This window comes from Salvia hispanica, chromosome 3, assembly GCF_023119035.1.
Source record: "Salvia hispanica cultivar TCC Black 2014 chromosome 3, UniMelb_Shisp_WGS_1.0, whole genome shotgun sequence".
Classification (NCBI taxonomy): Eukaryota; Viridiplantae; Streptophyta; class Magnoliopsida; order Lamiales; family Lamiaceae; genus Salvia; species Salvia hispanica.
This window is the reverse complement of record NC_062967.1, coordinates 20,885,794-20,956,683: the sequence shown is the minus strand read 5'-3', so window position 1 is coordinate 20,956,683 and position 70,890 is coordinate 20,885,794. Positions and strand designations below refer to the sequence as shown.

The following is a 70,890-nucleotide window of genomic DNA, read 5'->3' as shown; positions in this document are numbered from 1 at the left end:
CACTATGATGTTTTCCCCTTCTTCTTCAACTATCATGGTATGCATTATGATACATGCGTACATGATATTAGAGACTATCGTTCACAACCACGAACGAGTCAGGCCTTTCACTATAACCCATCATGCTTGGTGGACTCGAAATGTTCAAAACCACGAACAAGTCAGGCCTTTCACTATAACCCATCATGCTTGGAGGACTCAAATACACGCTCCACGTCTTTCCGATTGAGCTCATGCTTGTGTGCGATCAACGACCACATCAGTGTTGTGGAACACGTTATCGTTTTCACAAACACATGCCAAAGTCAATAGATCCCATCTGCAAAATAATAGCCTATATTTTACGGGCAGACATTGGCAGTGACGCATATGTTTGGTGATCTTACATGACATAAATGGTTAAATAGAGGGACTCGTTCAACACATTGAGGGCGTTGTTGGACCTAACTACTCCGACGTATGCATGCATGATCCATAATTGTTTGTCAGATACAACCTCTTTCCCAATTGTCAATGTGTGCGTTTGTGCCCGTTAGTGAATGCACTCTGGCATTCCACGGGACAATCTTCCACTCCCAGTTCATACTATTAATGTGATACGCTCGGATTTTGCACTATTTTAAGGCCATTATTTGGTCAATTTTTAGGGTCAAAGTTGTGTTGGGGTTTGTATACTAAAAGATGCTTCGAGCGTACATGCCTTTGTACAGTCAGCTTGTGCATGTATACGAGAAACGCCACGTCCACTTGTTTACCTAATTATGAGAATAAATAATATAATATAATGGTTTATTATTGAAATATGATAAACAAGTCTAAGGCTTTTTACTAAGAAGGTTAAGTAGGGAAATTCGATGAATCTCCTCATGAGTTTTCCAGTAGGGGACTTGGCCAGATCTAGTAAGAAGAAAAACGTATTCACAACCTAGATAGGCTTTGGCTACCTATTGGTACGGTTGCGGTGTTTGTGATAATTCTCTCTTACCTAAGATGAGATTAGTAACACCGGTGTGGTAAAGCACTGAAAGGATCTAATCCGAAATGTATTCTTTATTGCTATCTACTGAAAGAATATATTTCAGAAAGTTTAGTATTTTCTAGTCTATGATATTAATATCAATATTGTTTATTCAATCAAACGCCACTTTGACTTATCAATATGTGAGAGTTTGTACGTAACTCAAGTTCATGATATCTTGGGTGGTAGTAATTGAATAACATGAAGGTATTGGAATATTATTTCATAGAATTCGCGTGCCCAGTGTGGTATGATTAAATCCCTAAGGGGTGATCCCCAAGAGGTGTTTGAAAAAGGAATTTATTATTCAGAAAACTGCGCAGTTGGAATTTATTCCACGAATAATAAATAAAGTTTCAAACTAGAAAAACTCTTTGGAGAATTAATTTAATTCTAGTCACATAGCAGACAAAAGAATTAAATTGACGGATCAAGATAATCTTAAACGCGGGAAATATTATAAAATAAAATGGACCCAAGTTATTTGTAATTTGGTGATTTAAGTGGGAGTGCAATATTATTCTTTAGTGGAACAAAATAATATTCCATTGATAATATATTAAATCATGGGTCATTTGATTTAATTAGTAATTTATCTAATGGGTGAGCCCAACACTTAAGTCATTCCATGGATCCCCTTACTAGCCCAATAAGGTCCACTATAAATAATGAATGAAAGGGAAACCCTAGCACACAATCCAAGACAACACAAAACCCTAACCCTAGTGCCTAGAAATCGGCGCCTCCTTCCTCTTCCTCTTGGTCTCGATTTTCAAGCCATAGTAGTGGGAGAATTAGGGTTTTGATTATTGTTCTTGATCTATCCTAATTCATAGGATTAGATCTAGACAATTTAGTGTTTGTATTGGGTTTCCCTAGATTCATTCAAAGTTATTTAATTGGTTTTCTAAGATCCGCCCACACGGATGGAGAATCAAGGACGAGGGAATAGTACGGAAGATTCGTGGTCGATAAACCAAGGATCTCCGGGTGGTGCAGCTAGCAACGTCAATCCAATGATGGCTTATGAGGTAACAATCGAATCTACATCGAATATGCATGATTATGTGTTTATTTGATGTTATATCTATAGATCTATGTAAATTGCATGAAATTGGAGTCGAATGCATAATCAACTAAATAGATCCGTTCTAGGACCTGTTTGGTTTCCGTGTCTTCCACTGCGGTAGTCCCAACAAGTTGCATTCAAGTCCACTAATTACATATTTTATCTATTTTGATATTTTGGCGTGTTTTGTGAGAAATGTGCAAAATAGAGCCTAAAAAGATAGCAAAGAGTCGAAGATGGAAATCTGGAGTATTAGAGTCGTACAATAGTCCGCTGGCCGCCAACACCGCTGAACCAGTAGCGGTCCGCTTCGGAAAAGTTTAGCTAAAAAGAAGAACACGCCCAGCGACTGCTGGGTTGTGTGCGGCGACCGCTCCGGAAGATCCAGTAGCTACGGGATGATGGCCAGCGACCGCTGAAACAAAGTGCAGCGATCACTGATCAAGAGGCAGAAACTACAGAACACATTGCAGCGATCGCTGAACAAATTGCAGCGGCCCGCGGGGAAAGCGTGGCGCACAGATTTGACCTACTCTCTCTCCAAGATTTACCATACTGTGCTAGATATTTGCCATAATTATGGAGCACGAAAATAAGGCTATAAATACCCCCTCAAGCTTCATCAATCGAGATTTTCTGCTGCATAATTTCCAGATATAATATTTAGAGTTCTTCCATTGTTCATCAACATTGGAGGCGTTTGAAGAAGGATTCAAGAGCAGATCAAGGCTGCAAGATTCAACCTTTGGGTTCTATCATTTTAGTTCTTATGTTTTCTTGTTTTTTCCTACAAACCATGTTTTTAGATTATTCTATACAATCCCTATTTATTTAATATCCCTTTTGTTTATTACTTCGCTTCTATTCTAAGTGTTTAATAATTGTTTCACGTTTGAGTGATACATCCTGTGATGATCTATTGACTTGCAACATAATCGTGAAAGGATGTTTGCGAGTTAGAAGAGCTTAGTTGACGTTACAATTAGCTTCTCTTAAAACGGCCCTGTTAATTGAGAGGGAGAACATTAGGAGTCTTAGGAGCTTTTAGGAGTTATTAATCTAGCATTGACGCCCCTAGTGTCTGTAATCCACTTTGTGGGGCATGGATTTATTTGTGATTCGTTCTAGTGAAGTAGTTGGAATTTGTATAACCATAACTGTGAAAGCACATCCCTGAAATTCCCTTTCTCATCTGTTTAATCTCTGTGATTTATCTACAATCGTTATTTGTTTTCATGTTTACAATTTTTATTTTCAAAATTTCTAAATTTTTTGTTTCTCCAAATAGTAGAAGAAGCCTAGTAGAAGGTAGATAATTTGTGATCTTTTTTCCTGTGTTCGATATCTGGTACTGACCACTAGCTATACTATATATACTCTGTATAATTGCAGGTTTATTTAGTGCTAATAAAAAGTGCATCGCAATGCTACCAAGCATCTCGGGAAATCCATATACACGTCTGTGTATGTTCGCCAGCATCTAGGCATTGTCGCTAGTTGTTCATCTTAAATAAGTATCTTAAAAAGCCTAATCACCCCCTACAAAATCGAGTCAAGCACTCATGTCCTGTTGTGTAAGCAACATGAAGATACTCTCCGAACAAATTTAGAGTGTTGTCATATGCAAGTTATCTTAGCGCCATAATGCACTTATGCAGTGTCGATAGGCCTTCACATCAAAATCTTTCTGGGCCCTGAACGAAGTACTCGTCACGAGCAATGAGTGCATCCACGTTCTGCAGAAATAACGGCCATTGCATTTGGAACTGAAAGCAGAACATTGAATCAGTCCATCGGGTGTCCCTATAAAAATAATCATCAAATGGACAGAGAGGAGTATCCTCGCGCTCTCGATGGATATACCACTGTGGATGTAAAGAGCAATCTCGTTTTTTTATTTTTGTTTAGATTGTATGCATGGAATCCATGATGATTTTTATAGCTATATCGAGGTGGGCATTCTCGTTCATCATATTATTTTAAAAACTATTGTACTATTAATTTGATTAGTTAGATTTAAATCCTTATAAAGATTTAATCGTATTATAACATGTTTTAATTGGCTAATACTAATTTATATTGTAATATCATGTTTTAATTGTATAATATCATGTTTGGATCATTATAGTGTTGTGTCAACACGAATTATATCGTATCGTTAACGGTAGGGCTAGAATTTTCAATACGACATGAAAACCCAACATAAACTTGTATGAAGTTATTGGTTTGGGTCAAGCATTATTAGGTGGGTCAATATCGGTTTGACTATATAAGGACCCAACTCGCATTATTTGTCAGCCCTAATCACAACAGAAGGGGACGTCGCGGCCCCACCGAGCGTCTTGTACCTCCCTCTCCGCCCACCACCTATGGGTGCTCATAGGTCAATATCGTGATGAAATTACTTTCAGATCAAATCAATTTCGGCGGTTCTACCAAAATATTTGATCGGATACAATTCAGAGAAAATCAAAATTTTTTATGTTGATATCTGAGGAAAAGAATATATCGAACCAAACAAGAATTGATCAGTATTTAACAAGATGAACCAGCGCATCTGTTAATTTCATAACCGAAATTAAGAGTTTGTCAAAGGTTTTTCCGAAATTGCAAACTAGTCCTTTGACTTTCAGAAATTACATTTTCGGATGAATTTCTTACACAACTCGACCCCAGCCAGGGGCTCTGCCCCTTGGACCCCGCTACCCGGGGGCGCTGCCCCCGGACCCCGTCCATCTGTTAGGGGCTTCGCCCCTAACATTATAATGAATTCAAATAAGCGTGCACTCTGCACCTCCAGACTTATATGATGTCTCATTATGATAATACCGATCAATCAAGTTAATCCAATTACACTAAAATATCCAACAAAATACCACTCGGTCGAGTCAAATCCACTAACTCTTCTTCCACACCTCTCACTCTGTCAAGTGAATTAAGAGCGAAATCGCCACTCAGCCTATTAAAATCCTCTAACTCCTTTGTTGTCCAATTCACTCAGTAGAGTGGATTTAGGACATAAGTGCCACTCGGTTGAGTCACATTTGCTGGCTCATCTTCCCGAGTAATTCATTTGGTCAAGTGGCTTGTGCGGCGCAAGAAACTCAGTCAAGTAGAGTCTTCTGACTCGTCTTCACCTTGAGAGATATTTTCTTGGCTAGTCTCTCTGCAACCTTTAATCATTCCACTTGCATTAAGCCTCTCAGCTGCCTCACCTAAAGTGATAATTTAATTCTAAATTCATACGAGTAACCCTGAGTTTTGTTGTACGTTACTTTGACTTATTAGAAAGTTTGGATTTTTTGCAACCCTACGATCCTACTCCCTCCGTCCTGCTAAGATGTCACATTTCATAGTCGGCACGAAATTTTAGCAGTTGTTCGTCAATTGTTTAATTGGAGAGAAAATGGTGATTGTAAGTAATAAATGGAGAGAGAATGAGAGTTGAATATTTTATTGGGGAGAGAAAATATCATATTTATATTAATGTGGGAGAGAGATTTTTTCATAAAAGGAAATGTGATATTTTTTGTAGGACAAACTGAAAAGGAAAGTGTGACGTCTATTATGGGACGGATGAAGTATCATTTATTTGAGTTCTATGTAGATTTTATGTTTGGTAAATCAGCATCGAAATATTTCAGAAATAATCCTATATGATCCTAGGAAAAAAGGGATCTTCGATATATGTTTCAAACATTTCACATTTATTTTTAAGAAGTCAACCCATGTCATTCCCGAGCATTTATTAATCAACATATGTGATCTAATAAATTATTAGTTTTGTCTTATTCGACATAATGGTAACATAAGAAAATGTTGTTCACTAATGTAATTATTTGCAGCATTAGCAATTAACAATGTAGAGGACTTCAGATATAAAGGGAAACATAATTAGAACATATGAATTAATTATAAGATAATTAAAAGGAGGTAACTATATTCACCTAACCAGACTAATAAGCATATATCTAATACGTTTCGATAATGGAAGCGTGGTCCTCCTGTATAAAGAGTAGCCAAGTTGTGTATTTGATCATTGATGATAAAATTGAAACTATTTCCCTTCTTAGTTTTATGTCTCCACACAAACACTTGTTGTGTGTGTGAGAGAGAGAGGAGATAAAATGTGATGACGATGATGGCTTTTGTGAAATTGAATCTGGTGGCATTAGTCACTGATATTGACTCCACCACTATAATATGATAAAGCGGAAATTCTCTTTCTTCCTTAATTTAAAGGATTACTAAAAGACAAGAAATGTTATACACATTTTACAATACATGTGTGTGGGTGTATAGATATTTTTAATGTACTAATTCTGATCAGGTAATTATGATAATATCATTGAATATAATTGAATAAAAATATAATAGGAAAAATAATACAGAAAAATTATCCAACAGAATAAAGGTTGAAATTAAAATAATAATTTGAAATGAGATTTCTGTAGTCTAACTCAGGCGTAATGAGTGCTATTGTTTCAAAGAATTATGAACACATTAAATTTCTAAAGTAGAATGTTTCTGATAAGACTCAAAAATAGCACATATTTTTGAAAAAATAAATAACTAAAAAAACAATTAAAAGGGAAGGAAAAGGTGAAACACAATAAAAACAGAAAAAAAAACACAAATATTTTACGTCCATTTAACTTTGTTTGAACATTTTGAGTATTAATTTTTTTTTTAAGATCTTATTGTCATTATTTGGTTACTTAACAACTATTAAAAGTGATCTATTCCTACATTAGTTGAAAATTTTGATAAGGAAATTCTCATTCGGTTAATTTAGCTTATATTATTGTTTACCCATAGTTGCGACGTGTATTTTTTGTCCTACATCTTCAGTGGCATGTTGACTCGATGGAATTTAAGAATGCATGGAGTTTGCTTCCCTAAAAATTCATAATATTACAATACTGAAAATAACGAAGGAACAGATAATATAGCACTATCCAAAAATTAATAAATTAAGACTTAGGAAAACTGTGATGTGTATATACACACATTGAAATGTTATTGTACATATCTTAAATATGTAAGCACCTGAGCATCATTTTTATTTAAATGTTAATATTATCTTTTAACTTTGTACATTGATTTTAATTTTAATGATTAAAAAATTATGACTTACATCATTAATTTTATAAATTACATAAAACTCAAACCTTAGTTTATTGCTTTTTAACTCCAAATAAATATGTAAACGAGTAAATCGATATTTGATTTGTTGATGATTGTAAAATAAATAAATCAATAATAATTTTGAAGTATAAAAACAAAAGAAAATGCATAATGTAAAATAAATAACGTAACATTCAATAAACAAAAGCGTTCATATCATACAACAATTTCATGTTATACTACTTGATTAGTGCATGTTGCATTATGTCACCATATTTTCAGAAGTAACCCCCAAAATTTCACCATATTTTCATAAGTATAACACAATAATATTTTACATATTCTATTCCCTTCGTCCCACAAGAATATGCACTCTTTCCTTTTTAGTCCGTTCCACGGAATATACATTTTTCTATTTTAGAAACTCTTTTAACGTAGTACTCATTCTTCACTAACAATACTTTAATTACTTTTTCTCTGTACATCTCTCTTAGTTTCTCAATTTTACATTAAAACACGTGTCGAACCCAAAGTGTATATTCTTTGAGGACGAAGGGTTCGTATAATTTTTTATTATTATATTATTCGATATTTTTCCTAGTCATAAGATGAATTTAATGTGTCGTATAAGGTTGAATCTGAATGGTAGACCAATTTTTATTGCTAATACATGTGATTGGCTATGTGGGGAATTTGCTTTCAAGATGACCAATCCTTTCCCTTGTCAAATCACTAGAATAAAAAGTCAACCACAAATTCCACTATTAATTTCTCAAATTGATACTAGTATAAATACCATGATGCAAGCGTCCTTGTTTCATTTCGGTTTTAATAAAAATCATCCATAAAGTAAAAGCAGCCAAATGAGTCTTCAAGCATAAGCCTCTCAACATTTATTTTGCCTTTTTCGGTTCGGATCGAAAAAAAAATTAAAAAATTCGAAACTCAGCCATGGCAGATGATTTCCAGCTTGGAAACGGAAGCTGGTGGGATACATCAAGAAACCGATTCGAAACCGGCACCACCTCCCCGGCTTCGTCGTCGTCGATTTCAACCACGCTGAATGCAATCGCAAGCTACGGATGGCCGACAGAGATGGTCGACACGAAATCATCAAGAGATGATCAATCATCTGGCGGCGGCGGCAACTTGCAAATGATGGGATTAGGCCTTTCCTCGCAGAGCCTGGATTGGAACCAAGCTTTATTGTACGTTCTTCTCGATATCGTTCTAATTTAATATACATATTTAAATCTTGTTTCTCTGTAGAAATGAAAAAGGGGAGAGCAGTTTCCGGTCGTTGCTCCAGCAAGATTTGAGCTCAAACCCCGCCAATTTCCGTGGATTTTCGTTGGATCAACCGCAGTTCACTTCTCAGGCGAGCTCCAACGACAGCACCATCACGTCGCAGAGTTTAACCCCCGCTTTCCAAGTGGACTCCTCCACCGCCTACAGCCTCTTGTTATCGGAAAATCAGCAGCAGCCTACCTACCAAAGTCGACCCATATCGAACTATCCATATGCTCCGGCCGGAAACAGCAACCATTTGCATTTCACCAACAACACTCCCTTCTGGAACGCGTCCGCGCCTCCAGCCGAAGCCCGGTCCAGCTTTTTCCCGCCCTCACAAAATCAGATTCCCACTTTTGATGCCAAACCAAAGGTATACACACTTTATAAAATGAGGGTTTTTTCCCTTTTTTTCGTGCTTATGTCCAATTTTGTGCATCAGAGCAAGGCAGAAGGGCGGGAATTAAGCGCGTCGGCGAAGAAAAATAGTGTTGAGGCGACGAATAAAAGGGCGCGAAGTGAAACGCCGTCGCCCTTGCCAGCTTTCAAGGTATGGTATTGGTATGCATACATACATACATGTTGAGGAGCTTTTGCTTTTGGAAAAGATGAATGAATCTGTGAGTTTCAGCTTTTATTTTTCTTTATTGAGATGAGATTAATGATGAAGCTTTGTTTTCTGGATTAGGTGAGGAAAGAAAAGATGGGAGACAGAATAACGGCACTTCAACAATTGGTCTCACCTTTTGGAAAGGCAAACAAACTCTCTTAAATTTTCATCTCCATTCATTTCTTTCTGTTTTATTACCAACATTAGTCTCATGATGTTGAACTAAATCAAACAAAATCTTCCTCTTATTTATTTATCTTATAAAACAACTTTCAGACCGACACTGCTTCCGTACTCTCGGAAGCTATTGAATACATCAAATTTCTCCACGAACAAGTCAGTGTAAGTCTCGTCCATCGATCACTCACACATGAAAATACGGAGTTTTTAAGTAATTTCTTGACAAATTTAAATATGATATATCAGGCCTTAAGTGCACCCTACATGAAAAATGGAGCTCCCATGCAAAATCAGCAGGTACATAAAATCTCCAATGAATTGGTAATTAATTATCATGTTCTTTCATGCTATAATTCCAATAATATAATCTATTATGGCAGAGTAATCCTGAAAAATCGAAGGATCTAGAAGGGGGCCGTCAAGATCTAAGAAGCCGAGGGCTATGTCTAGTGCCCGTTTCGAGCACTTTTCCGGTAACGCACGAAACATCAGTCGATTTTTGGACCCCTACATTTGGTGGTACATTCAGATAAGCAAGCAGAAAATTCATGAGACTCTAATCAAACTCCACTAATATCTAAGTAGGAAGAGAGAGAAGCAAATGCAGTGTTTCAAGTATACTTTTTGGCATGGTTTGGGCCAAACTGATGCAGTGTGGCAAAGATTAGTTTGCTAGCTAGGAAACAAATTGTATGCAGAATATATTAATTATATAGCCCTTGTAATAATTGAAGAATTATGAGTAAAAAGAGTTGGTTAGAAATGAGTAGACAATATAAGATGTCCTGAATTTAATTTAATTCAAAATATAGATTAGCTTGGTAGCTAGCTGATGGATTGGAGTATCAAAATTTTGTTGTTAGTAGCAAAAAATGAGCAGAAAAGGGGAAGGATAAAAATGTAAAGGAGCTTTTGGTGGGGAGAGAGAGCTGGCAGAGTTAGCTTTAGTGGTATTTAATTTCTAAAGAGAAATGAAAGGGAATAATTGAATTCCAGTAGAGATCATTTGATTGAAAATCTGGCTTTTGAATTGTTTATATGTTTGGAATAATATGTGAGTGGGAAGTCAGAAGGAATGTGGGGCATATGTGCAATGGCCACCCTCCTTTTTAGGGTTTATTATAATTTTTATAAATTATTTTTTCAATTAGAATGGGCATGTTTGAGTAGGCTATCACTCCATAGCTTTGTGGTTTTTATCCAATGGTCACCTTCACCTACTTTCATTGGAAGGTGGAGGCTGCATATCCACCTCCTGTTTTAAAATTATGATATTACCTAATATACATCTGCTAATGATATGATATTATATCATACTATAAGCTTAAGGTTTATGATTTATCAGCAATAAACTAGTGATTCCATTTTAATTCATCGCTTATCAAATATAGCAAGGAGTAAAGAGGGTGTATTTGTGTGTAAGTTGGCAAAGGGTAGAAAGGTTAATGCTTGAGGTCAAAGTTCTCGGGTTTGAGTTTTTTTTGGTGCCACCTCTAAATTTTTAAAAAAGAGTGCAGTTAATGTACTGTGTAAATTGTTTATTAATTATATTTCCTTGTATATCTTTTTCGCTCACCAAAAAAAGTAACTAATAATTTTAGTATATCTAGATCAAGAAAAAAGATAAGTTTAGCACATCTTCAAAACGATCATGGGAAACTTATACTTTAAAAAGTAGAATTTAAATTTAGTCCTCCATATTTACCTACAAAATACTCCCTCCGTCACATAATAATTGTCACTCTTTTCTATTTCGGTCCGTCCCACAATAATTAAATATCACACTTCATTTTTACCATAAATGGTAAGTAAGTCTCACATTCCACTAACTCATCTCACTCATATTTTATTATAAAACTAATATGAAAATGTGGGTCTCACATTCCACTAATTTGTCCAACCAACTTTTCTTCACATTTCATAAAACTCATGCCCACAATAAGAGTAATAATTATTGTAGTAGGATGAGAGTAATATATTTTGATTCATATTTAATGATTCTATCGAAAAGTTAACTGTCAACATTAACATTTTAATTAGTAAATCAGTTTAGTAAATCAGTTGCATTTAAATTCAAAATTAAAAGAACAAAAAATGTCCATTTAGATATTTTTTTTCTTTAATATTTATGATTTTTCTAAATCAAGTATATATTTCTTAACTTTTTATCATTTTAATTTTAATCTTGTCATTGTTAACCATCAATTTTTTACGGGACCTATAAATAGGGATCTAAACATATGGAGTATTTAGGAACAAAAACTATTACATTTAATTTGTTGGATAAAAAAATATTCTAGCAAATACAAAGAATCTATTTTAAACTTTAATTTTTTTAAAAAATAAATAAGAAAATTAAGTTAAACTTTAACTTTTTAAAAAATAAATAAGAAAATTAAGAATTAAAAATATTATCTAGACGACTGCAGAAGTAAAATGTCATTATAACATAATATATATTGTGGATAATATTTTTTTTCGTACTAATGTACAGTACTTCCCACTAATTTGATTGATACAAATTAGTGTGCAAGTCAAGTAAAACATATGTTTATTCATACCCCATTTAATTGAATGGCGGCAGCATCATTCATTCATCACATATGCCTTGTGATACATTTTTGGTTACCATTTAACAACCTAATATGGTTAGCCCATAAGTATTTTATTTAAAAATATTTTTTATTTTCTGCGAGTTCCGTTTCAGAATTCTGTAGAATCATGAGTTCATGATACAAAAGTTTCCATTTTACCTTTAATCATTACAAATTCTTTGGTTTTTTTCAATTTTACATACTCCTTCAAGGGAGAAATGTTAACAAAACAACACTGGAAAGGGTTTTCATATGATCAATTTATATTTCTTTTTCTTCTTTATTTCATTTCCGGCTATAACAAAACTCACTAACACAAAGGCATTAATTACTTTCATTTCATTCCATAAAATATCAAAATAATTTTCTTTCGTTGTCTATCTCACAAAAATAGTACTACTACTTTTTTCCACTGCTTCTCAGTTCTCACAAATTGTTAACACAGTTAATTTACAATAACTTTACAAATTAATACTCCTTCCGTTTCAAACTACTAGTTGAATAATATTGTTTCGAACAATTAAAAAAAAGTAATTGAGTCATTTTTTTTTAGCAAAAAGATTATTTTTTCTTTTACTTTATCTCTTGTATTTTAATTTTTTTCCTCCTACATTAATCTCATCATTTTAACATTTATATATCAATTTTTTAAAACTTGTGTCAAATTAAAGAAACACATTAACTATCTTGGAACTTAGAAATATCAACTCACAATGTAGAAAAGGGTAAAAATGAGATTATTTCTCCACTCATACTACAAATACAATTACTTCTTGGATCTACCAAGTCCTATTTTATTATTTTCATATGTACATCAATGTATATCTTATTTATTTTTTACTATTTTTGGTAATGGACCTCACATTCCACTAATTTTAATCACTATAAACTAAGTAATATATAAAAGCAAGAGTCTCCACTAACATTTTAATTTATTTTTTACTATATTTCTTAAAATTTGTATCTGATTAAACTTGGTCTTATATTAGTTGACAGAGGGAGTAAATATTTTTAAAACTCATACCCAAATCGTAAATTCAAACTTTATGGGACAAAAGGGGGTGTATTACTAGCAATATATACATAGAGTAGATGCAATGATACCTGCACATAGCCCTCATTCAAGTACCTGGTATTATATTTGTTTAAAGATCATCTAGACATAATTGCTTTGCTTAGAAGCATAAACCAATACAAAAAGAAATCACAAATCCTCGCCACATTATTGAATAATATTATTATTCATGATTACCCTCACGCTACAGCATCATCTCCTGACGCAATTAATCTTTTTATGAAATAATTAAATTAAATAATTAATTACTTTTATTGCTAGATTTGCAGTATATATGATATGTGGTAGATATGTTTTACAAACTAAAAAGATTTCTAGTGTCGTGAAGATACTATAACCTTATTTGTGCTGTTCCTTCTCCACAAAAGTTTATCCAAAACAAGCATAAATTCTTTTTCTTTATGTCATGTAATAAGTATCTCCTGTTACTTGCCATCTTAATGAATTGACTATAATTAATTGGATAGAAGCACTAGTTAAAAGTTTATGTAATAGCTATTCCATTACTACTCCAATATGGCAATATATCCTAATTAGCCAGATAATAATGATATATGAAATATAAAATTTACAGATTATTTAAAAATACTTTACTAGTTAGCACCAATAAGTGTGAAGTTTCTTTAGATAAACTTATCATTCATACGGCAGCAATGAATATATTATCGTTGCTGGAATTAATTAATTCGATAATATAATAGTCGCAGATATTTTGGTATTTTAGTAGGTTTAAGAAATGGAGGTGTTCAATCAGGAATATGTGCAAATTCGACAACTGTGGCTGAAAAAGAGAGTTGTTAACATTACCACCAGACTCAGTCATCTGTCAGCCAAATGTATTTTGCTTCAATTATATACACTCTATCAGTCCCAAGTGGAAAGAGCTATTTGTTGGAATAGTAGTCCGGTCAACGCAATTTAACTGGATCTTACAAGTGACGGATTATTTAATTTTAAAATAATTAAATAATTTATAATCGATTTACGCTCTGAGTAGATGATTTATTCACTTTCTCTAAACCAATTTCCGGTGAGTGGGAAATAATATTTTAAAGTATGTCATGATATACGGAGATATGTAATTAATTAATAATTAATCTCATTTTGGACACATAGACAAAACAATGTGACAATTGAGCATACGAAGAAAGCTTCTTAGAATGCGGGCACATTGATCGGGCCATCCAGATACATTTCTGTAATGAACAACTATGTGAGAGGTGTCTAGGTACATCCGTCCAGGTTCCTGCTCCATGATTGACGTTTGTAACGTTTGTAACCGCCGACCATTACAAATTAGCCTTAATGACATATTTGACTTCATATCCTCCACATGGCCTATAAATAGTGATGCATACTCTTGCATATTCTACGCCAAGTCATTACAAGATACACTTGAAATCTCTCCACTCAAAGCATTCTGTGCATTCATAAGCTTCCTCTCTCTTTTGTGCATTGTTCTTTTGTCGAAACTCTGTCCTCGCATCTATGTAGTTCGTCGGAGCTCTGCTGATAGCGGTGTTGTTTCATCAGAGACGAAAGTCGTTTTATCTTTGGGGACGTCACGCCAATCCAAGAGCCCTACCAAGGCGTATCTCATCTGCGGAAAGAGGACTCCTCGACTCGGCTTACACTATACAGTTTATTATTTTGAATTCTTCATTGTAATTTCGTTTCAGTTTACTTTTCTTTATTCCTTCTTTTGGGTTGTATTACGTTCGGATAGTGTTTATCTTGTAATCCAGAAACCAACAGTATTCTTACCCGGTACGAGTTTTAAAAAATGGTTTAAATAAAAAATTAGTAAAATATGGATTTATTTTTAGATAAAATAAAAAATTCGCATATTAAAAGACAAAAATGGATAAAAGTAAAGGAATCTTTAAATAGTACTCCATCCGTTCCATAGTAGTAGAGTCATTTTTCCATTTTATGCATTTCATAGAGTAGTTTTTCTATTTTGAGCGCTCCGTAGTAGTAGAATTTTTCTTTTTTTAGTAAAAATAACATATTTTTTTAATCTTATTTTCCTTCTCTCTTACTATATTTTACTTTTTTCTTTCTCATATTTTATTATCTTTTTAATTACATTACATACCTTTTCCTTAATCATCGTGTTCGAAAAAAATGTCACCACTACTATGAAACAACGAGAGTAGATGTCTTAAAATCATAAAATGATCTTTAATGTAGAAAGTGTTTCTCTTTATTCAAATAGTATGGTTCAATTTTCTAAGATGACAAAATTATTCCAAAACAATAACAAGATTTAAAACATTACATAAAATAGATGACCTCATGCTTTCGTAAGATGACGATTGAAAGTTTAGATTTCTCAAATATGTAAATAATCCCTCCATCCCAGCGAAATAAACCCAATTTTTTTTCCAACCGATATGTCCATTACTAAAATTAAAAACATTTTAATATTTATTTCTTTCTCCACTTAATGCATAAAATAACATTCGTGTCACCCAAAAAAACTTTCTTAGAACGGAGAGATTAAGTTTTTCGTTCACAATTGCAGCTAGGAAAAAGGTACACCAAACAACCATATGCATGACTGGATAACATAATTTCAGAAACAGTACTTTTAACATATAAATGCCACTTCAAATTTAAGGTAGGCAAAGTTATGACACTGGGACAGATATTGTATTAAGTAGCACAAGAGTGGCAGAGCAAGAAATACAGTGACATCTCAGGAAATAATAGAATCTTGGAAAAATAAGAAAATATATGATCTGGAATAGAGATTAGGCAGCTCCTCCCTTCAGTTTCATGGCAATTGTGGCAATGTATTTCCCTTGATGAAAAGCCTGCTGCAATTCAAGCTCGGACGGGCTTCTTGAACCATCACCGGCATAAGTCCCAGCTCCATAGGGGCTTCCACCTTTGACCTTCTCCATTTCGAACATGCCAGCTCCAAACGTATACCCGATCGGCACAAAGATCATGCCATGGTGAACAAGCTGAGTGATAGCAGTCAATCTGTAATGCATCAAATAATAAACTGTCAGTAATTTCTCTAGCAAAACACGGCTATATATGAGTTACCTCTCTTACGAGTAAAAATTCATAACAGAGTTTGTTGATCATGAGCTGTTGGAGATACAGATAAAACGTGAAATCTCGTAAGGTTAAAATGTGATTGTGGGAGGACATACGCTGTAGTCTCCTGGCCACCACCTTGAGAACCAGTGCTGTAGAAGATCCCAGCAGGCTTGCCAGCGAGCTGTTGTGTTCTCCATAGGCCTCCAGTAGCATCAAAAAATGCTTTGAATTGTGCAGCCATCATGCCAAACCTTGTAGGGAAGCCGAATATGAAGCCATCAGCCTCAGAGAGCTGATTAGGCGTGATAATAGGCACATCACTTTTTGGAGGCACGCTCATTTTTGTCAGAACATCATCAGATAGTGTTTCAGGAACCTATAGCATAGTTGCACTCAATGTTAAATTCTTTCAATATAAGTAGCTACGCAAATAATTTCTAATCAAACAATACCACGGGCCTATTCATATTCAACACAAGGAAGGGAAGAATTGGTGATATCCAAGTTTACTCTGCAAAATTAGATCCACAACTTGCCAACAATTGTGGCCTTCTGGCCATACAGATTTTTATTCATGATAAACCACTTCATATTTAGAAAAGTATAGTAACACAAATCAAATTTTATCATCAATGTGACAAGTGCTCACAGCTTGCAGAGAATGCGGAAAGAGAGCTGTTACCTGCCATAACTGGGCTTCTACTCCTTCAACAGACGCAGCTCCTTTCTTTATCTCTTCAGCGAGTTTCTCCACATGTCCATACATAGAATAGTACCTGTAGGTAGGTGTCGTTCGGTTAGCATGACTCATTATCTTATGACTATCCATCTAGGATTAAATTTGGGATTATTTTAGTTGGAGGGGGTGGCTATGACTAATTATCGTATGATTTGAGACTCAATCTCATGAACCAAACATAATACATATTTAATCATGAGATATAATCTTGCAAACCGCACAGTCCGGTAATAGATGAAAGGAATATCATCAATGTCATGCATCATAATAAAGAAGCACCTTCAAGATTTTCTGAGTAACAATAGATGTACACCAGAATCATGAGAATTTCTACTAATATACGTTAGTTCAAGTATTCAATATTTCAAAAATACTACATAGCTTTATGGAACTTGAATCCATAACAAAAGAATACTCCATTGGATCGAAGCAAATGACAAGTTCTTATTTCAAGTCAGGGACAATGATGGGTGTATATTTCGGGCTGTAATATATCACCACTGATTCTCACCTCACTCTTGCAATGATAAATAATAATGAAATACTAGAATATATGCAACAACAACTGATGCTTGTTCAAGCATAGATCAACTTACACTGAAACAATGTCAATTTTAACATCTTTACTAATAACAAAAATACTTCGGAAAAAGGACTAAGTTGTTCAGATTTACACAGATGATATTCCACACCAATTAGATTTTTTTCAAAGTTCTGAGGAGATTACAACATATTCTTCAAAATTTAGAGTTGTCTACACATAATTTTCTCAAGTAGATGTGCATTTTCAGGCTTTCACCAAGTTTAATGAACAGAAGAAAAGTCATCAAATTAAGCAATAATTAACTCGCAAACATGAAACTATTCAGAACAATCCAAGCTAATCTACCACTAACTTCGATGGATCAATTACTTTAGACTTGTTTGACCATCCTTCTCTTTACTGAATCCCATGGTTTATCACTCCAATTAAAACCCCCTTAGGCAAAACGAACTATTTTGAACGACTTGCAGACTAAATCGAAGCTAATACATAGTTTTACAGACTGATCATTCCTAAAATTACAAGTCTTGCAAAATCAAGAAACACGAATCAAGAATGATCACCAAAAATTAAAGCGTACTATCTCGAAATTCAAACAGAAAAAAAAACGACCCAAGTTATTGAAATGGTTAAAAAAAAAAAAAACAAAACCTACAGCGGAATTACAATTATGCTCAACAGAAAACGAAAAACAGAATTAGATACAAGTATGAAATTATCGCCACTTTAAAACGGAACTCACACAATGTAAACTTTGGTCGCCATTGATGATGCAAACTCTCGAGCTTTTCCTCTGCCAAGAAAATGGACGACTAAGTGTTCGACAAAATGAGAATGTGAGCTTTCAAATTTGTCGCCCAATTTAAGTGCCGAAACAAAAATTAGTTAGCAATCATAATAAAAATTATTTAATAAATGTCAAAGAATTATTTAAATCTTAATTTAATATTATAAAAATTATAACGAATGGTATAGAATGGATTTATCTGGAAAAGTCTAAATTCTTAAGGTGGACGAAATAATCATAATCATTTTAGATTCAATTTATTAAGATCAATTAATCGTGTTCGATATGACACGTGTCGTCGGAAGTGGGATTGATGCGTTAATTTAGTGTTTAAATTTTTTTATACTCCACCTTTTTCTTTTTTATTTTGTGGTGGGAATGGATTAATGTTGAAGCCTGTGGACTTGGATGATGATGGGTTGTTGTCACGCTCATCTTCATGCTGGCTTGATTTATTGCGGATTCATAGAGTCGAATAGTTTTAATTCATGTAATAAGTTCAAAATTTTAAATCACTCGTGTAAACAGTTTAAATGTTTGAGCATGAAATTAATAAATTGTATTGAAGAGTAGGAGAGGAGAGTAAAGTAGGAAAAATAAAAAAAAAATAAAAATAAAATAAGTGTATGATAACATAAGAGTAATTAGGTATTTTATTTTATTTTTTTTAAAAATAAAATGACTCAACTTAGTTGGTATATGCGGAAAACTAGAAAATCACTCAAGGGATACGACACGAAAAGTCAAAATAGTTATAATAAGTCTATTTTTTTTACCACAATAATATGATAAAATTAATAATTCATCCGTCCCATAAAAATAAGGATATTTTCCATTTTGGTTGCTCCATAAAATTATCTCGTTCTATTTTTGGTAACTTCTTCCTCTATAAAGCGGCATGTATTCTCCACTAATAATATTATAATTACTTTTTGTTTTCTTTTTTATCTCTCTCTTATTTTATTGCTTGCAAATTTGTTTATACTCCTTCCGTCCCGCTTTAGCAGTCCCATTAACTTTTCTGTCATCTTTTTGTAAAAATAATAAAAAATAGTTAAAGTGGAGAAATGGTAAAGTAAGAGACACAATAATGTAGATAAGACTCTTCTCTATATTATTCTTTCTCTTAATTTACCATTTCACCTCTTTAACTATTTTTTATCATTTTTACAAAAAGAAGACAGAAAAATCAATGGGACTGCTAAAGCGGGACGGAGGGAGTAATATTTAAATGTCGATCTCTTATATTTCATCCATCTCAGCTAAAATGACACATTTCTTAATTGACACGAGTAATTTGTTTAATTGAAGAGAGAAAATATAAATGTAAATATTAAATAGGGAGAGTGTTGAAATCAATTAGAGAGAAAAAATGATTGGGTATCTTAATTAGAGAGAGAAAATTTCTTTATTGTTTCAAAAAATAGAAATGTGTCATCTTATTCGTAACAAATAAAAAAGGAAAGTGTATCATTTTGAGTGGAACAAAGGAAATACTCCCTCCGTCCCAATAAATATGAAACATTTGGTTTCCGGCTGAAGATTTTATGCAGGTGTTGTTTTGTGAGTTAATGAAGAGAAAGTAAAGTAAGAGAGAGGGAAAAGTAGAGAGAGTCATATTTCCATTTTAGGAAACATTTCATTTTTAGTGGGACAACCCAAAAAGGAAAACGTTGCATTTTTAATAGGACAGAGGAAGTAGTATTTAAGAGCCGATTCCACGAGGAAGTATGTGATTATTTAACTAGGCTTAAACGATAAATTGGGATTATGGTGTGCTAAATAGCTACAAACTAAATGCAAGGAATAAAGAATTTAAAAGCGTGAAAGCAAAGAAATTCAAAAGGTAAAGATTAGTGTTCCTGATATCATTCAAATAAATTGTCATATATCGATTCTATATTCAAGTCAATGTACCTATTTTGTGGACAACATATCATTTTTCACTCTAACAGTACTTAAATAGGGCATGAATGGTACTCTTACTAGTCCCTTAAAATACATTGTTCAATATCCTTATATCTTGTTCGGTTGTTCACTATCCTTATATCTTGTTCGGTAGCTCTGCAAAGAAAACATTGCACCCGGTACAAACTTGCCAGGTATAACACGAGAATTGATAACTATCAGCGAAGGTGGCTGTAGGGATCAGATTAGTCTAGATTCACTAATTACCGAGACCACTTTGTTCTTGTACAAGAGAGCTCAGCCAAACTCTCACCCACGCGGCTGATTTACACAAGTAATACAAACTAAGATTACAACGAATCTAGTTCTAACTATTACAAGGTCTTGAAGCTGTCAACCCAGCTCCACTCGTACTCGCTTGCACCTGCACACTCAAGAACCAAGTCAGTAACACTAAGAAAGATCCTCTCGGATCTGAACACTAGAACTCAACTAAGAACAGAGAGTAAAACAAGTGATCGAAGAATCTTGGCTCAGAACCCGCCACAACAACACTGATCTATTCTTCCAGAACTAGATCCAAGGGAGCACCAATGGATTGGATAGAGTCAACCCTCAGACCACCAATACCTCCACCAGATAAACCCCTCGCACCAGATCAAGTTCCACCGAACAAATCTCCACACACGGCCTTCAAGTTCTCACAAACCCTAGTTCCACTCCAGTAACAAGCAATCGAAGAGATTGCTTCCCACCAGCACTCACAAAAAATCTACCACTCACAAAACCATGGAAGATCACCAAGAGATGGCCGGACGATCATCGGAGAAGAATGGAGAGAAGAGAGAATAGCTCTGAGTCGAAGAGAAGAGAGAGAGTGTGAGAATGAATAATGAAACGGCTCACCACACCATCACTCACATAACACACACAACCCTACATCCAACGGCTGGAAGGCATCATCTGAGAGAGAGGGGCACGTGGCAGCATCTGGAGTGAGGAGGTAAGTTATTGGGCTCAGCCCAATTAATAACATCCGGGCTTAACAAATAACACAGCCCAAATAAGAGTCCATCCAAAATATCCAACATACTCCACCTTGGACTTTTATTCTGGGAAACCAATCAAGTGTTGTGGGCTAAGGCATAATCATCACAGCCTACAAGGCAGATCCCTTAGCACCAAAGGACAAAGTCCACTAGCATCTTGGGAACTACCAGGTTGCCTTTAGACACCAGAGGGGCTGACACCCATTAGTCTAAAGGACTTCATGCCTCCAGCCACCTACCACCCTTACCACAGCAGATAAGGTGGCCGAGGTCTTTCCCCCGGGACATGCAACCTATCCTAGATCAAAGTGCGAAAATTTAATGCAGAAAAGAAGTTTTTCTAAAGGTAAGGGCTTAGTTCCCATGTCAGCTGGGTTTTTATCAGTATGCACCTTTTGAAGAAACACTTCACCCTTTTCTACAACATCCCTAATGTAATGAAACCTTACATCTATATGCTTTGTTCTATCATGAAAAACAGGGTTTTTACATAACTGAATAGCAGATTGAGAATCAGAGAACAACACAGGAGAGGATTTCACAAACTTGAGTTCAGAAAGTACTCCCTTTAACCATACAGCCTCTTTCATTGCCTCAGTGATGGCAATATACTCTGACTCAGTGGTGGACAAGGCCACAATGTGCTGCAGCTGTGATTTCCAACTTATGCAAGACCTACACACTGAAAATACATAGGAGGTTGTTGACTTCCTCTTATCTCTGTCATTAGCATAATTGGAATCCACAAAACCAGTTAGTAAGACACCATCATCACATTTAGAATAGCATAAACCATACTTAGCAGTTTGCTTCAAGTATCTAAGAAGCCATTTCAGAGCTTCCCAATGAACAGGACCTGGATTAGACATGTATCTACTAAGACATGACACAGCATAGGCAATATCAGGCCTAGTGCTAACCATCAAGTACATAACAGATCCAATAGCATTAGCATAGGGAATTCTCTTCATAGCATCAATTTCAGATTGAGACTTAGGGCACAGATCTTTACTCAACATAAAATGAGCAGCTAAAGGCACAGAAGCAGGCTTAGCATCAAACATGTTAAACTTCCTCAGAATTTTGTACACATAAGGTTCTTGATGCAACACAAGGGTGGATGTTTTTCTATCTCTATAGATATTAATCCCTAAGATTTTCTGAGCATCACCCAAATCCTTCATGTCAAAATTCTCACTCAAGGCAGCTTGCACACCCTTAATGGTCTTCAAACAAGGACCCATTATAAGCATATCATCAACATATAAAAGCAAGAACACATGCACAGTATCAAGATTCTTAACATACAAGCATGCATCAAAGGTACTTCTGACAAATCCTAACTTCTGCATACAAGTGTTAAACTTGTTGTTCCACTGCCTGGGGGACTGTTTTAAACCATATAAGGCCTTTTTTAACAAGCACATATGATTGGGAAACTTGGGATCAACAAAGCCCTCAGGCTGATTCATGTAAATGGGCTTATCAAGATCACCATGTAAGAAAGCAGTTTTAACATCCATTTGCTTCAATTCCCAATTAAAATGAGCACACAAAGCCAACATCATCCTGACAGTAGTGAATTTAACAACAGGGGCAAAGATTTCTGCGTAATCTACCCCCTCTTGTTGAGTAAAGCCCTTTGCCACTAATCTCGCCTTGTACATAAGGCCCTCCACCTCATTTTTCAGTTTATAAAGCCACCTGCAATCAACCACAGATGCACCAGGAGGCAAAGGTACAAGAATCCAAGTAAAATTAATTTTCAGAGAGTGCATCTCCTCCATCATGGCTTTATGCCACTGACTCCAGAATTTAGATTTAGTAGCCTGCTTATAGGTTTGAGGCTCATCACCATCAGATTCATAAACATTGAAAGCCAAATTTACAAGAGCAACTAAACCAACAAAACCATCATATCTAGAGGGTTTACTGACATTGACCCTTCTAGTTCTATCTCTGGATAACACATAATCCTGCAAGTTAGTATTATCAATAACATTTTGAATGCCACTAGGGCTATTTATCACATTCTGGACAGGACAGGAGGAGAGTTTCTAACAGGACTGTCATGTAAATTGGGCACATTGTTACCAACATTTTGGGCAGGATTATTGTGCAACACATTTGGATTTCCTTCATCAGGTGTCTCATTAGAAGTGTAGACTGGATAAGTGTTCCAAAATGGCTGCTCCACCTCACTTGGAACATCACTAGAATGCTCCACTCCAGTGAGTGTATCTGTGGACTCCACCTCATTGAGGGGTTCATTGTCCACATCTATAGGATCTGGGCTACTTGTCAATCTTAAGCAGGGGAATTCATCTTCATTGAAGACTACATCTCTGCTTATAATGACCTTTAACCCAGGTCACTTCTTAGCCAGACTCTATACCCTTTGACACCCTCAGGATATCCTAGAAAAACACCTTTTCTAGATCTAGGCTCAAGTTTATCAGACTTATTATGCACAAAAGCAGTACAGCCAAAAACCCTTAGGTGAGAAAAATCAAGAGGCTTGCCATAGAACACATATTCAGGACACTGACCAATCAGAGGCACAGAAGGAGACCTATTTACCAAGTAAGTAGCAGTCAATAAAGCCTCACCCCAAAACTTTTTAGACAATCCAGACATAGAAAGCATGCATCTCACTTTTTCAAGCAAAGTTCTGTTCATTCTCTCAGCAACCCCATTTTGTTGTGGGGTATAAGGCACAGTTCTATGTCTTTTGATTCCAAAGCTATCACATAAATCATCCATCTGATTATTACAAAACTCCAGGCCATTATCAGTTCTAATAGCCTTAATCTTCTTACCAGTTTGAGTTTCAATCAAGGTTTTCCAAGTTTTAAGTTTTTCAAAAACATCAGACTTGTGTCTCATCAAAAAACACCAAACTTTTCTTGAGAAATCATCAATCACAGACAAGAAGTAAACACATCCAGAGTGAGAGGACACAGAAGCTGGACCCCAGACATCCATATGCAAATATTCCAAGATACATTTACTCACATTAGCAGGAGCAGGGGTACTAGGAAAAGAAACTCTATGTTGTTTACCCAGCACACAAGAATCACAGAAAGGCAACTCACTTTGAACATCATTATCAGAAAGAATGGCATGCTTTTTCAGGATACTCAAACCTTTTGCACTCATATGACCTAGCCTATTATGCCACAACATGGTTCTGTCAGTTTTAACTACATTGGCATAAGCTTTTTCACATGCAAGAGGCACAACATTACAAACATACAAGCCACATTTTTTCTTAGCTTTGAAAAGACACATAGAACCTCTGCAAATCTTCATACAGCCTTCTCCCCACTTCCCCCCCATACCCTCATTTTCAAGAGCAGTACAAGACATCAAATTATAGCACAGATCAGGAACATATCTGACATCCTTTAGGCTGAGCACATAACCATTTTCAAACTTCAAACACACAGTGCCAATACCAAGAATTTCACATTTCTTGTCATCAGCCATTGACACAAAAGTCTTAGTTACAGGTTTCAGCTCAGAAAACACTTCCTTAAAAGGACTCACATGATAAGTACATCCAGAATCACACAGCCAATCATTTGAAGTGAAGGGACATGCAGGAGAGGCATTCACAAATTGCAGGTCATGCACCATGAACACAGAATCATTGACATTGTCATAAGTAGCAACATTAACAAGGGTTTCAACCTGGGGATTGTTGTTAGGAAACTTATTCTTCTTAGGTTTAGTGCACTCTCTCTTATAGTGCCCAACATCACCACAGTTGAAACACTTCCTATAGGTTTTAGGATCCTTGCTTCTAGACCTAGACCTAAACTTTTTCCTAGAGTTTGAGGAATTACCAGAACCACTACTGGGCTCATTGCCCCCTCTAGATTTAGATCTTCCTCTAACATTCAACACCTTATTATAAGCATTCTTATCAGCAGCCCTTTCCCTAAGCTCAAGTTCTTTGGATTTCAGGGAGCTAATAATCAGGTCTAGAGGAGCAGAGTCTCTACCATACTTAATGGCAGCCTTAACATCACTATAGGAATCAGGTATGGCATTCATCAGGGCTATGCTTGTGTATTCATCTATGGTTTTATCACCTGACCTCTTAATGTCCTGAACTAACTTCTGAAACCTATCCACATTGTCATCAATATCTTTAGCAAGATCAAGCTTAAATTTGAACAATTTTTCAAGCAAATACATTCTGGAAGACATAGAGGTTTCAGTATACAGAGTATCAAGTAATTTCCACATTTCAGCAGCAGATTCCTCATGATCAACTTTTCTAATCACAGAATCAGATAGATTTAACACAATGGTAGCCCTAGCCAGATCATTCATCTCATCAATTTTATCCTGAGCAGTATCCTCAGGTAAAGTACCATCAACAACTTTGAACACTTTTTGTTGAATCAAAACACATTTCATTTTCTGTTTCCAAATAGCAAAATCATTTTTACCATTATAAGGAACCAAACCAACAGGTTGAGCCATTTTAGCAAGAAAATTTGCAAGAACACAGGAAGCAAGACAGAAACACACGACCTTACACACCTGAAAGCACAGAGACATACACCAGCAACACAAGAACAGACCAAGAGCTTTCACACAACAGAAAGGGACTCAAATCCTTGACTGTCACGAGCAAGACTGGCCAAGGCTATCCCAGCTCGCAATCACTCACTACTGGAGGGCGCAGGGGGTCACTTGGGCAGTACAAGATGCTTGGTGGTCAAGTAACTTGAGATCACAGATCACAGAGCACAAGAACCAGCGGAAGCAACACAGAGAAGAGAAAGCACAGAAGTCCTAAGTCCTTGCCAGAGACTGTCTACTAGAAACAAAAGCCCAAGCCTATATTTGGCACTAAACAGAAAACTTAAACAAGAAGGATATAGCCAATTTACCAGAGTGAATCCCCTCTCGAAGGAGGATTCCACTTGCCCACCTCCTTAAGCGACTCGGCGTGCTAGACTAATCCCCCCGTGGCTCTGATACCACTGTAGGGATCAGATTAGTCTAGATTCACTAATTACCGAGACCTCTTTGTTCTTGTACAAGAGAGCTCAGCCAAACTCTCACCCACGCGGCTGATTTAAACAAGTAATACAAACTAAGATTACAACGAATCTAGTTCTAACTATTACAAGGTCTTGAAGCTGTCAACCCAGCTCCACTCGTACTCGCTTGCACCTGCACACTCAAGAACCAAGTTAGTAACACTAAGAAAGATCCTCTCGGATCTGAACACTAGAACTCAACTAAGAACAGAGAGTAAAACAAGTGATCGAAGAATCTTGGCTCAGAACCCGCCACAACAACACTGATCTATTCTTCCAGAACTAGATCCAAGGGAGCACCAATGGATTGGATAGAGTCAACCCTCAGACCACCAATACCTCCACCAGATAAACCCCTCGCACCAGATCAAGTTCCACCGAACAAATCTCCACACACGGCCTTCAAGTTCTCACAAACCCTAGTTCCACTCCAGTAACAAGCAATCGAAGAGATTGCTTCACACCAGCATTCACAAAAGATCTACCACTCACAAAACCATGGAAGATCACCAAGAGATGGCCGGAAGATCATCGGAGAAGAAGGGAGAGAAGAGAGAATAGCTCTGAGTCGAAGAGAAGAGAGAGAGAGTGAGAATGAATAATGAAAAGGCTCACCACACCATCACTCACATAACACACACAACCCTACATCCAACGGCTGGAAGGCATCATCTGAGAGAGAGGGGCACGTGGCAGCATCTGGAGTGAGGAGGTAAGTTATTGGGCTCAGCCCAATTAATAACATCCGGGATTAACAAATAACACATCCCAAAATAAGAGTCCATCCAAAATATCCAACAGTGGCAACCACTAACAGAGAAAATTACCTAGTATAAGCTTTTTCCCTTTCTCCAAAACCTTGAAAACAAACTCATCTCCCATTTTTGGCCTCTCACCCCTCCAATTGAAAGCACAAGACGACAAATTCGTGAAGCCTCGGTATGAATTGCTACCGGCGTTGTGTACGAATTTCAATCCAGGTATGCCGGTGGCGTTCGATTCTTCATGACCACCAAATTTGCATCTATGAATTTGGGTGTTACCAATCAGTTTCCCCTCCCATGCATGTTCATCTCACGAGCATCAGATTGAATAATATGTGACTCAAGTAATCACAACGTTGTAAGTGATTGTCACAATGTCTCAGGAAGAACAACTGACCGTCGTAATGTGAGACACTTGTAGTTAACTTCGGAGGCCTATATATAATATATGCCCACGTTGTGGGTTTATAACATTTACAACTTGAATTTAATTCAGGCATAGATGGACTGCGTTACGAAGAGATTAGGCATAAAAAATACATTCGTAATGTGACAATTAATTGAAGGCATCTTCGTATCAATAACTCAACTTATTTTAACACAAGTAATACCCGCAGTGTACGGGACTAGTGTAGCAATTAGCAAGTAAGAGTATCATATCCTACAGAGACAAATTTGTACCAACTTAACTACCACGAACAAATATTAACTACTATCTAGACAATCGGGAAAGGTTTGATTTGTTCACTACTGAAAGCATATAATAAGCAAGTAAACAATTGAAAACAAGTAAACAAGATATGAAAAGACAGTATAGAGAAAATTGTAGAACTCAAGGATCCGATGCACAATTCCATCTTATCCAATCAAATTGTCTTACCTTTTGGTGTCCCTAGAGTTATTAAGGTGGCTACAATTATAGATTAAACCCCCTCCCGAGGTGAGAAACCTATAGATTAGGTGCTAGGATTCAAGTACTCTTCTAATCCTAAACCCTTAACACACAAAAGCTCATTAAGATCAAAGACCTCACTCAAAACCCCAACTCTCCCGAGTTATATTGTATTAAGGTGTGAATTATTCTTATTTCCAGATTAAGTATTTCATCTCCCGATTAATCTAATTAATCCTACACAATCAAGTGGTGATCAAGCAATTGAAAGAAATAAACCCAAGAATAATCAAACAACTACAAGAGCAAGGTAAGAACAAGATTAATTGAATAAAAATTATGAAATTAGTGCATCATCACCAAGAATTCTACAAAAAGTGTTTAGCTACTCATGTTCATAGAGAAAACTAAGTTTAACACAAAAAAATCCAAACAAAAACATGAAAGATAGATACTAAGAACTCTTGTGGAACGAATCTATGGAATGAAGCTTCAATCATCCGATCTGGAGTCTTCAATCTTCAATTCTCTCTCTCAAAGGTGTTCTTGGGGGTGTGTGTTGGAGGCTATAGGTATGGAATGATTAGGTAGTCTCTGCAACCCTAGCCTTTTCCTCCTTAAAAAATCGTGTTTCAGCAAAATTAACTCGCCAAAACAGTGCACCTGGCCGCGTGAAGATTTTCGACCTCTTACGGGAAGTCCAACACTTTATCACTTGTACCCGGCCGCATGAAAATTTATGGACAACGTAATGTTCTTATAACGACCATAACTGCTTCTACCAAACTCCGATTGAGGCGTGCGAGATATCTACACGAAGGTCTTTCAAATACAAAGAGATTGATATGCATTAGGGGCTGATTGGACTTCAAAATCTCCAGTAAAATTTTCTCAAACCAAGGCTGCTGCACATCCACATATTTTGTACCTTTTTCTACACATTCTTAACAAAATGGTCGACATACCAACATAATAGAGAAGTACATATAAACACGCCCAATAATAGACAAATATGATCAAATTCATACAAAACCACCCTCTAAAACCATGTAAAACCAAGTACCCACATATTAAAATTCCCAACAAAAGACCATTTCCCAAAATAAATCTCAGATAAGTAAGACTTTGTCGAACTTCTTCCTCTCATCCGGTCCCCACTTATTTGGAAACCCAACCAATAAATCTTCAAGACTTCGTCTCGCTTATACCTCCAAAAATTTCTTATTTTTTATTTTTATTTTTTCTCCTAGACTTCGTCTAGCTTATACCTCCATTTTTTTTACAATCTCACCACATCTTAAAGATATCTTTTCTCACTATATTCTTCTAACTCTCATTTTTCATAATTCATTACATGTAGTGATGTAGAGTCTAGGATTCCCAACCCAATTGGTTAAGACTCAAAATTGGTTAACAAAAGGTTATGAGTACGGTTAGTGTTTGAATAAAGATATGGCTAACAAAATTGGCCTAACGTCATCTCCTCTTTCTAAAATCACTTGTAGACTTAAGAAGACCAAGAGCAAGTTCTAAAAACATAAAGCACGATTGATGATACATCATACATGAAAAGATTAAGACTCAATTCTCACTCGGGTAAAAGCATGAATCAAACAAACAAGAAATTCGTTACTTATGCACCTGTTACTCAAACTTTCAAGGCAAACAAGTAATTCGTTACTTAAGGCCATCTGCATCCGTGTCTCAATACCGTCGCTTAACCGTCTCATCCCATCACTGTTCATTGGCCCCACTGCACTTTTTACCCCAATCTTTTAACTAAAAGACAACACATGCATCTATCTATCTCTTAACCATCTTATCCCTTAACTATTCATTCAATTTCATTTTTTATTTTTATTTTCAACAAATTCAATTAACAAAAACACACTTTATTAAATAAACGAATATTAAAATTTAAAATCCTAATTTTTTTTTTAAAAATACATAATTAAAATCCTAAAAAATAAAAAAAAAACACATAATTAAAATCCTAAAAATATAAAAAAGACATAATTTAAAATACTAGAAATTAAAAATTGCACCCTTAAATTATAAAAACTACTTCGCCGACAAATCATCCCCTGTAGGCGGTGGCGGTGCCCTCAAGCTAGGTGGAGGCGAACTACCAAGTTGATTTGCCAGATACTCAATGCCAGTCAGATGGGCTTGATATTGGGGACGCGTCATGCGGGAAGTGTCAGCCATCGTGACGGTGAAGTACATGGACATTAGGGAGGACGACGACCCTTGGGAGCCCGCTTGGCTTGATTCGCCTCGGCCCCTATCCCTCCCCCTCCCTCTAGCCGCCTTCCCTTGCGGCCGACGTTGTGTACCGGAGGAGCCCCCTGCATCGGATTGTGAGGCTTGTGAGGCGGTGCCTTCACTAGACGAGTATTGGCCACTCGCCGTATGCTTCGTGCGTTTCGAGCTCGAGCTCATGCAGGAATCGACACTGCCAGCCCACCTATCCATATGTTTGACCGACTCCCAAACATCGGGAAATTTGAAATCTTTGTCGGTGTTGGACTTAAAGACTCGCAAAGCCGCTCTCGAATGTCGGCTCTACTGGCCCCGCTTTGGTATTGCTCCGCTTCCCTCTTTTAGATCCCACAAAATCTTTTGACGTTTCTGTCGGCTCGCTCAAAATGAGCGCGAAGCATCTTCAGGTTGCGGCGGAAGGCCCCCTTCGGCTTATTTGCGTTGTATACGACAATGACCTTCTCCCAAAAAGCCTTGCGAGTTTGTTGAGTCCCGAGAATGGGATCGTTCGACGTACTGATCCAAGCGTAGAACGTAGCCATCGTCTCCGCTTGTGGGTATGGATGACGACCGCTGTCGTCTCCGTCATCCACCGCATCCGGAGTGTGTTCCTCCGGAATATCATCCCAAATTCCCTGCGTTTGCAAGCTCCTCGGACCCAAAGGAGGGGGAGGACGATATTATGCATCAACTAAAAAAAGATGGTGTCGCTGAGAACCGGAAGCACCCAAAACATTGTACGTGCCCCCCAGTCGACAAACGCGTTCAAGTCGTAGCCGCCACCCTCGCCGCCAGAGTTTCCATCACCGGACAATTTTGCAGAAATTGGAGAGGAAAGAGAGATGATGTTTGTGAAAGTGTAGTACATGTGTGTGGAAAAAATGGTCGTGGAATTGTGTGCGTGTTGTGTTATTTATAGATGAATGTCGGAGAAAAAAATTTAAAGAAAAAAAAAAACGGGCAGATAAAACAGATTTTTTATTATTATTCAAAATTTAAAAATAAATAAAAAATATCAAAAAATCGTCGCCCACTCGCGTGCTGGCGAGTGGGCGTCATGCCGCGCGCCAGAGCTTGCCATGTGGCGAGACGACTTGCGGCCCAGCCCTCCCCCCCAAGACACGCGACGAGACAGAGCCATTGCAGCGGCGTCTCGCTGGGACGAGACCGAGCTCGCAGCGAGATGCCGCTGCAGATGCTCTAAGGCTCCGAAAAGTTAACTGAGTTCTCATGTATAGATACACATGCCGCTTGGGGCCGCGCACATTTTCAAGGGCCAACGTAAAGTGTTTTCTACAATATCAAACACGGGGTTTGACCAGAAAATATCCATTTTCTAGGCTTTTCTATAATATTAATACCCTAACCATCCACGACCCTGGCTCGGATTCAGGCCCAAGTCCCCTCTACGTCATCATTTTCCTAAATTTGAGTCCGAGGCCACAACTCCTCTAACCCTGGAGGCTTCATCCCAGACCACAACTATTAAATTGCACTATTCACAATTTCGACCTATTTACTCGTAAATATTGAAAACGTTGAACAATTGTAACACGAAAAATTCATTTTTAATTCAAAAATAATAAATTATAAACTAAAAAAAAATTAAAAATTAGAACATAAAAAAAATGCAAAAAATAAAAAAAAAAAAAAAAAAAAAAAAAAAAAAAAAAAAAAAAATCAGAAAATTGGGCTCCGTCGCCCCTCTCCCTCTTCTTCCTCTCCCCCTCCCTTTACTTCCTCTTCCAAATGCAAAAATTGAGAGCTCCGTCACGGCCCCTCTCCCTCCATCGCCGGGCCAGGCTGGACCCTGGTCGCGGCCCAGGCCGCAAAACCGTCATCTCTATCGCGCGAGGCCGCGGGCCGGGCCGCAGTTGGGTCCCGGCCTGCTGCGTTATTTATGCCCTCCCCTTCAGTTTGACACCTACCTCCCTCTCCTCTCTATTCGTCCATAGAAAAGGTAAAGTTTTTACACAGTGCAGTCAGCAATCATAAAAACATGAAACAAATATAAGTGTGGACTTTGTTGAATAGTCAGCCAAAAACGTTTAACCAATTACACTTTACACCATTCATTTCTATTCCATATGGCGTACTACATCTACAAGAGTAAAACTTCTGACTCCGTCCCTGGCTGATAATATAATCAGATTCCATTATGTCGCTCTTCTCTTTCACTACAATCCTCTGCTCCCTGCTTCACTCTCTCCCCTTTCTTAGTTTAACAGTTGGGGCAGTTTATGATCACATACTTTTCCCAAATCAAACACTTGTTATTGGCCACAATCTTGTTTCTCAAAACCAAGTTTTTGAAATGGGTTTTTTCTCACCTGGCAAATCCTCAAATAGATTCTTGGGAATATGGTACAAGACCACACCAGATGTTGTAGCTTGGGTTGCAAACAGAAACCATCCCATCACTGCCCACCAAACACCATATTTTATGATATCTGGAAATGGAAGTCTTGTAATAAACAGTGGCAAAAGCATTATCTGGTCAGCGAATTCATCAAGAGTAGCAACAAATCCAGTTTTACAGCTGCTGGATTCTGGAAACTTGGTTCTTCTAGACAACATGGTGGAAGGCAGCTACCTATGGCAGAGTTTTGATCATCCAACTGACACTTTATTGCAGGGGATGCAACTAATGGATGATGCAGATTCGGGGGTCGAGAAATATTTGTCCTCGTGGAGAAATGCTGATGACCCTTCTCCCGGAGATTACATATTGAGGATCGAAAACAAGGGCTTGCCTGATGTTGTAACGCTGAGAGGGACAACAAAGAGGTACCGGCTGGGGAAGTGGAACGGTTTATATTTTGGTGGTGGTCCGCGCCTTCCCAACGCCATGTACAATGTCTCTGTGGTGTTCAGGCATGAGAGGATGATATCTGTGGAAGAGGCCTACGACAGCACGGCTGTCACGAGAATAACGCTGGATCCATCCGGCACAATGACACGCTATACGCTCAATGCTGGAAGAGACAGATGGAATCGCGCTTTCACTTTTCCTCAAGATACATGCGATGAATATGGTATTTGTGGTCCTAATGGAATATGCAAATCTAGGACTGACAGTCCGGTTAGATGTCAGTGTTTTAAGGGATTTTCTCCTAAGTTTCGAAGCTATTGGGACCTTCAGGATTGGTCGGGAGGGTGCACTAGAATTGAGCCGTTGAATTGCCATGGTGGAGATGGATTTCTAGAGGTTGGAGGGGTGAAATATCCTGAGATGTTGAGTTTTTGGTTGAACATGACTATGAGCCTTAGTGAGTGCAAAGCCGATTGCTTGAAAAACTGTAGTTGCACTGCGTACGCAAATCCATTCATTACTAATGGAGGAAGTGGATGCTTGATGTGGTTTGGCGAACTCATTGACACAAAGGAACTTTCAGCAGCAGATAGCAAGCAGAACATCTATATCCGCGTGCCAGTTTCTGAACTAGGTATCATCACCATTTCTAACTCTTATTCCTATAGATGGAAATAACATTGACTGGTGAATTTCTCTGTAGATTTGAGCACAAGTTTAGAGGATGAGAAGGAGAATAAAAGGCCTATGAAATTAATACTGATATCAATAGCTTCTGGTGTTCTCATCTCAACCTTTATCAATGGAGGCATACTTTTTGTGGCAAGACTAAAGAGGCAAGGTAACAATTCATAATGCAAACATATATTGGAGTGAAACACATTTATCTTTCCCTTTATTTGTTGCAGTTAAAAGAAAAAGTGAGGACCTAGAATTACCTGTGATCAAAATGGAGACTATTGTGCAAGCAACAAATAATTTCTCCACCGAAAACATGATTGGGATTGGAGGATTTGGTTCTGTTTACAAGGTAGAAATTTACTAAGTGAGAGTGTTGAAGTTAAAGAAACACATGAATACTTTATTTGCAAACTAACAACTTGCATAAGCAGGGAAACATGCCTTCCGGAGAAGAAATTGCAGTCAAAAGATTGTCGAGATCCTCACACCAAGGTCTTGAAGAGTTCAGAAATGAAGTTATGGTGATTGCAAAACTCCAACACAAAAACCTCGTCAAACTTTTAGGATGTTGCATTGAAGAAGACGAAAGGATGCTAATATATGAATACCTAGAGAATAAAAGCCTCGATCTACTTGTTTTTGGTACTCAGACTTATCCTTTACCTTCTTTTTACCAAAATCTCAGAGTTTCATCCTACATTATGACAAAGAGATTAAGACATCCACTGTGGACATTGTTGTTCAATCATTCGCAGATCATAGTCGGAGCACACTTTTGACCTGGCCTATGCGTTGTGACATTATTATGGGGATTGCAAGGGGACTGCTATATCTCCATCATGATTCCAGATTAAAGATTATTCACAGGGATCTGAAAACGAGTAATATTTTACTAGACAGACATTTAACTCCGAAAATATCAGATTTTGGGTTAGCCAGAATTTTCGAAGAGGATCAAGCTCTTGCCAGAACAAAAAGAGTTATAGGGACATTGTAAGTTTACTTCCTATAACTAAACTTACTCCATTAACTATTTCCTATATTGGCATGTTGATAAATAATTTTATGCAGTGGATACATGGCTCCTGAGTATGCAATTGATGGGAAATACTCAGTGAAATCTGACATCTTTGGTCTTGGAGTGGTTTTGCTGGAGATAATTAGTGGAAAAAAGAACAGAGGATATGAGGACACCAATCACAATCTTAACCTCTTGGGCCATGTATGCAAATACTTTGATTCCATTTTTGTTTATATGGACAAATGTCAAAAAACTTAGCTTGTTATTAATGTGGTAGGCATGGTTGCTTTGGAAAGAAAACAAGAGTTTGGAGTTGATGGATGGATGTTTGAAGAATACAGTTAGGGAGTGTGAAGTGAAGAGATGCATCCAAGTGGGGTTGTTATGTGTTCAAAAATGTGCAGATGATAGGCCAATCATGTCATCAGTGGTTTCAATGTTAGGATCTGATGGAGTAGTTTTGCCAGAACCAAAAGAGCCTGGATTTTTTATTCAAAGAAGTTCAAGCCCTGTGGAAAGTTATGCATCACCAAGTCTTAAGTCAGAGAACACAATCACCATTACAGACTTGGAGGCCAGATGAGGAAACCCTCAGAGTGCTGTGCTCCCTATGCTCCCTATCCATCTCTTTCTTTCTCTCTTTTAATGGGAGAGAGATTTCAAGAGAGAGAAAGGTGTTTTATCTAACCGTTTATATTTGACATCCTTCAGTCAAAATGTTGCTTGAGGGGTCTTCTACCTCCAGTGTAAATTTCAAGACGATCGGAAAGCATTTGTAGTATTTCATAATGATCAATGAATGAAGAAAGAAGAGAGTTTTGATAAGTGATGCGAGTAAAATAGAGTAGTAAAATTAGGATTATTTTATTTTATTTTATTTTATTTTTTTTGCGTGGGGCTTATTTTGATGAACTGAAATAGAAACATGAGACTATTTTTGTGAAACAAGGCTGTTTTGTAATACACCTGTTTCACTTCAAGTGAATCCCTTCAAGCTTTCTGCAAAATACATCTCAAAAATAACATTTATAAGCAGAAACTTGTCATAACCATATCTCAATCGAACAAATGAAAATCATAGCATTAAAACGATCATACAGGAAGAGATCAAAGCAAGCACATTGAACATTTATAAGTTAAATGTACCGCAAATTCATCGGGCCTCTACGAGGGAAATCGTGATTGCATTTGTTGAACTTGTGGTGGTTGTGCTAACAGAAGTTTCACTCTTTAGTATCTCTCTTCCTGTAAAGAAACCAGGATGTTTGGCTTCAGGCAGAGCGCCGCCGTTGCACAGCATCATTACCACTGACGACATGCTCGGCCTGTCTTCAGGGTGCTGTTGAACACATAAAAGACCAACATGGATTGATCTCGTTACTTGTGATATGTCGCATGAATTTTTCGCACAAGATTCGACCAACTCAATCGACCTGTCTTCTTCGTAAAGCATCCATGCCTGTTAACATCATCATATTTAGAATTATTGATCTCTTGATTCTATAAGATTGCTGCATTATGGAATGCTTACATGCCCGAGAAGATTGAGGCGGTGATCGCTATGCACAAATCCTCTGTTTCTCTTTCCGCTCACAATTTCAAGCACTATAACTCCGAAGCTAAACACATCAGATTTCACCGAGAACATGCCATCCACAGCGTATTCCGGGGACATGTAGCCGCTGCATGAAATTTTCACTACAAAGATTAATTGAACATAGTGCAAGTGAATGTAAAATGCATCACTAATGAAATAATCCTACATACTATGTTCCTACTACTCTGCTTGTGTTGCCTCCGGTTTCATTCCCCCCAAAAGTTCTAGCAAGGCCAAAGTCTGATATCTTCGGGTTCATATCAGAATCCAGTAGTATATTGCTGGCTTTGAGGTCCCTGTGGATTACTCGAAGACAGGAATCTTGATGAAGATACATAAGGCCCCTAGCAATGCCGTTTATGATGTTGAAGCGCCTCGGCCAGTCAAGTAACAAGCTTCTCGTAGGATCTGACAAATAAGGACATATTAACTATGGAGCATTTATCTTTACAAGGAAGATACTCATTTCAAATCTGGATTGATCTAATGTACGTAGTAATTGGACGAAGCCTTACTGAACAGTATTAAGTCGAGACTCTTGTTGGTCATGTATTCATAGACCAGCATCTTTTCCGTTCCTTGAACGCACCATCCTAGAAGCTTCACTAGATTTCGATGTTGAAGTTTAGCAATGCAGATTACTTCGTTCTTGAACTCATCTACTCCTTGATGGGAAGTTTTTGACATACGCTTGACAGCAATTTCCTGTCCCTCGTCTAGGACGCCCTAATATCATAATATACGTACGATATGCTTTAAACCAAGTTTATATATATAATCAATGATTTAGCTTCCTACCTTATAAACAGGCCCAAATCCACCCTCTCCAAGCTTGTTATCCATGGAGAAATCATTAGTAGCTTTAACTATGATAGACAAGTCAAATTGTGGTAGCTCTAGCTCCTTATTGTCACTTTCATCAGGCTGATGATCATCGAGACCTAATACTTCACGAACGATGAGGATGATATAGTGAATACAAAGAAAGGCAATCCAATTCTGCACTGAATAATTTATTTCCTCGTTCGTTACCTATTTCTGATGATTGGTGGTTCATCCTCTTCCTCATCTGGAAATACAGCAACAAGCTCAGGCACACCAGAATCACCCCAACCATTAGACACAGCGTCACAATAACTACTTGTCGTTTCGTTCCTCTTGACTCGTCTGTGGGATCATTAATACAAACAACACATCATATATTTCCCGGTTCACACAACAACCCTGAATATATTATGAATGAGAGATGTCACCTGACTCGGACGAAGCCAGCCTAATGTAGATATCCTGGCCAGAACCAGGAGACATGTCTCTTATGTTAACAAGGTCACCAAACCAAAGTAGGCATCCATTTTGTCCTCTGCTTATATCAAGGCTAGCATAAGCCATACAAGAACAATTTTTGGAGCAAACTTGGTTGCATTCTCCAAGGCTCAAACTAGCGTTGAACCACGAAAACTGAGTATCAGGCAATTTAATCCCGGAATACTTCAAAAACACATCCCCGCTTTTGCAATTCAATGGCTTACTTCGTACGCATCCATTTCTCCATTCTTGCCTACTCCATTCCACAGGATCTTTCGGTACAAACCTTTCCAAGCAAGCACAATCAAGAACAACGTCAGCGTTACAGCTACCGTGCGCGCCACATGAATTATACATATCACAGCCATCCACTTGCACGGTATGATACATCGCCCATTCCTGTTTTTCATGATTCCACACGAACCTCTGGGCGACGCCGCTCTCACTCAACTGAAACCGCGTTATGACAGAGCGGTTGAGGAGCTCGTAGTGATAGTAAACCTCAGCCTTGGTCATCACCACCTCAAACTTGAAAAGGTTATTCTTCTTCAAGTTCTGGCCGCCGCTGAAGCCGAGGCCGTTCCAAGGCCCTGACTTGTACTGCACAGAAGCACCGTTTTTAAGAACGTTCTGCGGGTAGCCGGTGGGATCACAGCGGAACGTGAAATCTCCTGAGGCCGGATCTCCCCCGTTCTTTGCTGACGTCATGTAGGCCTCTCTCCCGGTGGCGTAGTTCCAACCGAGCTTCATCCCTGGCAGCAGAGTGTCAGTTGGGAAGTCGAAGCTCTGCCACACGATAAGACCAATTCCATCCCTGACAACGAGGTTTCCAGTGTCAAGCAACTGCGCGACCGGGTTGTGCAGGATGCTGGATGTATTAGTGGACCAGACGGTAGCGTTGGCAGCATTGAGGAGAAGTAGACGGCCCAGTGGTGTGAGTGTGAGAGTGGCGGAGGAGTCGGGGAGAGGGCTGTCTCTGTTGGCGACCCACACCACCGTTTTCGGTGCTATTCGGCTGTACCATACGGCGACGTACCACTTGTTTGAGTTGTCAGGGTTGAAGAAGCCGAGTTCGAACGTGCCTCCGGAGGAAATCAGGGTGTCGCCGGTTGTGTGTCGCAGTGTTTGAGAGGGATTTAGTGTGTCCATTGCGTGAGTTATGAGGAGAGCGTTGGTAATGGAGATAATAGCAAAAGAGTAATACAACTCCATTTTTCCTGTTCCAAGCGTTAGTTTCTTGTTTATTTCTGTGTTCTCAGCGATAATGATTTGTCCTACTCCTTGTACGGACAAAATTTATGACTTTCAACAACTACATTTATATATGGTTGGTTGTTATCCATCCATGTGCTTTTGGTCTCAAAATTCAAAAAATGGACTTTGGTGTAATGCATGTAAAACGGTAAAATTGATGTTTACACCATCTACTAATAATGTCATGTTTAAGTCTGGTTAGATATGGAGCGTGACAGGAAATAATTCAGACCAATATATGGTTTATTACTCCTTTTATGATATGGAGTAGTACTTATTTTTATGTGAGGCTCTCTCTTTGTACAATTACCTTGCTTCTGTTCATCTCTTTTCTATTTGTGATCATTGTGTTTGTTTTCCAATAAGTCCAAATTTCAGAGATTGTGTGCCAGTGACAGTGTTTCTTTCTCAGAAACAAATACTCCATACTGTTACTTGAAATCATTTTGATAGTTAGTTATACATGAGTTGTTAACATAGAGTAGAAGATTTGTTTGTTCACTGAAAAAAATTCTCTTGTTTTTGGTGGCAAGGAATAGATATACATCTTGACACAAATTATATTTAGAGAGCTCACAAGCTCAAGTCTGAAAATTGGAATAGCTATAAATGTTATCGAGCCTCTAGTACACTAGTTGTGCTTCTGTTAGTACAACTTCCTGTGCTCCAATTAGCCTCTGGCATCTCCATCTCTCTTTGTATGAAAAACCCAGGATGTTTAGGTTCTGGTAGAAGCACGGCGTCGTTGCTCAGCATCTGTAGCACTGAAGACATGGTTGGCCTATCATCTGGGTGTTGTTGAACACATAAAAGGCCCACATGGATTGATCTCAACACTTGCTGCGATACATCATTGCATAAATTTGTGAGGCATGGATCAATCAATTCCAGTGACCTCTCTTCTCTGTTTAGCATCCACGCCTGTCGCGTTCAACAATTCAACAAACCGTATATCATCGAATTCAAGATTCAAGATGCAATACTTACATATCCCAGGAAGTTGAGCTCCTCATCTAAGTAACAAAATCTCCTATTTCTCTTGCCGCTCACTATCTCAAGCACTATTACTCCAAAGCTAAACACATCCGACTTCACTGAGAAGAGGCCGTCTCCAGCGTATTCTGGTGACATGTACCCACTGCATTGCAACAAAGTTAACAGAGTGAAAAAGAAATGCATCTTATAATATGATAAGTTATTCGTACTATGTTCCCACTACTCGGTTTGTGCTGGCTCCAGTTTCGTTTCCTCCAAAGGTCCTTGCAAGACCAAAGTCTGATATCTTCGGATTCATATCTGAATCTAGTAATATATTGCTGGTTTTGAGGTCTCTGTGGATGACACGGAGGCGGGAATCTTGATGAAGATACATTAGGCCTCGAGCAATGCCATTGATAATGTTGAAGCGCCGAGGCCAGTCCAGTAATATACTTTTCGTAGGATCTGCATCCCAGATAAGTCAGGTTCAAGAAATCTGTCTATACATTGTCCAACTACTTTTCGTTGCTGAATGTTTCGCTGTTAAGAAGATTTGCTGAAGAGGAAACCTTACCGAAGAGTATTAAGTCGAGACTTTTGTTTGTCAAGTATTCATAGACCAGCATCATTTCTTCTGAATGAATGCAGTATCCTAGTAGCTTCACTAGATTTCGATGCTGAAGTTTTGCGATACAGATTACTTCGTTCTTGAACTCTTCCACTCCTTGATGCGATGTTCTTGACAGTCGTTTGACAGCAATTGCCCCTCCATCTTCTAGCAGGCCCTAGTGAATAATCGTATGTGAACATTCTTACCTTTCTAATTCAGAACTTTAGTTATGATCAGTAAAAATGAATTTTAATTCTGATTACCTTATACACAGGCCCGAATCCTCCCTCTCCAAGCTTATTGTCGACCGAAAAATTATCAGTAGCTTTGGTTATAGAGGAGAAGTCCAACATTGGTAGATCCATGTCCTCGCGACTTTGATGGCGATGATAGTTTCTTCTAAGCCCGCCTATAACATAATCTGTTAAAAGGATGCGCAGAAACATAAACGGAACCAAATTACTAATACAACAAATAACTCTTCCTCTTACTACTCTCTTGCAGTTGATGATCACTTTTCAGAGAATACAACAACTTGAGGCTCAGGCCAAGCAGCACAATCGCAATTACCACGGACAATGTCACGATTAGTATTTCTCGTTTCCTACTTCCCACCTCTGTAGAGTTAGCCATTCACAGAAGAATTAATGCATAATACATTATTTTCATGCCTACATTATGTGAAAAAGCCAAGGATTGTGATTAAATTCATACCCAATTCAGATTTAGCCATTCTGATGTAGATATCTTGTCCAGGAGATATCTCTCTCATGTTGACAAGTTCACCAAACCATAGTAGACATCCACTTTCGCCGTTGCTTATATTCAAACTCGCATATGCTGTGCACGAGCAGTTTTTCGAGCATGCTACCCTGCATTCATCAAGACTCATACTTGCATTAGACCATGAATGCTCTGTGTCTGGTAATTTGACACCAGAGTACTTGAGAAACCCATCGCCTTCTAGGCAGTTCAATGGGGATCTTCGAACACAACCATTCGAAAAATCATCAGCACCCAAACCACTAGGATACTTGGGCTCGAATTTACTCAAGCAGGTACAATAAGGCGAAGTTTTGGCGTTTTACAAACACCGTATGCACCACACACACCATAAATGTCACAGTTATCAGTAGGAATGGTATGATAGAGTAACCAGTTTTGTGTCTGGTAAGACCAGAGCCACCTCTGCCCTTCACCGCTCTCGCTAAGCTTAAACCTCATGTATACGGATTCGTTGAGGAGGGTGTAGTGATAGTACACTTGATCCTTGTTTATAACCAATCCAAACGTGAAAATGATGTTCTTCACCAAGTTGTGACTTCCGCTGAAGCGAACACCATTCCACGGCCCTGATTTACACCGGACTATAGCACCGTCTTTGATCACACTCTGTGGATAGCCACTAGGATCAATCTGATATGTAAAACCACCTGTTCCCGGATCATCATTGCTCTTAGCGGACGAGAGGTAGACTCGATGTCCGGACACAAAGTTCTTACCAAGCTTCATGCCTGGTAAGAAAGTGTCAGTTGGATAGTCGAAACTCTGCCATATTATACTGCTCTGATTGTTTGCATCCACCACAACGAGATTCCCCGAGTCAAGTAAACGCACGAGTGGAGCGTTCACAATGCTTGATATATTAGCAGACCAAACAGTAGCATTGGTAGCACTGTTGAGAAGGAGCAGATGGCCGGGCTCAATGACTCGGAGCACACCTGATCGATCGGTGAGAGGATCGTCTCTGTTGGCAACCCACACCACTGTCTTGTCTTGAATGTTGTTGTACCATATGCCCACGTACCGATTCTTGGAGCTCCCCGGGCTATAAAAACCCAATGCAAAGGCTCCAGTTGATGAGATGAGAGTGTCATTATGGTTATCTCTCAGTATTTGGGAAGTGAAAATGGTGTCATTTGTGTGAGCTGAGATAAAGGAGGTTATCAATAGAAACAGGCAGAGCCCAAAGCTAGTAGTGCTCATATTCATTTGGCTCACAACTAACAAAGGAGAAGGCCACTTTTTTTATTTAATTTGAAATTTATATGTACAAAAGATTTTTTTATTGGGGGATGAGTATATTTGAGGCCATGAATAATAAGTGCATGTGGTTGTGCGTAGCGTAAATGGTCGTCCATTGCTGCTACACGAATTCAACATAAAGCGAAGACCTTGACTTTCCGTTGCTTATAATGACCACCCAAAGGCAGTTGACTTCATTTCTAAAAAAAAAAACCAGTTTCACATTAATCATGGAGAAATTATAGACACGTTTAATAACACACCAACTTCTAAGTCAGTTGACTTCATTTACCAAAAAAAATACCCAGTTTAACTTCTTAAAACAGCTTAAAATAGTGGCGTGCAGAAGATTACTTGTTGAGTAATAAATAAACCTAAGATCTTGCATTATACTCCATCCGTGCTATAGAAATAGATCATTTAAATTTGACACAGATTTAAATGTGTAATTAGTAAAATACGAGAGGAGAAAATTATATAATTGAAATTGTGTAGTGAATGATGAAACTAATAAATGATAAAGTAAAAGAGAATGAGAAAAAAATTGCCATAAATGAATATGGATTATTTCTATATATGGACGAACGGAAAAAGAAATATGACCTATTTCTATAAGACGGAAGGAATATATAAATATTAAATAGATGTAATGTCTTAAAGACGGATTGAATTTTGGTTAATTACTACTCCCTTCATCTTAAAAAATAAACTAAGTTTTACCATTTTGGTCACCCCCAAAATTAGACCAAATCTAAATATAGAGAGTTTTCAACGAATAATAATTCTACACATCATTTATAATATGAACCTCACAATCCACTAACACTCTCCACTACCTTTCCCTCTCCCTCTAACTTTTTTTCATCTTTTTTACTTTACCAATTGCATAATAAAACCTGTATTATTTATAAATTTATCTATTTTTTTAGGACAAATAAAGTAAAACACAAAGTGCTAAATAAACCAACATACAAAGTAACAGTAAAAGATTACAAACAGTCTAACATATGGTAAAAAAAGATTACAAACAGTCTAACATATGGTAAAAAAAATTAAGATAATTCATGTACGGACATATTGCTTCCGTTCCTAAAAATTCGTCACCTTTCACTTTGATCATTTTAGTGGATCACACATTTCACTCACATTTTATTATAAAATTAATATAAAGAAGTAGGACATATATGCCACTGACTTTTTCAACCCACTTTCTATTACATTTCTTAAAACTCGTGATGGGTCAAATGATGACAAATTATAAGAGACGGTGAGAGTAATATACTCATTCAGTGAACACCTCCTACTATAACTGTTCCCTTGTTTGATCATGTGGATTATATGGACGGAGAGAAATAGTTGTGTTCATCAAGATATTTCCTTTCGACCGTTTTCCATGTTGTTTGGCTCATTACCCTTCATCTATGCAGCCTCGTATGAATCAAAACGTGTTATATTATCTTCGATGATCCAATCTGACCACGACCTCGAACTCTAAATATGAAGCCATACCTTTATATTATACGAATGTGTTCTTACATCATGTCACTAGCACAAGAACTATGTTTTACATACATAATACATAAGTGGTGGATCCAGACATTTTAAACTGGGGGTACAAATTATATGATAAATAAATATACATATACAAAATAAGGGGTGTGTTATATTACTAACTATTTAAATTGCTAACTCTGCTATCTCATCAATACAGTGTATTAAAAATGTCAACACATAATATCAACATATTATATTGAAGTTCAATAAAATTATGTGTTGACATTTTAATGTCATCGTGTTGACATTTTTAATACACTGCATTGATGAGTTAGCAACTTAAGAAAGTTAGCAATTGATCACTTCCCTACAAAATAATACATTAAAATATAAAGATAAAAATAAATTATGCTATATATAAACTACCACAATTTAGTAAAAAAAGAAAGAACATGAAAAGAACTAACTATATACTGATATTAAATTAGTACACAAAATAAAAACAGAATAATAATCTAAGTAAATAAATATACACAGAAATATGAAACACGCGGAATTAGTATACAAAATAAAACTTACTATGTACTAATATTAACGGAATTAATATACAAAATAAAACAAATAATAATCAAAGTAAATAAGTGTACATAGAAATATAAAACTCACATGAGATGAAGAGGAGTTGAACTAAGTGTACATACAAAAATGAAACACACATGAGATGAAGAAGAGTTGAAGTCGGGTCTCCACGTGGTGAAACAACTCACCTACCGCTGCACCACCAATGCTTTTTGTGTTATGTTTCTCAATACTATATTACATAGAGAATGATTTGGGGGTACAATTGTACCCCCTTGTTCTATGCTGGCTCCGCCAGTGACATGCATGAGTCGAAATGATTTAGGCGGTTGCTCATTAGGTCTAAAGCTTTCTTGAATGAATCTGCTCAAATGTATGATTTTATTATGCATGAGACTGTCTACTGTCTACTGACAAATTCATGATGAAATTTTGTTTTTGGAAGTAGAAAATGTGTTTTTGAATTAAAGTCAAAATCAGCTCAAATGTGTTTTTGGAAGTAAGAACTATGTCTGACACGAACTTGGGGGGCCATTTTAACCAATCTACACATTTTTGTTCAATTTGAACTTTTAGGTCATTTTAACCAATATAGACCCTCAAGTTTTCATCACAGTATAAACCCAAAATGACATTTGTGCAAATATGCCCAAGAAGCTTGGAATTGTTTTTCTTACATAAAAATGCTCCATTTCACATTCAACTCAAATTCCTACAACTGGAATACTATAGAAGTCTGCACAAGTACTTGTTTCTGTAATTATACAAATTTGATCTGTAATTTTTAGTTTGAATTTGTCTAACGAGCCTCTAGCAGTGAAATGGTAACTGCATTAGCGGAACCTGCAGTGTTAGTGGTATGCCGAGTTTCACTTCTCATTACATCTCTTCCTGTGAAGAATCCAGGATGTTTGGGTTGGGGCAGAACCCCATCATTATTCAGCATTACAACCACTGAAGACATGTTTGGCCTCTCTTCTATCTCTTCTTGAACGCACAAAAGGCCCACATGAATAGATCGAACTACTTGTGACGAATAGCTTGAATATTCCAAACAAGAATCTACTAATTCCACTGACCTTTCTTCTTTGAAAAGCATCCATGCCTGTTGTTTTATTACTACCTCTTATCATTCTCATAAGGATGATTTCCATGCTAGAAGAAGAAATTACTTACATGTCCAACAAGGTTGTGGCGATGATTCACCAGAGTGAATCCTCTGTTTCTTTTGCCACTTATGATTTCCAGCACCAGAACACCGAAGCTAAACACATCTGATTTCATTGAAAATAAGCCGTCTACAGCGTACTCTGGGGACATGTATCCACTACAAAAAATGTTCAACAAGGATTTTAAGATAGCAAGCAGAGAACTACAATTTGATGTGTGATACTGATAACAGTAAGGATAGAATACATACTATGTTCCTACAACTCTGCTTGTTTTGGCTCCAGTTTCGTTGCCTCCACATATTCTTGCAAGACCAAAGTCTGATATTTTAGGAATCATTTCTGAATCTAGTAGTATATTACTGGCTTTGAGGTCTCTATGGATAACTCTAAGACGAGAATCTTGATGAAGATAAGTAAGACCCCGAGCAATGCTATTAATGATGTCAAAGCGCCTTGGCAATCAAGTATGCTTCTCTTCACTTGATCTGCCAAATAAGTGAGGAAATATGTACACATTTGAAATTGATAAAGATTTGTTACATCTCATTTTGGTAAACTTTGCAACAGTTATGTGTTATATATACATCCTACTTGTTTCTAATATCAATGTCATAAATTTGCCTACAGTTAATTTGGTTCTTAAAACTTCTTTGAATCTGTTTTATTATGTTTATGCTAGATAGTTTTTTTTTTTTTTTTATTTTAAATAATTTGAGATGGATGCTAAATGCAGAAGAATCTTACTGAATAGTATTAAGTCGAGGCTTTTGTTGTCCATGTATTCGTAAACAATCATCCGTTCTTCTCCTTGAATGCAACATCCTAAAAGCTTCACTAGATTTCGATGCTGAAGTTTGGCGATACAGATTAACTCATTCGCGAACTCATGTGCTCCTTGAAGGGAAGTTGTTGAAAGTCGTTTCACAGCAATGTCCTGTCCCTCCAACAATCCCTAATTCAATAATGGTGTTATTTAAATTCTTGTTCTTCGACTTCTCGAAAGAACAACAATACATTGTGATATGGATTTTACCTTAAAAACTGGTCCAAATCCACCCTCTCCTAGCTTATTATCAGCTGAAAATCCGTTAGTAGCATTTATCATTGTGGATAATTCAAACATTGGTATCTTTTGCTCGTCGTGAGTTTCACGAGAGTTCCTCAGGTTGTTGTCTGAGAAATGAGAGTTAAAGAAGGGTTAACATGAAGAAAAGCATTGCATAACTCATCAACTGAGTCACCTGTTTCTTGTTGCTGTTGCTTTGGATTCTTTCTAACATAATGAAATAGAAACAATCCCAGGCCCAGCAGCACAATACTCGTTACCACTGGAAACGTCACTACAATTATTTTTGGTTTCCTACTTCCCGAGTCTGTACAAAAGAATACATTTCCATCAAAAAGATATGAAAACCAAGTATGGATGTGACTGAATTCATACCTAATTCAGATTTAGCCATTCTGATGTGGATATCTTGTTCAGAAGCAATCTCTCTCATGTTGACAAGTCCACCGAACCAGAGTAGGCATCCACTTCCACCGTTGCTTATATTCAGACTTGCATAGGCTGTACACGAGCAATTTTCCATGCAAGATACCCTGCACTCTTGAAGGCTCATACTCGCATCATACCAGGAACCCTCCGTGTCTGGTAATTTGACACCAGAATACTTGAGGAAACCGTCGCCATCTTCACAATTCAACGGGGTTCTTCGAAAAATTACCAGCATTCCAACCTTGAGGATTGGTGGGAATGAACTTATCCAAACAAGAACAAGCAGGCCAAGTTCTAGTGCTACAAATACCATATGCACCACACACATTATAAGAATCACAGTTATCCATGGGAAAAGCAAGATAAGGTTTCCAGCTTTGGGTTTGAGTAGACCAGGTCAACCTCTGTCCAACACCAATTTCGCCCAGCACCAACCTCGTAAATACAGCGTTGTTGAGGACATGGTAGTAATAGTAAGCCTCATTCTCGTTGATCACCACTCCCAACGAGTAAAGGGTGTTTTTTACCAGGTTCTGACTGCCGCTGAAGCCAAGACCATTCCAAGGCCCCGATTTAGACAGGACTGAAGCACCATTTTTTATCACACCCTGCGGATAACCACTAGGATCAATATGATACGTAAAACCACCTGCTGCCGGATCATCGTTATTCTTAGATGATGAGATGTAGACTTCATGATCAGACACAAAGTTCTTACCAAGCTTCATACCCGGTAAGAAAGTATCGGTTGGATAGTCGAAGCTCTGCCATATTATATTGTTCTCATCGTTTGCATCTACCACAACCAGATTTCCCGAGTCAAGTAAACGCGCGAGTGGAGTTTGCGCAGTGTGTGATATATTAGCAGACCAAATAGTAGCATTAGTAGCATTGTTGAGAAGAAGCAGATGGCCGGGTTCAGTGACTCTGAGCACACCTGATCGATCGGTGAGAGGATCGTCTCTGTTGGCAACCCACACCACTGTCTGCTCTTTAATGTTGTTATACCATATGCCCACGTACCGATTCTTGGAGTTGCCCGGGCTGTAAAACCCCAGAGCAAAGGCTCCAGTTGATGAGATTTGTGAAGTGTTAATGGTGTCTCTTGTGTCAGCAGAGATAAAAGGAGGTTGTCAACAGAAACAGACAGATAGTGCTGCATATCAAATTCATTAGTTCTGGTTGGCTCACTGTAAACTTTTGGATTAGCATTTTTGGGTCCATCATATAGCTGTACACAATTTCTTACCCAATGAGAAGACCAAGACTTTTCCTTTAAGTTGAATTTACAGACAACTCACACCTCCAAAATTCTCCTTCGCGCAAAAACCAATCATATCATCTGAAAGTTACTATTTGCAACATTTTCCTAATAAAGTTTTTATTTCAAAACAACGCCATTCTTAATTATTAAAACTTACGTTTAAAACATGCCATTATTGCATACGTTTAACTTGGTATCTTATTTGAGACTTGGGTGATGCAATATTCCGTTCAATCCACTTAATTTAGTCATGCATAGCGACCTAAGTTTTTTTCTTAAAAGTCGGCCACATTTTCTCTAAATACTTTTATTTAGTATTCGATGATTGAAACTAAGTTCCAAAAGTCATGTTAACAGTCATGTATAGTTGTATATGATAAAGAAATGTTAGACTAAAAAACTAAAATAGAAATTATAAATTGTGAATATGTGAAAAAAAATAATAATTAGCTCTCAATCCATTGAACACTATCAAAGGAATTATAGTATATGAAATAAGCTCTCCTAGACTCTACTCACTAACCCTATAGGCCCTACCAGATAACTTAGTAGTGTCACAACCGCATTTTGCTAAAGATAGCAAGTGTAGGTAAACTGCGACTAATAAGAGGGAATTAAGAAGTAGGGGGAGAAAAGGGGTAGAACTTGAGAAATTTACATAAATGACAAAACTAACGATATCATAAAATAAGTGTCAAGTATTCAATTACAGGGGCTTGGAATACAATAAGAATTTCATCAAATAAATCCGAGTATCGATGGTGAGAGTTTTACAATTGAAGTTGCAATTTCATACTATAAACGATAGAATCTCAATCTATTTGTAATTTATGTCAAGCTTATAAGTTTAGGAATTTTCTGTTATAGAATATATACACGTTGTTTAAAATGGTCGCATGCATAAAGATTACTTGTTGAGTAATAAATAAACCTAAGATCTGGAATTATAGTGGAGTACTCTTTTAGGCAGATTGAATTTGGTTTAGTTACTAAAATAACAGAGGGATAGTAAAATCTATCTTTCGCATTAAAAGTGAAACATTTTCTTAAGATTATTCTATTAAAAGTAAAACTTTTTCTAAAATGGAAACAACATCATCTCTATTTTCTTTATTTTTCTTACTTTATTGTCTCTTCAGTAACTCATAAAACAACACTATATAAAATTCCACAGCGAAAAACAAATATTTCATTCCAAATGTGACAGAGAGATAATAGATTACCCATAACATATACAAAAAACAGTAAACGACTTAATGTATAGACAATTTTGTTCTTTCTTTTCTCTTTTTGTGATTTTTACATTTTCTACTATAGATCACTTTCTTACTTTTAATTTTTAAACACTCACAGGATACTTAAAATTTTTATTTATCATAGCAAATATTTTGAGTATAAAAAATTTAATGCATATTTAACTAAAAATCAAATTTGAAAGAATGATGTGAAAAAAGCTTTTCAATTTTCCTTATATTTAATTATAAGCAATACAAGAAAAAACAAAAAAAAAGAGAAGATCTTATTTGTACTTTTATATATCATAAGGAAAATGCAAAAGATAAAAGAACAGAAAAATAAATAGAAAACCAACACAGTTTTGGTATATAAAAGAAAGGGAAAGAAGACATTTTTGTTGAGTTTCATATGAAAAAGAATTATATGGTTGGGTGGAGACGTGGAGTGGTAGGTGATTCAAGCATCGACCATAAGGTAATGATGTATACAAGATTATTAGATACTTAAAATGCTTTATAGCATCTCCAATAAGAAAAGGTAAATTGAGAAGGTATATATCTCATTTACCTTCTTAAAAAGGTAATTATACATTTTCAAAAAGTTATGGACTCTAAAAGAAGCAAATAAATGAAAAAAATAAATAAAAATAATTAACTTTTTACCTTTTATTCCAAAAAGAGATAAAGATACCTTCTCAGAATGGGAGAAGGTATAATACTTTAAATACCCTTTCTATTGGAGAATGAAATTTTATATAGAATTTTATATAGAAGAGATAATATGATGTTAGCATCTGTATAGAAGAGGTAATTACTTTACCTTTGTTGTAGGACCACATGGAGAAGTAAATAAAATGGGGGTAGCTCTCTCCAAGTGCAGAAACAAGGCTAATGAGGTCATGAAGATTGAAGAGTGCTTGTGGTTGTATAGGTTGTTGATTGAGATTGACTTTCCACCATTTGAGATATAAAAAAAATTGCAATCAATGTATTTGAAAATCTAATGAACTGACCAAGCAAAATATATCGAAATAGACAGGCATTTTATTAGAAAAATTTGTTGAAGGAAAGTAGATAACGTGATATGATCGACCGAGTGCTTTTCCATTATTTATGGAAAGAAAACTTTCATATAGTTGATTTGTTAATTTAATAATGCATATCCGGAAACAATTTGCATCTTAGTTTGTGATACTTCATTTACCAAACTGGATTCGAGGTTGCTGATGATCCTGGTTAAAGCAACAGTGATCCTGTTGCTGCCATTTTTGTTGGGAAATAAATACAAGCAATTACGAATATAAAAGGAGAATGAACACAACGAATTATTTACCCAGTTCGATACAAAGTGTATCTACGTTTGGGGGCGATGCCAAGCCAGGGATTTCACTATATAATTTCAGGATGATTTTACAATGAGGGGACACCTCTATTTATAAGCAAAATAGAGAGCCCTAATTCTAGTCAACTAGGAAACATATTCCATAAGGAAATATCTTCTATGGAATAAATCTATCACAAGGAAATATACTTCTAGAAAACAAATCCTAAATATGGTAGGAGATTAGGCTCCATAATTAACAATCTCCCACTTGGAGACTAACAACTCCTACGCCACCATATCCTCGTGATCTCATCCCTGCATCCGCTTAGCATCGCCTAACCTTCTCTTCAAGTTTTAAGGCCAATTGAAGCTATGCATAGCTTCAATTTCTCTAAGGTCACCACCTTAGTAAACATGTCTGCTGGATTCTCACTTCCAAGTATCTTCTCAAGTTGCGGGATTTTCATCTCCACTAGGTGTCGAATGTAATGATACTTCAACTCCACATGCTTTGTCCTAGAATGAAACGCCGGATTCTTTGCCAAGAAAATAGCACTCTGACTATCACTGTAGAGTCTGCTACTCTTGTTCTCCTTCCCAAGTTCATCTAAGAAACTCTGCAACCACACCATCTCCTTGCTTGCCTCCGTCGCGGCTACATATTCAGCCTCCGTAGTAGACAAAGCAACGGTCTTCTGCAACTTAGAAGTCCATGAAATAGCAGTACCACCAAAAGTAAATACATACCCGGTTGTGCTTCTTCTCCCATCAAGATCATTGGACGCCAAGTCTGCATCCACATAACCTGCCAGCTCGACATTCTTGCCATTGAAACATAAGACTCTTTCTGTAGTACCTCTCAAGTATCTAAGGATCCATTTAACCGCTTCCCAATGTTGTTTGCCCGGATCACCCATGAACCGACTCACTACTCCCACTGCTTGTGCAATATCAGGCCTCGTACACACCATTGCATACATAATACTGCCAATTGCTGAAGCATAAGGAACTTTCTTCATTTCAGCACGTTCTTCTTTTGTACTCGGCGACTCCTTCTTCGACAGCTTGAAGTGACTGCCCAAAGGCACACTTACTGGCTTCGAATTATCCATGTTGAATCTTTCCAAAACCTTACCAATGTAAGCAGCTTGCGAAAGATACAATTTTCCTGCCGCCTTGTCACGTTCGATTCTCATGCCCAAAATTTGATTAGCCTCTCCAAGATCTTTCATGGAGAATCGTTCAGACAATTGCCTTTTCAACTTATCCATCTCCTTTGGATCACCTCCTGCGATCAACATATCATCAACATATAATAACAGGATAAGATAGCTCTTGTCAAACCTCTTGTAGTAACAACAATGGTCAGCGTAGCATCTTTTATAGCCAATCTCCATCATGAATCCATCAAACTTCTTGTACCACTGCTTGGGAGCTTGCTTTAAGCCATACAAGCTCTTCTTCAACTTGCACACAAGATTTTCCTTTCCTTTTACTACGAATCCCTCTTCAAGCACCTCTTCAGCATTCTGACTCTCCTTGCTCCCACTCGAGTTTGAGATGTCTAGCTCGACTACTTGGGGCTCAGAACTGTTGGAACTCGATGCCTCCAATATATCCTTGTATAATACATGTTCATTGAAAACGACATCTCTACTGCGAATAACCTTACGGTTATGCTCATCCTAGATCCTATAACCGAACTCATCGCCTCCATAACCAATGAACGTACACTTAATAGATTTTGCATCCAACTTACTTCTCTCAACAGAACTAACATGAGCATAAGCAACACAACCAAAGATACGTAGGTAAGATAGATTCACCTCTTTTCCTGTCCAAACCTCCTCGGGTATCCGAAACTCCAACGGAACTGATGGACCTCTGTTGATTAGGAACGCAGTTGTGTTGACTGCATCTGCCCAAAAATTCTTTGGCAATCCACTTTTCAACCTCATGCATCTTGCTCGCTCATTCAATGTTCTGTTCATGCGCTCCGCGATTCCATTCTGCTGTGGAGTTCCTTTCACAGTCTTCTCCATGCGAATTCCATTCTCTGCGCAAAACTCCTTGAACTCTGCAAGTTCATATTCTCCTCCATTATCGGATCTTAGGCACTTCACCTTCAGCCCGGTTACAGTTTCAACAAGGGCTTTCCACTTCATGAAAGTATCAAACGCATCAGATTTACTCTTCAGAAAATAAACCCATACCTTTCGAGTGGAGTCGTCGATGAATGTCATATAATATTCAGAGCCTCCTAGGGACTTCACAGGTGCTGGTCCCCATAGATCGCTATGGACCAACTCCAACTTCTGCGTCTTCAAGTTTCTGCCTCCTCTTGAGAAACTCACCCTTTTCTGTTTCCCAAACACGCAATCCTCGCATAGGCCAACTTCAACTGTTTTCAGGCCCGGCAGTAAACCTTTTGATCACACTATCTTCATCCCTTTCTCGCAATGTCAGCCACTTCTCTCTTTTGGCTCTTTCCATCAGATTGTCCCAAAGAGGATAATTATCCCCATTGAGTTGGGCGGCCATTTATAATTCCTTTTCCCAACATGGTGTTTATGAGTTTTAGATGAATTGGAGGTTAAATATCTCTCGGAAGAAGCACGCTCAACATTGCGTCGGCCAACGGAGCACTTCACGTGTTACTGTGATCCCTACAACGGGGCGCTTCACGTATTACTGCGATGTCTCCCTAAATATTTCTCCTCAAATTCTTAAAATTTCTTCATATATAAATATGCTCCCTCCCTACAAATTCCTAGCTCCGCCCTTTGGGTGGAGCAATGACTTGGCCGCCATCAGATGACTCGAGGCGTTTAACTGATGAGGCCAACTAGGTGCGCTTCTCACATTATCTGCCACAAATATAAATTGGGCTGAGTCAAGATAACAGATAACATTAATTATACCACACTAATTGTTTGAAATTAAGAATTAAAGAATGGGATCTAGACTGACTTTGGTTTGGAATTGGTGCAAAGTAGCTTTCGGGCCTACGCAGCAATTTTGATTCTTAAAACAAAAACTTACAACTACATCTTTGGAGTAGAGATTTAATTGATTAATTACAAAGTATCTAAGGTCAATGATAATAATATCAATGGCCATCATGCATGTTGTTTATTGTGATATAAAGATGAATGCTGTTTACCAATAACTAAACTGCGTTTTGCTAAATCTGATTAGAAGAAGCAAATATGATAAGCAGCAGCAGATTTTACTTGTGTCTGTTTGTATTCACAGCCTGTGTATTCACCACACAAACATCAGACACCATCAATGCGTCCCAAACCGTGAGCGACAGCCGCGATGACAGCCTCGTCTCATCAACTGGGACGTTCGCCTTGGGATTTTCAGCCCCGGGAGCTCCAAGCACCGCTATATCGGCATATGATACAACAAGATTGAAGAAAAGACCGTAGTTTGGGTCGCCAACCGAGACAATCCACTCATCGACCGATCAGGCAGGCTCGTAGTCATCCAACCTGGCCGTCTCCTTCTCCTCAACTCTACTAATGCTACTATCTGGTCTGCCAACATATCAACCACTGCACAGGCTCCACTCGCGCGTTTACTTGACACGGGGAATCTCGTCGTGACAGATGCAAATGATGCAAACAACTTCATCTGGCAGAGCTTCGACTACCCAACTGATACTACCTTACCAGGCATGAAGCTTGGTAGGAACTTCGTCACCGGACACGAAGTCTACATCGTGTCAGCCAAGAACAGTGACAACCCTGCAACGGGACGCTTCACGTATCATTGCGATCCCAGTGGCTATCCGCATGTTGTGATCAAAGAGGGCTCTTCTGTCCTGTTTAATTCAGGGCCATGGAATGGTGTCCGGTTCAGCGGTTCTCAGACCCTGATGAAGAACATGATTTTCTCGTTCGGTGTTGTGATCACTAAGAAGGAGGTTTACTTTTACTACAACCTCTTCAACGACTCTGTTTATATGAGGTTTACGCTTAGCGAGAGTGGTGTTGGGCAGAGGTGGCTTTGGTCGTATCAAAACCCGAAACTGGATACTCTATCTAACCATTCCCAATGATAACTGTGACATTTATAGAGTGTGTGGTGCCTATGGTGTTTGCAATACTAAAACCGTGCCTGCTTGTTCCTGCTTGGATAATTTCGATCCTACTCCAGGTTGGGACGGTGGAGATTTTTCGAGTGGGTGCATTCGAAGAACACCGTTGAACTGCCAAGAAGGGGACGGGTTTCTCAAGTACTCTGGTGTCAAGTTACCAGACACGGAACATGCCTTGGCTAACTCGACTTTGAGTCTTCAAGAATGCAGGGTGGCTTGCGCCACAAATTGCTCGTGTACAGCCTACGCGCCTCTGGATATCAGCAACGGTGGAACTGGATGTCTATGCTGGTTTGGTGACCTTGTCAACATGAGAGTTATACATCCTGGACAAGATATCTACATTAGAATGGCTAAATCCGAATTAGGTATTGATATAATCACTCTCTTTGTGTGTGTGTTTTTTTAGGTAAAAACATGTATGTTGATAGCATTGTTTTCCACAAGCTCAGGGAGTAGGAAAAGGAAAGCACTCATTGTCGCGTTACCTGTGGTGATGGGAATGCTTGTGCTGGGACTGAGCCTGTTGCTTTATTCCCATACAAGAAAGAAGCAGAATCATCAGCAGCAAGAAAGTGGTAAGATTGTGTGTTAACTAAGGCCATTAGTGTTGTTTTTGTTATTTATAACGTTTTTAATCCTCACTCTGCAGAGATGGATACCCAATATCCTAGTGAAAGCCATGAGGAGCTAGAGCTGCCAATGTATGATTTATCCACAATAATAAAAGCTACTGATGATTTTTCAGTCAATAATAAGCTTGGGGAGGGTGGATTTGGACCGGTTTATAAGGTAAAATATATTACACTTTTTCTACAACTTGAGAACAAAACTTTAGCAGACTACATGTTTGTAAAAGGCAGTGCTGGAGGGACAAGAAATGGCTGTCAAACGACTATCAAAAACGTCCGTTCAAGGACAAAATGAGTTTAAGAATGAAGTAATCTGTATTGCAAAACTTCAGCACCGAAATCTTGTGAGGCTTCTAGGATGTTGCATTCAAGGGGAAGAAAGAATACTGCTTTACGAGTACATGACCAACAAAAGTCTCGATTTGATACTTTTTAGTAAGTTCATTCCACAGTTAGCGTCCACCTCAATTACTCTAGCATTACAGCGTATTTAGTTCGCTTATTTTGCAGATAAAGTCATGAAAAAGATGCTAGATTGGCCGAGGCGCTTTAACATCATTAATGGTATTGCTCGGGGGCTTATGTACCTCCATCAAGATTCTCGTCTCAGAGTAATCCATAGAGACCTCAAAGCTAGCAATATATTACTAGATTCGGATATGAATCCCAAAATATCAGACTTTGGTCTTGCAAGAACATTTGGAGGCAACGAGACAGGTGCCAACACAAGTCGAGTAGTAGGGACATAGTAAGTATATGATCCTTACAACGTGATACCTCAAAATGCCATTTTACTGCCTTCTCTCTGATGCCATTGTGAACATTTTCTTGCAGTGGATACATGTCCCCAGAGTATGCTGTAGACGGCATGTTTTCAGTGAAATCAGATGTGTTTAGCTTTGGTGTTCTGGTGCTTGAAATCATCAGTGGCAAGAGAAACAGAGGATTCAATCTGAAAAATCACCGCTACAACCTTCTTGGACACGTAAGTATTCTACCTCGTTGCTGTCTTTATTTGGAATGGAAATTACCTTTTAATAACACAGTATGAGTTAATGCAACAACAGGCATGGATGCTTTACAAAGAAGAAAGGTCACTTGAATTAGTCGACAATTGTGTGGAATATTCAAGTTATATATCTCAGGTTGTGCGATCAATCCATGTCGGTCTTTTGTGCGTGCAAGAACAGGAAAAAGAGAGGCCGAACATGTCTTCAGTGGTTCTGATGCTCAATAATGATGGGGTGCTGCCTGAATCCAAACATCCTGGCTTCTTCACTGGAAGAGATGTAAATGCAAATGAAACTCCCCATAGCTCCAACACTGCAAGTTCCGTTAATGCAATGACCATATCGCTGCTAGAGGCTCGTTAACAAAATCAATGTAAAAGTTATAGATTGGGAAATTGTGAAAACATTTTTTTTTGTGTACACCTTGTTGTTCAAATTGTAGTAGAGAGGGAAACATAGGATCTATATGCTGGTGGATATCAAATAATGATGAATCTTGTCTCTAGATATACGGGAAGAAATGGGAAAGCTCTCAGGTCATGGCAACATATTTGGACCGTCTAAATCGATCTATCTGAAACCTTATATAAGCCACATTTTTGTTTTTGCTAATAGAATTTCCCAAGAGCCTGAGTTATTTTCTTTAAAAACTGCAAGATTTCTGATAGGCTTCGACTTCTCGCCTATCGAATTCAGAGCACATGAAAAATAGAGGAGCGTGCAAACATGAAATCATAGTGTAGGTTCTAGGGAATGGTATTTATAGGATTTAAAACTTGTTTAGGAAGTCATTATATCTTCGATGACTCGAACTCTGAATATGAAGCCATACCTTAATGTTATACGAGTATTTATTATGTTCTTACATGCATGAGTCGAAATGATTTATAGGATATTGCTAGTTAATTAGGTCTAAAGCTTTCTTGAATGAATCTCCTCAAATGTATAATTTTAATATGTGTGAAACTGTCTATTGACAAATTCATGATGAAATGGTGCTTTTGGAAGTAAGTAAATGTGTTTTTGAAGTGAAGTAAAAAATGTCATTAAGAACTATGTTTCACAGAAACTTGGGAGGCCATTTTAACCAATCTTGACATTTTTGTTCAGTTTAAACTTTTAGGCCATTTTAACCAATGTAGACCCTCAAGTTTTCATCACAGAGTATATCATATATATATATATATATATATAGATAAACCATAAATAACATTTGAAAAAATATGCCCAAGAAGCATGGAATTCTTTTTCCTTACATAAAATGTTCCATTTCTCATTCAACTCAAATTCCTACAACAGGAACAGTATAAAAGTACTTCTTGTTTCTGTAATCATACAAATTTAATCTGTAATCTTTAGTTTGAATTTTTCTAACGAGCCTCTAGCAGTGAAATGGTGATCGCATTAGCGGAAGCTGCAGTGTTCGAGGTGTGCCAAGTTTCACTTCTCAATACATCTCTTCCTGTGAAGAAACCAGGCTGTTTGGGTTGGGGCAGAACCCCATCATTATTCAGCATTAGAACCACCGAAGACATGTTTGGCCTCTCTTCTATCTCTTCTTGAACGCACAAAAGGCCCACATGAATTGATCGAACTACTTGCGATAAATAGCTTGAATATTCCAAACAAGAATCTACTAATTCCATTGACATTTCTTCTTTGTAAAGCATCCATGCCTGCTGTTTTATTACTACCTCTTATCATTCATTATTATAAGGTAAATTTCCAAGCCGAAGAAGAAAATACTTACATGTCCAACAAGGTTGTGGCGATGATTCGCCAAAGTGAATCCTCTGTTTCTTTTGCCACTTATGATTTCCAGCACCAGAACACCAAAGCTAAACACATCTGATTTCACTGAAAATAAGCCTTCTACAGCGTACTCTGGGGACATGTATCCACTACAAAAGATGTTCAGCAAGGATTTTAGGATAGCAAGCAGAGAACTACAATTTGATGTGTGATGTTGTAAGGATAGAATACGTACTATGTTCCTACAACTCGGCTTGTTTTGGCTCCAGTTTCGTTGCCTCCACATATTCTTGCAAGGCCGAAGTCTGATATTTTAGGAATCATATCTGAATCTAGTAATATATTACTGGCTTTGAGGTCTCTATGGATAACTCTAAGCCGGGAATCTTGATGAAGATACATAAGGCCTCGAGCAATTCCATTGATGATGTCAAAGCGCCTTGGCCAGTCCAGTATCTTTCTCTTCACTTCATCTGCCAGGTAAGTGACGAAATATATACACATTTTATTACCAAATTGATAAAGATTTGCTACATCTCATTTTGGTAAACTTTGCAACAGTTATGTGTGATATATATTATACATCATACTAGTTCTTTCCAACATCAATCTGATGAAATTACCTCCAGTTAATGTGGTTCTTAGGACTTTCTATGCTAAAAGTATTTTTTTAAATGTGGAAGAACGTTACCGAATAGTATTAAGTCAAGGCTTTTGTTGGTCATGTATTCATAAACAAGCATCCGCTCTTCTCCTTGAATGCAACATCCTAAAAGCTTCACTAGATTTCGATGCTGAAGTTTGGCGATACAGATTAACTCATTCTTGAACTCATGTGCTCCTTGAAGGGAAGTTGTTGATAGTCGTTTCACAGCAATCTCCTTTCCATCCAGCAACCCCTGGTTCAGTAATGGTGTTATTTAAATTCATGTTCTTCAACTTCCTGAAAAACAGCAACACATTGTGATATGCATTTAACCTTAAAAACCGGTCCAAATCCACCCTCTCCCAGCTTATTATCGGCTGAAAATCCGTTAGTAGCATTGATCATTGTGGATAGTTCAAACATTGGTATCTTTTGCTCGTCGTGAGTTTCACCAGAACTCCTCAGATTGTCTAAAAAATGAGAGTTAAAGAAGGGTTAACATGAAGAACTATTGCATAACTCATCAACTGTCTCACCTGATTCTTGTTGCTGTTGCTTTGGATTCTTTCTAACATGATAAAATAGAAACAATCCCAGGCCTAGCAGCACAATACCCGCTACCACTGGCAACGTCACTATAATTGTTTCTCGTTTCCTACTTCCCGAGCCTGTACCAAAGAATACATTGCCATAAAAAAAAATCTGAAAAACCAAGGTTTATGGATGACATTACCTAATTCAGATCTAGCCATTCTAATGTATATATCTTGTCCAGGAGAAATCTCTCTCATGTTGACAAGTTCACCAAACCAGAGTAGACATCCACTTTCACCGTTGCTTATATTTAGACTTGCATAGGCCGTACACGAGCAATTTTTCGCGCAAGATACCCTGCACTCTTGAAGGCTCATACTCGCATTATACCAGGAACCCTCCGTGTCTGGCAATTTGACACCAGAATACTTGAGAAAACCGTCGCCATCTTCACAGTTCAATGTGGTTCTTCGAATGCATCCATTCGAAAAATTACCAGCATTCCAACCTTGAGGATCGGTAGGCATGAATTTATCCAAACAAGAACAATCGGGCGAAGTCCTAGTGCTACAAATACCATGTGCACCACACAGTTTATACGAATCACAGTTATCTATGGGAAAAGCAACATAAGGTTTCCAGCTTTTGGTTTGATCACCAGACCAGATCAACCTCTGTCCAACGCCAATTTCGTTCAGCACCAACCGCGTGTATACAACATCGTTGAGGAGTTGGTTGTAATAGTAAACCTCGTTGTTCTCAATCACCACTCCAAACGAGAAAAGAGTGTTTTTCACCAAGTTCTGACTGCCGCTGAAGTAAACACCATTCCACGGCCCTGCTTTGTACCGGAAGGAGTCGCCTTCTTTGATCACAGTCTGGGGATAGCCACTAGGATCACAGCGATACGTAAAACCACCTGTTGCCGGATCATCGTTGCTCTTAGCTGACGAGACGTAGACTTCATGGCCAGATACAAAGTTCTTACCGAGCTTCATACCCGGTAAGAAAGTGTCGGTTGGATAGTCGAAACTCTGCCATATTATACTGCTCTCATTATTTTCATCCATCACAACGAGATTCCCTGAGTCAAGCAAACGCACAATGGGAGCGTGCACAGTGCTTGATATATTAGCAGACCATACTGTGACATTAGTAGCACTGCTGAGAAGTAGCAGACGGCCCGGCTCAATGACTCGGAGCACACCTGATCGATCGGTGAGAGGATCGTCTCTGTTGGCAACCCACACCACTGTCTTGTCTTGAATGTTGTTGTACCATATGCCCACGTACCGATTCTTGGAGCTCCCCGGGCTATAAAAACCCAATGCAAAGGCTCCAGTTGATGAGATGAGAGTGTCATTATGGTTATCTCTCAGTATTTGGGAAGTGAAAATGGTGTCATTTGTGTGAGCTGAGATAAAGGAGGTTGTCAATAGAAGTAGGCAGAGCCCAAATCTAGTAGTGCTGTTGCTGAATATCATATTCATTTCTGCACAACAAACAAAGGAGGAGGCCACTTTTCTGATTTAATTTAAGATTATTGGATGCCTATTATTTGGTCGAATATGTGGCTGAGTATGCTTGGGGCCATATATAATATGTACATGTGGCTGTTAGTATCGCTAATGGTCGTCCATTGATGCAAGCAAGCTACACGAGTCAACACTATGCGAAGACCGTCGCTTGTTATATTCATAATGACCAAACTTCCAAGTCAGTTGACTTCATTTCCATTGAGAAATTATAAACATCTCCTCCCTCCGTCCAAAAAAAATAGATCACTTTGTGTATAGTACGGGTTTTAATGTAGAATTAGTAAAGTAAGAGAGAGAAGGAGAAAAAGTAGGTAAAGTAAGAAAGATAGGGAGAAAAGAAAGTGATCTATTTTTTTTGGACGTCCCAAAATGGCAAAAGTGATCTATTGTTTGTGGACGGAGGAAGTATAATATACATAGGTTATTTGGGGAGGACACGAGTTTTAAAGCATAATTGGTCTAAGAGTATCGCGCAGGGGAAAGGCAATTGTCGAGCTAGCGCACCACGCACTCCCCCACGTGGCGTGTAAGTTTTTTTATTTACTACTCTCGTCCACAAAAAATAGGACACATTTACCATTTTTAGCCGTCCACAAAAAATAGAGCACATTCATTTATGAAAAGTTTTCAACAAAATAATAACTCTACACATCATTTTATTTACCACTTATGTCATTAAAATTAAAACTTCTCCCTTACGAGAGATTTCGGAAAAAGGGGCTCAATACGCAGGCTTTTCAAAATTTAGGATTAATTTCACACGCCTTTCGAAATATGGGATCGTGGCATGCGAATTTTTCGGAACAATGGATTTAAATTTTTATCTATTTTCTTTCTTTTTTCTTATTATTTCTCTCATGATATTTATAAATTGACCAAATTGCCCTCTATCATTTTCACTAAAAATGTTAACACTTTTTTATTACTCCATCCATCCCACATAATTTTACCCAGTATTCCATTTTGGGTCGTCCCACATAATTTTACACACTTCACTTTTACCATTTTTGGTAGTGGACCTCATATTCCACTAACTCATTCCTACTCACATTTTATTATAAAATTAATACTTTAAAAGTAGGACCCTCATCCCACCAACTTTTTCAACTCACTTTCCATTAAATTTCTTAAAATCCATACCGGATCAAAGTGGGTAAAATTATGTGAGACGGAGGGAGTGCCATCCTATTTTCACTCAAAACACCGCCGCCTCCAAATGATTACCCATGGAAACCTGAAGTTTGAGAACCTCATGCTTGACGAGAACATGAGCCCTAAGCAGACTGATTTCGGGCCTGAGGATCTCCGGACAGCAGATGACACATTGTGACGATGAGGCACGGCTGCTAGCGAGGGAGTCCGAGCAGTGACGATGCTGTGTCGTGGCCAATTTGAGAGGGCTGCTGAGCACCGAGAGGGTGACACTGGCTGTCAGCCAGGCGCGATGACGTTGCCTGAACGAGCGATGGAAATTAATGTTTGGTTGTGCAACAAGAGAGAGAAGAGATAGTCGACAGATTTTAGCTCTCTAAATTTGGGGACGGATGGGGGGTTGCAATGAGAGAAGACGGAGGTGTCCAGTTGCTTTTGAAATTAGGGTGCCGAGGGAGAGAGGCGACAGGTGCTAAGGAGTCTCCGGAGACGGCGGTGGTGGACGGTATCGAAACCGGAAGAGGCGGCGTCCTGGTGAAGCGAGGACGCGTGGTTGCCGTCGAGCGATCAGTGGCTAAGACATGCGACTGCAACAGCGTGACGGGAGGCTCCGGCTGGTCCGTGGGCAAGGGATGACGGTACGCAGCAGCCGCATCGATGACAACGTGAACAAAGGACCACTTTGTGTGGTCGCTGACGGCTGCACAAGAGAAAATATAGGGCGATAGGAGGAGAGAAAAAAGGAAGGAGAAAGAGAACGATTGCAAATTGGAGGCTGCGCATGAGGGTAGAGATAGGCGTTCTTGGTGATTTGGGTGAAAACAATTGAAATAAAAAAAATTGTAGTGAATAAATTAGGGGTAGGTTGGTCAATTTATAAATATAATGAGAGAAATAATAAGAAAAAAGAAGAGAAAATAGATAAAAACTCAAAAATCCCTTATTCCGAAAAAATCGCATGCCACGATCCCATATTTTGAAAGGCATGCAAAATTAATACTAAATTTCGAAAGGCCAGCGTATTAAGTCCCTTTTATCGAAATCTCCCCTTAGTGTTTTTTCAATTTGAAATTAGTTTTAATATATTCAATAAAGTGTTAGCATATACTCCCACCGTCATGGACTTTAAGTGTCACATTTCCTTTTTTTCATTTCTTACTCTAATTAAAATATTTACAGAAACAGAAACATCATTATCTCCACTTTATTCTCATGTCTTAACTTTATTCCTTCTCTACTCACTTCACCAAATAAAAATGTAGTCGCTCCGTTATAAAAAGCAAACAAAGTTGTAAATGGCACGAATTTTAATATGTATTGGTAAGGTAAGAGAGAAAGAAAGGGAAAATGTGGTGGAAGTAGTGTTAATAGATTGTGGGGTCCACATTTAGAATGATGTATATAGTTAGTATTGATTTAAAACTTTTCTTTTTTAGAATTAGTCTAATGTTGGTGGATGGCTCAAAATGGTAAAACTTGTCTATTTCTTGTGAACGGAGAAAGTATAAAATTTCGTTTTGAATAGGAAATGTTTCCATTAGAGTGAAAGGGGAGAAACACATTTCCTTTTTTAAAGTGTATATAAGGATATTATTTATTTCCTTAGAGTGAAAGGGGAGAAACACATTTCTTTTTTTTTTTAAAGTCTATACAACGATATTATTTCTGTTGAATCAAGCAAAATAATGTGCACAAGTGGTGATACTAGTTGTTACAACCAAGTCCACAATTTGCCATTTTGACATTGTTATTTCTTGTGCTTAATGTGTGGAATTTTTAACTCTGTCATACAATCGCCACACTGTTGCATGAAAATCTAGCAATTTCTAATGAAAATAACTCAGTCTCTTCTCTGGGAATTTCTATTAGCTAGAACAAAAATTTAGCTGATATCAGGTTTCAGATAATTGATTTAGATATGCCAAATATGTTGATAACACCTTATAGCTTTCCCTTTTGCATCAGGATGTACTCTAAAAAATGTTTGCAATCTATAACTCTTCATTGAATTTGTTAACGAGCCTCTAACAACGATATGGTCATTGCATTACCGGAACTTGCAGTGTTGGAGCTATGGGAAGTTTCATTCGCTTTTACATCTCTTCCAGTGAAGAAGCCGGGATGTTTGGATTCAGGCAGCACCCCATCATTATTGAGCATCAGAACCACTGAAGACATGTTTGGCCTCTCTTCTGTCTGTTCTTGCACGCACAAAAGACCGACATGGATTGATCGCACAATCTGAGATATATAACTTGAATATTCCACACATTTGTCGACTAATTCAAGTGACCTTTCTTCTTTGTAAAGCATCCATGCCTGTTGTTGCATTAGCTCATACAGTGTTATTAAAAGGTAATTTCCATTCCAAATAAAGACAGCAACGAGGTAGAATACTTACGTGTCCAAGAAGGTTGTGGCGGTGATCTATCAGAGTGAATCCTCTGTTTCTCTTGCCACTGATGATTTCAAGCACCAGTACGCCAAAGCTAAACACATCTGATTTCACTGAAAACATGCCGTCTACAGCATACTCTGGGGACATGTATCCACTGCAAGAAAATGTTCACAATGGCATCAGAGAGAAGGCAGTAAAATGGCATTTTGAGGTATCACGTTGTAAGGATCATATACTTACTATGTCCCTACTACTCGGCTTGTGTTGGCACCTGTCTCGTTGCCTCCAAATGTTCTTGCAAGACCAAAGTCTGATATTTTGGGATTCATATCCGAATCTAGTAATATATTGCTAGCTTTGAGGTCTCTATGGATTACTCTGAGACGAGAATCTTGATGAAGGTACATAAGCCCCCGAGCAATACCATTAATAATATTAAAGCGCCTCGGCCAATCTAGCATCTTTTTCTTTACTTGATCTGCAAAATAAGCTAACAAAATACGCTACAATGCCAGAGAAATTGAGGTGGACGCTAAATGTGGAAATATCTTACCGAAAAGTATTAAGTCGAGACTTTTGTTGGTCATGTACTCGTAGAGAAGTATCCGTTCTTCGCCTTGAATGCAACATCCTAGAAGCCTCACTAGATTTCGGTGCTGAAGTTTTGCAATACAGATTACTTCATTCTTAAACTCATTTTGTCCTTGAACGGACGTTTTTGATAGTCGTTTCATAGCAACTTCCTGTCCCTCCAGCACTCCCTAGTATAAACATAAAACATTTAGTCTGCTAAAGTTTTGTGCTCAAGTTGTAGAAAAGGTATTATGTCTTTACCTTATACACCGGTCCAAATCCACCCTCCCCGAGCTTATTGTTGGCTGAAAAATCATCAGTAGCTTTTATTATTGTGGATAAATCATACATTGGTAGCTCTAGCTCCTCATGGCTCTCACTAGGATAATTGGTATCCATCTCTGCAGTGAGGAATGGAAAGGTTATAAATAACAAAAACAACACTACTGCATTAGTCAACACAAAATAACTACTCATGTTCTGTCTTACCACTTTCTTGCAGCTGATGATTCTGCTTCTTTCTTTTCTGGGAATACAGCAAAATGCTCAGTCCCAGCACAAGAATTCCCATCACCACTGATAGCGCGACAACGAGTACTTTCCTTTTCCTACTACCCGAGCCTAATTCGGATTTAGCCATTCTAATGTAGATATCTTGTCCAGGAGATATATCTCTCATGTCGACAAGGTCACCAAACCAGCGTAGACATCCAGTTTCACCATTGCTAATATCCAGAGACGCGTAGGCTGTACACGAGCAATTTGTGGCGCAAGCAACCCTGCATTCTTGGAGACTCATAGTCGCATTAGCCATGGCACGCTCCGTGTCTGGTAACTTGACACCAGAGTACTTTAGAAAACCGTCTCCTTCTTGGCAGTTCAATGCGGTTCTTCTAGTGCATCCATTCGAAGAATCCCCACCATCCTCGAAATTATCCAAGCACGAACAATCAGGCGTAGTTTTAGTATTGCAAACACCATAAGCACCACAAACTCTATAAATGTCACAGTTATCACTGGGAATGGTAAGATAGAGTATCCAGCTTCGGGTTTCATACGACCAAAGCCACCTCTGCCCAACCCCACTCTCGCTCAGCGTAAACCTCATGTAAACAGAGTCGTTGAGGAGGTTGTAGTGATAGTAAACATCGTCTTCGTTGATCACAACGCCAAACGAGAAAATTGAGTTCTTCACCAGGTTCTGGCTCCCGCTGAACCGGACACCATTCCACGGCCCTGTCTTGAACCGGACAGAGGAGCCCTGTTTGATCACAGTCTGCGGGTAGCCACTGGGATCGCAGTGGTACGTGAATCCCCCCGTTGCAGGGTCGTCGCTGTTCTTGGAAGACGCGATGTAGGTCTCATGGCCCGTGGCGAAGTTCCTACCAAGCTTCATGCCTGGTAAGAAAGTATCGGTTGGATAGTCGAAGCTCTGCCAGATGAAGTCGTTTGCACCGTTTGCATCTGTCACGACGAGATTCCCTGTGTCGAGTAAACGCGCGAGTGGAGCCTGTGCAGTGGTGGTTGATATGTTGGCAGACCAGATAGTAGCATTAGTAGCGTTGAGGAGAAGGAGACGGCCGGGTTGGATGACTAGGAGCCTGCCTGACCGGTCGATGAGTGGGTTGTCTCGGTTGGCGACCCACACCACGGTCTTTTCTTCGATCTTGTTGTACCATATGCCGATGTAGCGGTTCTTGGAGCTCCCGGGGCTGAAAAACCCCAAGGCGAAGGCCCCCGTTGATGAGACGAGCCTGTCATCGCTGCTGTCGCTCACGGTTTGGGACGCATTAATGGTGTCTGATGTTTGTGTGGAGAATACACATGCTGTGAATACAAACAGACTGAGGTAAAATCTGCTGCTGCTTCTCATATTTGCTTTTTCTAATCCAGATTGGATTAAGATTTAGCAAAAGGTAGTTTAGTTCATCATTCATATTTATATCGCAATAAACAACCTGTAACTTGTAAATTTGTTTATGTGATGGTCCAAGTCTGATGGAGCTAACGTAAGCGCTATAGGGTCGAGTTTTAGTGTGGAATATTATTATTGTCATTATTGACTTCGAATACTTTGTAATTAATCAACTAATGAGACCCTTTATTTAAGGGAACATTATAGGAACTAGAGTGGGGAAAAATAACGAAATATTGTACTTACCGTATCCAAAAAATACTGAAAATACCAATTTTTTGGTATACCGCAATAACGCTAAGGTAACGGTATCAAAAATTAATCATACCGAATTTCTGTATACTGAATTCGGTAAACCTAAAATTGGTATGGTATTAGTATGATATTTTGTCGTATTGCAGTTTTTGACACGGTATACCGTACCCACTCACATCAGTTGATACCTAGAACATATGGAGGGGGTTTCTGTTAAAATTTCTTAATCTTGTCTATTTAAGAATGTCGGTCAATTATCCGGTTGTGGAGGTGATTAGTCAAGTATTAGAGGCTGCTGGGCAAATGGTTATTTTAGCTAAAGTGAAGCTGAAGTGGAAAATGACATTTATTCTATTTTATATTTCTAGAAAAAGTCAGAAGAGCATATTAGACGTCTATTATTAAAAATCAACCTTGTCTAATTAAGTCTCTTTATTTAGATAATTTCCAGTCATGCCAAGATGACTTCGTTAAACCTCCACAAAATTTTGTTTCACAATTCAATTTACTAATGAGAAAATAAAAAATCCAATCACCACATAGCTCATGACAGTCGGCCAACCCAAATGCCAAAGTTGTGTAGCGTGATACTCTTTCCGTCCCACCGAAGATGATCCACTCATTACTAAAAATAAAAATATGTTTATTTTTATTTCATTCTTTTTCTTACTTTAATTCCATCTACTCAACACACGCAAAAAACCTACGTAAAATCTCGTGCCACCCAAAGAAAAGGTCATCTTCCTTGGGACGTAGCGGAAGGAGTACATTTTAATGTACTATCTCCGTCCCATAGATATAAGACCCTTTAGAATTGGCACGAATTTTAATGTGTAATTGGTAAAGTAAGAGAGGGGAAGAAAAAGTAGTTGAAATTGTGTAGTGGGTGGTGGGACCATAAATGATAAAGTAAAAGAGAAGAAGAAAAAAGGTTATCATAAATGGAGATGGACTATTTCTGTAGGACGGACCGAAAAGGAAATATGACATATTTCTATGGAACGGAGGGAGTATAATTTAAACACAAAATTTTAAAAATTGATATGTAAAGATTAAAATGAGGAATAAGTATGAAAACAAAGAGTTAAATTAAAAAGATAAAAGAAAAGGCAAAACGTATATGAAGATTTTTATATTAATATTTCTTCCGTCCCACCATAAGCGATGTTCTTCATTTTTGCACTCATTTTGGAAAAATGATACTCCCTTCATTTCTTCATAGTTGAGTCATTTTACCATTTCGGGAAGTTTCTTCATAGTTGAGTCGTTTCCTTATATGGTAACTTTTTCCTCTTTCTTACTTTACTCTCTCTTACTTTATTCTCTCTACCTTTCCTCTCTCTTATTTTTTTATCTATTTATTTAACACACTCAACATTCATTTCTAAAACTCCGTGCCGAAAAGTTCCGCCTCAACTATGAAGAAACGGAGGGAGTATAAAATAGTTAAAGTGCAGAAAATGTAAAGTAAGAGAGAGAATAATGCAGTTAAGACGTTTCTACATTAATATCTCCCTTACTTTATATTTTCTCAACCTCAACTATTTTATACTCCATTCGTCCCATTTTAGCAATCTCAGTTGAGTTGTGCATGAGTTTTAAGAAACATAAAGAAAAAAATTGATGAAAAATGATAGTGGATCCCATTTTTATATACTACTATTACTTTTATATTAAAATGTTAGTGAAATGTGAGGCCATTACTGTTTATGGAACATTCTAAATGTGACTTCTAATGCGGGAAAGATTAAACTATCTGGGACTGCTAAAGTAGGATGGATGGAGTATAATTTTTCTAAAACGCGTATAAAAAAGAAGCTTCTTGCTTATGGTGAAACGGAGGGAGTACTATATTTTATTTCATTAGATCCTTGTACAATTTTTTGTATGTTATAGAATGTTGTATTAATGCATTTTATTTCAATAGGTATTTTTATTTTTATTTTTTTTTCATTAGGTACTTATACTAATAACTTTGAATTTAAAAGATATTTTGAATGAATATTTATTTAATAAAATTTATAATTTAAATAACTTTTCTTGTATTAATTAAATTATATACTCCCGCAGTCCCACAAAAGATGTCACATTTGTGGGACGACACGAGATTTTAGGTGATTTTGTTTTGTGTGTTAAATGGAAAGAGAAAATATAATATTTATATCTATGATAGAGAGAATTTTTTTGGAAAAAGGAAATGTGTCATCTTTAATGGGACAAACCAAAAAGAAAAGTAAGACATCTTTTATGAAATGGAGGGAGTACTTTTCTTTGTTTTTCTCCTATTTATTCTGAAATTAATTTAATTATGATATCAACTATTGAAAAAATTACAGTGATAAATATAATTATAAACATAGTGATAATTATAAACATCAAATATACGTGTCATGATACCATTATGCAGAAAAATATGAGTGAAGTGAGTTTAGTAGAATGTGGAACCTTCTTGCTATTTATGGTAAAAATGAAATGTGATGTTTATTGTGGAAGAATCAAAATGACAAAATGTGACTCTTTAGTTATTGAATATATAAATGGAATCAATTAAAAATTATTAATTCTATTCAGTTTTCTAATTTTTTATCAAGTAAGTGAATTGTCATTCATTTTCTACAATTACTCCATTTTTATGTTCACTAGTGTAACACCTGTGCATTCGCACAGATATTAACTTTCTCAAATTTATAAAAATAAAATAATATCTGCGCACAAAATAAAAATAACTAACTAACTATGTATACACTTGCAAACATAGTATTAATTTTACTTAAATTCAAAATACCATATATTTATTATCGTTATTAATATGTATAACCATAGTGACTTTATAAATAGAATAATTGTCTAAAATTATTATATATCTTTATCACCATATTTTTATTTAAATTCAATTTTTATGATCAAAATATCTTACTCCGTATTTAATTTTATTTATACTTGAATAACATAAATATTGTTAATAATTTTTTTTATCAATTTAATTGAATAATCAAATATAGGTTACATATGCAAAAAAGTTAAAAATTGTGATATCTAACAAAAGTAACCAATATTGTTCAATTTATAAATAAATTATGTTATATGAATAAAAATTTGAGTGAGAAAAAATGTTTAAATTCAAAAACTATTTGGTCACGTATTGTTACTTAGATCATAGGAAAAACAAACTCTCCTTATTACTATGATACAAATTATTCATAATTAGATAGAGAATAAAATAAACTATAAAACATGTCATTAATAATCGATATAAAAATTAATATTAGAAATACATAATGGGCCACCACAGAATAATATAAACCTATAGTAAATGAACAAAAATTGTACACATATATCAACCCTAAAGAAGAATCCAACGCCTCCATCATAATTGCCAGAAAAAACTTGCGGGGGATGGCGAATGAGAAACAAAATTACAAAATATAGCACCACCAACACCACTCATCTTTACTTCCGAATTCTACATAGCATCTATATACATAAATCAATATTCATCTAAGCAATGTTTA

The 70,890-nt window shown here is 37.5% G+C and overlaps 7 protein-coding genes and 2 pseudogenes across 7 annotated transcripts; 4 read left to right on the top strand and 5 right to left on the bottom strand.

Annotated features, from left to right (window-relative positions):
- Nucleotides 1–8,051: 8,051 nt before the first annotated feature.
- LOC125212302 (transcription factor bHLH123) lies at nt 8,052–10,068 on the top strand. Its single transcript, XM_048112428.1, has 7 exons — nt 8,052–8,422; nt 8,484–8,877; nt 8,947–9,054; nt 9,193–9,258; nt 9,391–9,456; nt 9,541–9,591; nt 9,675–10,068. The coding sequence occupies exons 1-7, from the start codon at nt 8,166–8,168 to the stop codon at nt 9,825–9,827; spliced, it is 1,095 nt and encodes a 364-aa protein (XP_047968385.1). The 5' UTR covers nt 8,052–8,165; the 3' UTR covers nt 9,828–10,068.
- Nucleotides 10,069–15,539: 5,471 nt separating this feature from the next.
- On the bottom strand, nt 15,540–18,198 carry LOC125210453 (probable NAD(P)H dehydrogenase (quinone) FQR1-like 1). The gene is made up of 4 exons (XM_048110007.1): nt 18,043–18,198; nt 16,700–16,793; nt 16,131–16,393; nt 15,540–15,954 (listed from the first exon to the last, which is right to left on the bottom strand). Exons 1-4 carry the CDS (start codon nt 18,063–18,065, stop codon nt 15,720–15,722), a joined length of 615 nt encoding a protein of 204 aa, XP_047965964.1. The 5' UTR covers nt 18,066–18,198; the 3' UTR covers nt 15,540–15,719.
- Nucleotides 18,199–31,736: 13,538 nt separating this feature from the next.
- On the top strand, nt 31,737–35,361 carry LOC125213518 (G-type lectin S-receptor-like serine/threonine-protein kinase At4g27290). The gene is made up of 7 exons (XM_048114109.1): nt 31,737–33,468; nt 33,538–33,675; nt 33,743–33,864; nt 33,947–34,157; nt 34,271–34,508; nt 34,587–34,737; nt 34,814–35,361. The coding sequence occupies exons 1-7, from the start codon at nt 32,181–32,183 to the stop codon at nt 35,117–35,119; spliced, it is 2,454 nt and encodes an 817-aa protein (XP_047970066.1). The 5' UTR covers nt 31,737–32,180; the 3' UTR covers nt 35,120–35,361.
- Nucleotides 35,362–35,454: 93 nt separating this feature from the next.
- Nucleotides 35,455–42,272, bottom strand: LOC125209561. The gene is given in 16 exon segments (XM_048109158.1): nt 35,455–35,995; nt 36,068–36,218; nt 36,304–36,541; nt 36,649–36,859; nt 36,932–37,080; nt 37,166–37,300; nt 37,387–38,718; nt 39,003–39,024; nt 39,314–39,613; nt 39,680–39,830; nt 39,898–40,135; nt 40,245–40,455; nt 40,544–40,689; nt 40,772–40,897; nt 40,995–41,364; nt 41,367–42,272. Coding segments are annotated over 16 exon segments (4,992 nt in total). The 3' UTR covers nt 35,455–35,689.
- A 2,723-nt stretch (nt 42,273–44,995) lies between these two features.
- On the bottom strand, nt 44,996–47,384 carry LOC125213520 (annotated as a pseudogene).
- Nucleotides 47,385–54,077: 6,693 nt separating this feature from the next.
- Nucleotides 54,078–54,998, top strand: LOC125209560 (annotated as a pseudogene).
- Nucleotides 54,999–55,435: 437 nt separating this feature from the next.
- LOC125213523 (G-type lectin S-receptor-like serine/threonine-protein kinase At4g27290) lies at nt 55,436–57,087 on the top strand. Its single transcript, XM_048114113.1, has 6 exons — nt 55,436–55,551; nt 55,626–55,765; nt 55,833–56,040; nt 56,116–56,353; nt 56,440–56,590; nt 56,673–57,087. Exons 1-6 carry the CDS (start codon nt 55,470–55,472, stop codon nt 56,976–56,978), a joined length of 1,125 nt encoding a protein of 374 aa, XP_047970070.1. The 5' UTR covers nt 55,436–55,469; the 3' UTR covers nt 56,979–57,087.
- A 720-nt stretch (nt 57,088–57,807) lies between these two features.
- Nucleotides 57,808–61,037, bottom strand: LOC125209558 (G-type lectin S-receptor-like serine/threonine-protein kinase At4g27290). The gene is made up of 7 exons (XM_048109157.1): nt 59,747–61,037; nt 59,550–59,681; nt 59,347–59,483; nt 59,059–59,266; nt 58,603–58,840; nt 58,366–58,516; nt 57,808–58,291 (listed from the first exon to the last, which is right to left on the bottom strand). The coding sequence occupies exons 1-7, from the start codon at nt 61,035–61,037 to the stop codon at nt 57,986–57,988; spliced, it is 2,463 nt and encodes an 820-aa protein (XP_047965114.1). The 3' UTR covers nt 57,808–57,985.
- A 3,213-nt stretch (nt 61,038–64,250) lies between these two features.
- Nucleotides 64,251–67,081, bottom strand: LOC125209557 (G-type lectin S-receptor-like serine/threonine-protein kinase At4g27290). The gene is made up of 6 exons (XM_048109156.1): nt 65,679–67,081; nt 65,470–65,581; nt 65,189–65,396; nt 64,876–65,113; nt 64,639–64,789; nt 64,251–64,556 (listed from the first exon to the last, which is right to left on the bottom strand). Exons 1-6 carry the CDS (start codon nt 67,079–67,081, stop codon nt 64,251–64,253), a joined length of 2,418 nt encoding a protein of 805 aa, XP_047965113.1.
- Between the last annotated feature and the right edge of the window lie 3,809 nt (nt 67,082–70,890).

Excerpts from the sequence above, each read along its gene's own strand:
- LOC125212302 (XM_048112428.1), top strand. The coding sequence starts at position 8,166 with ATGGCAGATGATTTCCAGCTTGGAAACGGAAGCTGGTGGGATACATCA. Across the intron at positions 8,878-8,946 it reads CTTTTGATGCCAAACCAAAG|AGCAAGGCAGAAGGGCGGGA; the intron begins GTATACACACTT and ends TTTGTGCATCAG. Across the intron at positions 9,259-9,390 it reads TGGTCTCACCTTTTGGAAAG|ACCGACACTGCTTCCGTACT; the intron begins GCAAACAAACTC and ends AACAACTTTCAG.
- LOC125210453 (XM_048110007.1), bottom strand. The coding sequence starts at position 18,065 with ATGGCGACCAAAGTTTACATTGT. Across the intron at positions 16,394-16,699 it reads TAGAAGCCCAGTTATGGCAG|GTTCCTGAAACACTATCTGA; the intron begins GTAACAGCTCTC and ends ACTATGCTATAG. Across the intron at positions 15,955-16,130 it reads GGTGGCCAGGAGACTACAGC|ATTGACTGCTATCACTCAGC; the intron begins GTATGTCCTCCC and ends GATGCATTACAG.
- LOC125213518 (XM_048114109.1), top strand. The coding sequence starts at position 32,181 with ATGTCGCTCTTCTCTTTCACTACAATCCTCTGCTCCCTGCTTCACTCT. Across the intron at positions 33,469-33,537 it reads CGTGCCAGTTTCTGAACTAG|ATTTGAGCACAAGTTTAGAG; the intron begins GTATCATCACCA and ends ATTTCTCTGTAG. Across the intron at positions 33,865-33,946 it reads GATTTGGTTCTGTTTACAAG|GGAAACATGCCTTCCGGAGA; the intron begins GTAGAAATTTAC and ends TTGCATAAGCAG.
- LOC125213523 (XM_048114113.1), top strand. The coding sequence starts at position 55,470 with ATGGGAATGCTTGTGCTGGGACTGAGCCTGTTGCTTTATTCCCATACA. Across the intron at positions 55,766-55,832 it reads GATTTGGACCGGTTTATAAG|GCAGTGCTGGAGGGACAAGA; the intron begins GTAAAATATATT and ends TGTTTGTAAAAG. Across the intron at positions 56,591-56,672 it reads GCTACAACCTTCTTGGACAC|GCATGGATGCTTTACAAAGA; the intron begins GTAAGTATTCTA and ends ATGCAACAACAG.
- LOC125209558 (XM_048109157.1), bottom strand. The coding sequence starts at position 61,037 with ATGAATATGATATTCAGCAACAGCACTACTAGATTTGGGCTCTGCCTA. Across the intron at positions 59,682-59,746 it reads AATGGCTAGATCTGAATTAG|GCTCGGGAAGTAGGAAACGA; the intron begins GTAATGTCATCC and ends TCTTTGGTACAG. Across the intron at positions 58,517-58,602 it reads AGCCGAGTTGTAGGAACATA|TGGATACATGTCCCCAGAGT; the intron begins GTACGTATTCTA and ends CATCTTTTGTAG.
- LOC125209557 (XM_048109156.1), bottom strand. The coding sequence starts at position 67,081 with ATGAGAAGCAGCAGCAGATTTTACCTCAGTCTGTTTGTATTCACAGCA. Across the intron at positions 65,397-65,469 it reads GATTTGGACCGGTGTATAAG|GGAGTGCTGGAGGGACAGGA; the intron begins GTAAAGACATAA and ends TGTTTATACTAG. Across the intron at positions 65,114-65,188 it reads TCTCGACTTAATACTTTTCG|ATCAAGTAAAGAAAAAGATG; the intron begins GTAAGATATTTC and ends CTTATTTTGCAG.